The sequence below is a fragment of the Microtus pennsylvanicus genome, chromosome 4, assembly GCF_037038515.1.
Source record: "Microtus pennsylvanicus isolate mMicPen1 chromosome 4, mMicPen1.hap1, whole genome shotgun sequence".
Classification (NCBI taxonomy): domain Eukaryota; kingdom Metazoa; phylum Chordata; class Mammalia; order Rodentia; family Cricetidae; genus Microtus; species Microtus pennsylvanicus.
In genome coordinates, this window is record NC_134582.1 from 86,832,367 (window position 1) to 86,904,455 (window position 72,089).

The window sequence follows — 72,089 nt, forward strand, 5'->3', positions numbered from 1 at the left end:
CACCATAGGACAATTTTGCCTATGTCTCCTTCCACCTCTATGTGGGTCCCGGGGATCGAACCCAGGTCATCAGGCTCGCACAGCAAGCACTTTGACTGGTGAACATCTTGATGTCCCCCTCTCCCATTTTTCCTTTCCATCGGCTGTGTGTTGCAGCATCACGGTCACCTACCTTCTAATCTTGTAGGTCTAAAAGCACAGATGAGAGAAGGGCTGGGCAAAGCCTCCCAAAGAAGACAAATTCCTGAACATTTTCAAATTTGCCAACCTTGAGGTGAGTGCTCACTCAGCTGGAAAATGTCTTACATGACAATGACCATGAGAACACAAAGGCCCAGTTTGCTTTAAAGTCTTTATTATCCTGAATATAAAAGACAGAAGTCCTCTAGGATATAACAGAGTTTTTTTTTAAATGTGGAAACATTATTTTTTTTTTTACAAGTGAAAAAATAAATACCTCTTGGAATAAAGGCTTATATGCTAATGTGCCATAAAAAAGTAGAGTTTTAATATCTGACAAAATGTCTGTGCAAAGAAACAAATGCATAAACACATCGCTGCTACATTAAGGCAATATGAAACGCAGACGCAGAAATCTCGGTAAAGTGACGGTGTAGGTTTCTAGCTTTCACTAGCTAGTATTGCACCCAATGAGGTCAGCTAGGTTTCCTGACGGCCTAGAAAACCCCCTAGCTCACTAGCTTCCAAAATGCCCAAGTGGGGGTGGAAAGATGATCAAGAATATGGCAATAGAACACACTAAGCCCGCCTCTGGAAGATGCAGGGCGGGGGCGGCACAAAGAATACGGAAGCACTGACAAGAAAGCACGAAGTGGAATAAAACACACACAGAAGGGACGCTGTCTAAAGACCCATGGTAAGGCTGTAGAAGGTTTGATCTTCAAGCAAGGTGACACCCAGGGGTGCAGCTGGAGAGAGTGCTTAGGGGAAGTGAGGAAGCGCCTGAGCACACCAGGAGCCTCTCCAACACTCTCGCCCTGTCTGTCTGTCTATCTGTGAACTTTCCCTTTCCAATCTCAAAATAGTCCACCAGCTCAAAAGCCCGGTGAATGCATGACTATGCCCTGAAAGTCGTTTAACCAAACTGGTAGCCCCCGAAAGGCCTGGGGTTTGGGGTATGGGAAAGAAGGGCCAAGAAGTCACCCACATTGAGTTATCTTGTCTGCTCAGCCACACCATTTTCAACCCGACAACATGCCAGCCCTTGAGAAGTCACAGGACTGCTTTTCAATCTGCTAGCTTCCCAGTCGTTCTTGAACGAGTTATAAAGACAGAACTGACATTATAACGACGACTATTTCTTTAAGAAAAAAATGTCCTATTACAAATGTTCAGCGCTCCATGACCGTACAAAAAGAACCAAGGAAAAGTTTAAAACTCTTATAAAATCTGCTGCCTCGGGAGAAGTTAAGGAGACATATGACATCACTTCCTAAAAGGTACCCACTGTTGGGCTATGGTGCCACTTAACTGACAAGACAATTATATCTACTCTTTTACTTGGTCATTAAAACAACAAACAAACAAACAAACCCAAAGTCCAAGAAGGAATGTATCTATGTCCCAGAGGTCTTCCTGTGGCCCCTGGGGCTTTGCTTCTACTCACAGAAGAGGAGTGATTGCATTCTTGCTTTTCTTTTCTTCTTCATTTCTGAAATGTCTCATGGCAGATGGGTGTCGAGAGTGAGATATTTCCTCACAATGTTCATATTCTTATAGTTTACAATACTGCAGCTCACGGGGACCTGGCATGCCCGCTAAGCGCAGGATACATCAGATGACAGTCAGATTGGCTCGTGGGGACATGGCATGTCCAGTAATCACAGGACGCGTTAGATGACAGTTAGATTGAGGAGACTGGTGTGGGTTGGCAGGTAGACATGCTGGACATGCTCCACACGTGATCTGCAGACCGGACATGACTGGAAAAGAAGTCAACATTGGTTAGAATGTTTAACAGACCTGGGCCCGGGAGGTCAACCTTTATTGACTGAGGTTTCTGTCCTGCCTGGTTCCCACAATCATTAAGTCCCAAGGAAATCACACAGAAGACTATATTAATCATAAACTGGTTCACCTACTAGCTCAGGCTTATTAACTCTTATAACTTACATTAGCCCATAATTCTTGTCTGTGTTAGCCATGTAGCTTGGTACCGTTTTTGGCAAGACAGTCACATCTTGCTTGCTTTTTGTCTGGCTTCTTCTGTGTCTAGGTTACAGCTTTATACTGCAACTTTCCTCTTCCCAGAATTCTCGTTGTCCCACTTCTACTTCCTGCCTGGCTACTGGTCAATCAGCATTTATTTAAAATACAAATGACGGGGTACAGACCATTTCCCCATGACAAACCTTGGTACCCACCTCCCTCTGTTTTCTAGATAAGCTGCCATTTCAATTTTGATTTCTAGGCTCTCAGTTCCTCTGTAGCAGGCTTGAATGTTTACACTTTACAAGGATTGAAAATGACTTTTATGAAAAGACTATCACTAAAGAAAATTACATTTTCTGGCCAACTGTGTGTGTATGCTTTCTGCCTATTTTTGGAGATAGGGTCTCTCACTGGCATGAAGAACACTGATTAAGGTGAGCTGGCTGGCAGGTGACCCCCAGGGGTCCTCCTGTCTCCATTTCCCCAGAGCCAGGATTAAGAACCCCTGCAATTGTTCCTTTCTCACCACACCCTCCCCCATCCACCTTTTTAATTATACTGGTTCTAGGGACTGAATTCAGGTCCCTGTGCTTTGCAATGAAGGCAGTTTATTGGCTCAGCCAGTTCCCCAATCCTCTGTTAACTCAGCTTTCCTTCCTGCATACATAGGAGGAGGTCACTGCACCTCTGCCACCATGTTAGAGATATGTCTTAGATAGGCGTTGGCTAAGGTTTCTTGGGGTCAAGACCAGTGGGCAGATGCCCTGTAGCCAGGGGCAACAGGTATCTGGTGGCTTCTTGACCAGCACACATCCTTCATTGGCCATAAGGGAAGATAGGCACAGGGTCAGACTAGGTGGGCAGGAATGGATAAGCCCAGGAATCAGAGGGGAAACTCTTCTTGTAGCAGCACAGGCTCCTGAGCTTACTGTCCAATCCTAACAGTAGCTCTGTCACCGCAGCCTGTAAGGACTAGGTGACAGGCAGGGCTAGGTTTACCCACAAGGACATTTAGCAGAAACTTCTGAGATGTGAAACCAAAAGTAAAATTTATGATAAGAGGAAATGTAAGATGCAAAAAAGGATATATGCTATATAAGAGTTGCTTTTATTATTTTTTTAAGTATGAAAGTTAGTTTGACTTGCTAGCAGATAATGACCAACAGAATTCCCTAAAGTATAAACTGTAATAAAAGGAAATTAATGGGCTGGTGAGACGGCTCAGAGGGTAAAGATGCTTACAACCAAGCCTAACAAACCAAGTTTGATTCCCAGCAACACAAGGTAGAAGGAAAGAATTGACTCCTGCAAATTTTCCTCTGACCTCCACATATGCGTGCTCTCTCTCTGTTTCTCTCTGTCTCTCTCTCTCTCACACACACACACACGCAAATAAATATAAGTATAGAAAAGGATAAAATATACAAATAGAGTAAATAAGTCACTGTTAACAATAACGTATGTATTTTTTAACTAGAATTTTAGGCAAATAATACATACATTCCTACTAGGTGGTATCAGAAGACAGAGGCCATGTAAAATGGAAGAGGCAGGCCTGGATTCTAGGTCTTGGTTTAGCTTCAAGATACATTATTTTGTCAGTCTGGGCCTCATTTCCGAAGCCACGTGGTGACAAGAGTGCGCTGAGCACATGTCTCTAAAAGGGCACAATACTGTAGTCACCGGACGCAGAGACCCTTCGGGGTGGAGATGGCCGCTTTCCTCCCCTTCTTGACGGGCAGGCGGGCTAAGTGACCGCTTACCTGCAGCTGGGCTGCGCAGCTCTTGCAGCACACAGTGTGGCCGCAGGGGCAGAAGGTGGAGTTGATCTCCTCCTCGCAGCACAGCATGCAGAGCATGGCTTCCTTCAGCTTGCGCAGCTTCTCCTGCAGCACTCTGCTCTGCTGGCAGCTGAGGCCCTCGCAGCTGCCGCAGCTCATGCTGCTGTCAGAGGACTTCAGGGGCGAGCTGGGGGGGCTCTGGTCACTCCGGGAGACAAGGTCCACAACCCCGGCGTTGTACAGAGCCCTCCTGGCGTGGTCATACACCTCCTTGGATGTTCTTTTAATATCAAAGACATACTTCTTCCCAAGGTTAATGTTTTCGTTGAGGAACAGAGACGCCAAGTGACCCTTCAAGTCCCGGCTGTACTGCATCATGACAGCGCTGGTGACGGTGTCGCACCTGAAGGTAGCAGCGAACATCCGATTTAATATGGAAAAGCCCAGGAAGCTTCAGAACTCAGACTATCAGATACTGTTATCAATAGAAACTGTATCAACAGGCAGTGCTCTGTCTCCTATCTTGTCATTATTATCATTCATCTCTCAATCTAGCTTCTATTTATCTGTCTATTAATTATCTACTATCATCCACCCATCATCTTTCTATCTGACATCCATCTATCTCCTTACTTACTTATTTGCTTTTTTAGATAAAGTAGCCCGGGCTGGCCTAAAACTTCTGGCCCTTCTGCTTGCTGGGATTATAGTTGTGTGCCACCATGACTGGCTTAGCAGATAATCAATATTATTGTTGTTGTTGGTTGTTTTGTTGAGACAGTATCTCACTACAGCAGTAGTGACCAGGATGACCTTTAGGTCACAGAGATCCAGCTCTCAGTCTCTGAGAGCTGCCATTAAAGGCAGGTACCACCACCACACCCTGCTCTTTTCTCCTTGAGACAAGGTCTCACACGTTGCAGGCTGGCCTTGAATTACGAATTAAGTTGCCAAGGACAACTTGAAGTGTCGGGTGGATCCTCCTGCCTCCACCTCCTGAGTGCTGTCGGGATTACAGACATGCACTGTGCCAGGTTCATGAGGAGCTTCACGCATGTTAGGTAAGCACTCTATGGACTGAATACATTCCTTACTAAGACAGTTAATACCCCTGTGTGCATGTCTAAGTTCTTTCCATCTTATAAGCTTAGTGTCTTCTATGGTTCTACTGTGATTCTCAGGGTCTCCAAGTCCTTCCGAGGAAGCAGCTGTAAAATGGAGATGAGAGCCAGGCGGTGGTGGCACATGCCTGTAATCCCAGTGCTCGGGAGGCAGAGGCAGGCGGATCTCTGTGAGTTCGAGGCCAGCCTGATCTACATAGCAAGTTCCAGAGAAACCCTGTCTCAAAAAACAAAACAAAAAGAAAAGATGAACTATGGAGATGAGATGCCACAGCTCCTCCGGGCTGTGAGCTGCCATCCAGCAGTTTGTGGAAGCAAAAGGACATTTGTTCTTTGAAGTCTTGGCTCTTACATTAAACATGTCTCCCAATTTTCTGTTCTGCTCCACAGTCTATTTGAACATGACAAAATTCGAAGGTTTCCTATGAACTTACATTTTTCTTTTTAATTTTTTTCTAAGTATGAACCTAATCACAACCCAGCTTGAAAGGCCCCTCTAGAATGCTGTTTAAAAACCTTCGCTATGGCCAGGCGTCCCCCCACCTGTGACTAGCTGGATGCCAGCAGGCCGAGCCGTCAGGAGGCCGAGACTGGAGGACTGCAGTCGAGGCCAGCCTGCAGTATACAGTGAATTCCAGGTTGGCTTTGGACACACGGTGAGATTTTGTCATCAAAAACACCAAGTAAAATTAAATTAAACTTAAAAAGTATCTTGAGTATGTCAGGTGTGAGGGCTCAGGATGGGGCCTTTCTCAGCAGGGAAAGACCTGTGCCACACTTGTGGGAAAGGACGCAGCGGTGGCAGAACAGGCCCAGGCGCTGGGGTTATGCTGGGAGGTGGCTGTGGAAGGAAATAGAGTGAGAGAGGCAGGAGCCACACCATTCTACGGCGACAAGGGCTCTACTGGAATAGCATATAAGGCTCAGAGAAGTCATTCTCTCATTCTGTAAAGCACTCTCAGACTCAGGGCTGGAAGAACTCACAGCAACCTGCCTGTCACCCAAACACACTAAAGCTCTGCCCTACACTTAGGAGGCACACAGTGGTACGTGCCTGTAGAATGCGTGCGTCTCGGTGATGGCCCGGTAGAGACCACTGGCTGCCCTGGTGCTGATCATTTTAAACAGGAGCACGATGCTGTTCCCAGACTCCTTGGTGACGGTCAGGTAGACGTTCTTTCCTGACTGGGTAGCCATCTGCACCACAGGATAAGCTATCCTGAAAGGCAGGAGGAGAAGAGTGAGCGAGCTCAGAAGGGACAGCGCAGCATGGTGTGACTATGCTTCTGTGGGCTGCCCCTGACCGGAAGTGAACCAGACACTTGGCCTGGGGTGTTCTGTGATGATTCTAACTGGTTACACTGACGCTGGGCAAGCGTGTGGCATGGAGACAAGGGTTGGGGTGCCCTCGGTGTGTGTGTGTGTGTGTGTGTGTGCAGAAGCAGACACAGCTATTTATGGCCTGAGCCACTATGAGAAATAATCAATCTGCCACACTAGTGTACTTTAAGTTAGCATTTAAGAAATAATTAAATCACTAAGGCTTGAATGCAATTAATGAATAAATTAAAAAATGAGTCACTTTATTGACAGAGATGTCTGGAGAATTTCTGTTCGTTTTCTACTTTCAGAGAAAAGCAACAGATAATATGCATGCTTATGAGCGTGTGTGTGTGTGTGTGTGTGTGTGTGTGTGTGTGTATACTGAAGACTTGGGTTACCTGTTAATTGGACTAAAGTCATCTTTACAGATGGAGATGCCTTCGGGTCCAACCCCAATGAGGAGTTTCTGTCCTTCGCTGTCCCTCACAGCATGCCACTCTATGCCATAATTCTCCATTGCTGACACAATCTGCAGAACCTGGTATTCTGCCGACGCCTGGCTGATGCCCTCCAGCTCCTTATGCTTGGCAACAATGCTGCGGAACAGGCGAAGGTGCAGAGTTAGACAGGGCAGCTCTTGACTCCAAAAGCTCAGAGTTTTCACTGACAGGTTAGAGGGAAGTGGTCATTTGTGGATCCCAAAGGCACCAAATGCCATAGTGCTAGCTCCTTTACTGTAGAATACCCCAAGACACTGTTGGAATCGCAACTACGGGGCCAGTGAGATGCTCAGTGGGTAGAGGTGCTTGCTCAAGGCTTGGATTTCATTTCTAGGACACATGAGATGGAAGGAAAGAAGTCACTCTCACCAGCTTTCTTACACTTACACTTACACTTACACACACACACACACACACACACACACACACACACACACACTTTTCAAAAAAGATCTCAACAAATATTGAGAACCCATCATGCAGGAATTACTGGCAAACTGAAAGAATTATGGAAAATCCTCTAACATACACACAAGACAAATGTGCAGGTTAGATCCCCTCATATATTTATCTACACAGACTTTACGAGCTTCCAGATAGGCTAGCAGCACAGGGGCCTGATGAGATTATTTGCAACTGAAGAAAACATAGATCTATATTCTCTGTTGTGGCCAGGCTGTCTCTCCTGTGCTCCTTGAAGATCTGACCTCCCAGTGTAGCCTTCCCTAGAGTAAGGTCTGCATTAATGGCTGGTTTCTAATGAACAGAAAATGGTGGAAGACCTGGCATGAAACTCACTTCTGAGACGGAGTCGTGAAGGTCTGACTTCTTTCCTGGCTCCTCTCTCTTACTCTTGGCTCATTCACATCAGGTGAGCCAGTTACCACACCATGAAAGGGCCCTGAGGTCAGGTGGCAAGAGAAGGAGGCTGGCCAAGAAGTTCCAAGAGTCACCAGGACTCAGCTGGGCTTTTAGAGGAGACTGACCTCTGGGGCTTGGTTTGTCCTCGGGCCACAGCTGTTTCCCTGCCCACACATTCTCAGATAATGTCTGTTGTTTTAAGCTGAGCTGGCGTTAGCTTGTTGCGTACACAGGAACAGGTAACTGAGCCGCCTAAATTAGGCCTCTTAGGCTGTAATTCTTGCTGGGATGAAGCAAACACCAACAAACACGTTAGATTTTTTACTGTAGGAGATTTGCATATTTAAAAGGTCAGGCACTTTCGAGATCCTTGTTATTTATGGAATTTCATATAAGGGCATTTATCTGTGTGGGCTGTTTTGCGTTGGTAAGTTTCTCAAATAAAAGGCACACGAGTCTTCTGAAAAGAAGTGGTTAAACCTGGCAGCAACCTGAGCTCTATCTCACAAATCCCGTGACAACACCAGCAGGCCAGTTTCCTGATGCTTATCAAGTCGGTGGCTGTGAACACTCAGGCTAGCCAGAGCACGCGGCTGGCCTCCGGCGGTGGCCTCACCTGTTCAAGGTGGCGCTGGAGAGCTCCTTCTCACACAGGTCCTCGTAGTTGTACTTGGCAGTGTTCTGGTTGTAGTCTCCGAATTTGGTCTGGGCCAGGAGGGCGCTAAGCTCCACTGCCTGCTCTGGGGAACACTGGAGGTGACCTGCCAGGAGGGATTCTCTAATATGCAAGAAGAAGATATGCCTGCAAAAGGAGGAGAGAATGACTGGGGCTTGCTCGGGATAACAGTATCTCAGCCAGCCTTCTGGACTGGGGTGTGGCACAGGGAGAGAATGCTGGGGTTTTATACCCAGTGCTTGGGGGTGGGGTATGGGAAGGACCACAGGCTCAACTAGCTTTACAATTTCACAACCAAACAACCAAGAACTTTCTTTTTTTAAGCAAAGAGAACAGGTACAGCGGGATGGCTCGGCAGCTGAGGGAGCTTGCGGCCAGGGCTGAGGACCTGGGTTCTATCCCTGGGGCCCACACAGTGGAAGGAGACTCCCCGTGGATTGTCTTCTGACTTATACCTGTGCAGCACTGCATGCTCCCTCTTCAAATCAGGACACAAAATCTCATAAAAAAATTAAGTAATAGAAACAGAACAAGTTAGCATTATAATGGTTTAAAGGAAACATTAAGAGTCAATATTCCTGTTTGTTTGGTTTAGTTTTTTGAGACACGGAATCGAATAGCTCAGGCTGGCCTCAAGCTCGCTGTGTAGCTCAGGCTGGCCTCATTCACTCTGGATCCTCTTGCCTCTGCAGATTATACACATACACAACTACTGTACTCAGCTAGGAAACCTATCTTGCAATAGATTCTAATCTTCAGGGACAGTAAAAAAGAATGTCCCCTGATTCCTCAGAATCCTACTCCAAAGCCCACCTAGCAGAGCCTTCACCAGGCAGGTGCTCTTCAGCGTGTCGAAGAGACAGAGGACAACCTCAGGTGTTGCCCTCAGATCCCACCCACCTCCTTTGGCAGGGTCTCTTGCTGGCCTAGTTAGAACCCATTAGGCTAGTCTAGCTGGCAAGGGTATGCTTGGCATTGGTTTTATGGGCTGCAGGGATTGAACTCAGGTCCCCAAGCTTGCTAGACCAGCCATTCTCGCTGAGCCTTCTCTCCAGCCCCTGCCTCAGAGCTCTCCCGACCATCTGGGCCTCCTTTGGTCCCACTCACAGCCTAGAAGTGACCAGAGTTTTGGTGACCTCAGGGTCCCTCTCCCCTCTAGACTCTGCCAGCCCACCATCCAAACTGCTTCCAGTGAGCACCCCATCTTTCTGCTCAAAATCCTTCACAGGGATGCCTGATGGTGGCTGAAACCCGGGCCGACTGCTTCCAGTCACACCTCCTATCTCTGTGCTCTGGATAGGGACCCATCCCTCCACTCGGAAGATCCAGCTTTACGGCAATGGCTCCTCTCCTGTCCTCTAACTTGGTCACCTTTTAGTCTGCCTTCCGTACAGACCACCTATTTCTGAATCACATTATGTAACAACTTCGAGTTTCTTTATCTAACTGTACCTGCGCTGGCTTAACTGCCTCTGACACCAGAGAGCTCCAGAAATGCACGTAAAGCACCATGTGCCTGTGTTTATTTTACATTCCAATCTCAATTTTGCTCTGTTTGAGCCTACCCTAAGCAATGCAACATTAAATTCTACATTTACTACAAGGTATGCATGCCACAGAAATTCCTGGGAAAATTCATTGTTTCCATTGTCCAAAATTCCTAAGAGGTTATCTGAGTCACCACAGAGGATAGGCTATAAAATTTGTCGCAGGTGAATGTGAAGTTCTAACTTTCTTTGTTGGCTTGTGGCAGCCCCTCTGCGTGTGCTGAAAAGGTACACTAAGGACCCAGCCATGGGTGAGGCCCCGAACCCTGCGTGAGCTGGCTCCTCGCTTTCCCAGGCCTCGACACAAGCTTCCAACCTGAGTTTGCCACTCAAGGGACCAGGACGAGAAAGGTAAGACAAGTACTTAGGACAAGAGAGGTGACAGATGCAAGGGACTGCACTGAGAACCTCAAACCACCAGGCTGACAAGAGTAATTCCTCTTTCTTAACTAAGAGACAGTCAATTCAATCTTTGCATATTTGGTAATGATAACCGTTGAAAGTAATGAGACCCCCTTAAATTCAGTTCCTTCCATACTTTGTAAAATGCAGAGTGGCGTTCAAAGAGAACAGACACAGCTTTGACTAACCCAGACATCTGGTAGTCTTTAAGGCATTGCTTCCAAACTGCTAAACTGGGAAAGGGGCCCTGCTGGGGCTAAGGAACTTCCAGAGGAAAAACAACTGCTTCTAAAATAGCTGTGTGGCTAGCTGATGTGGTAGCCCACACCTTCAGTCCCAGCCCTCTCAAAGCAGAAGCAGGCAGATTTATGTGAATTTAGGCCAGCGTGGTCTACACAGTGACCCTGTCTCAAAAGGGGAAAAAATAATAAGTAAAAATCGGAAGATGATATCAGAGGAGTAGGCCTAAATTCTCACAAAACCCTGCTGCTGCTCACAGGGAAAATGGAATCCTGATGTACTTCTGCTATTCAACCAGAGGGTATGTTTTCAGGAGCCTACAGTCTGAATCTAATCTATACATACACTCAAGAAGAAACCATGTGCCAAAAGATTTTAAGATTAGCACCACAAACTCAGCCCTCGTGATTTAATTACTGTGGATGTAAAGGTCTCTTTTGACTTATTTTCCTAGCATAAAGTTTGAAACTGCTTCCTGCTTTATTAAACAGTACGGAGAGCTGCCAAAGACGACTTTTCAAATTTATTCAATTTCTTTTTCCAAATTCTCTACGCCTACTTCTGGAGGGACAGCTGCCAGAAGCAGAGCGAAGAAACGGCAACCCAACGTAAACAGGTGGCCAGGAGCCTAGAGCAATGCCCATCCTTCCCGGGGAGTGGAAGGGAACTGGAACAAAAGGCCTGGGGGATGGGGCACGCTGGTGTTCTCCAGCCAGTGGAGCCTGAACTGTGCTCAGGGCACAGCGGGCACAAGTGCTCCTCCCCTTAGTGTCTCGCAGACCTCTTCCTGCATGTCGCAGTTTTCATGGCTTTATGGGCACCTCTCATCTCAAGTCAATACAGATCTGCCATGCACTGTCTCTGTGCCCCACCCCACACATCCATAATGGATGGGCGTGTGTGATGGTTGTTTAGTTGTTGTTTTTTGTTTTGTTTTGTTTTTTTAGTTGGAACACATTGTCTTAGGAGGAAAAGAGCATATCTTATCAAAATAACTCCAGCCACAGATTGGCTTCTGGGTGACAAGGGTCCAGGCATCAGTGTAAGGGAGCAGGGGTGGCCAGTGCCATCAGGTCTGATGAGCTATCACAAGACTTATCAGTGCGCTCTCCCCAAGAGGGTGGCAGTGCCCAGAAATGTGTTTCCAAATGGGAATTCAATGAGGGCTCAGGATCTGAGTGATCTGAGTGAGGATGAATTCTTCCCACCTGCTCACCTTAACTATCTGCCACATCACTATTACTTCATTTCTCTTTTTAATGAAAGGGGTCAAAGGTTACAAATTAGTAGCAAAACAAGCAGAGGTAGTCAAAGAAGTCAGGCCTGTAGAGAACACTTTTTTAAAAGTATGTCTTACAAGTGGATAACCGATCTTGTTCCCTATAGACTACAACATGGTATCACACACAAAAGGCTTTGAAAAATACCTACTATGTCTTAAGCAAATGTCTAAACACATCCTGTGGATACAAGCTCATACTACATTTTCTATGTATTCCTGGGGTTATACTTGGAAATTAATTTTTAAATTTTCTCCAGTTACTGAGAACATGGGTATTTCTAATACATGAGCCACATTATGGGGCCCAGGGTGCATTATTCTAGCTAAGTCAAGTGTTTGTATCATAGGTACAAATGAATTCACATATGCTATAAAAATAGGGTGAGGGCCCAGAAAGATGCCTCAGGGGCTAACACCACCTATAACTCCAGTTCCAGCAGATCGGATACCATCTTCTAGTCTCCGTGGACAATGGCCCTTATGTGGTGCACAGATACAGACCCGCCAGGAAGCAAAGCAGCCATCCACAAGGCAGAAATAAAAATTTCATAACAGGGCAAAACTTGAGATGTCAATTTTAATTTTGAAAAGGAACCAAAATCTTTTAAAAATTGCATTTACTTATTCACTTACTGTGTATGTTTGGGTGAGTGCCACCGTACGTTTGGGAGGTCAAAGAGCAACTTTAGGGGTCAGTTCTTTACTTTCACCATGCAAGTCTCAGGGACCGAACTCATATCAGGGTGGTGACAAGCACTTTTATCCACCATGCCATCTTGATGACCATGAAGCACCTACTCTTAATATATTTTTGCTTCAAAATTCTTCACTAATTTCTCTCTTAAAATCCACGCCTTTTCAGGGGCTAAGGAGATGACTCAGGCACCAGAGTTCTTGTTGCTCTTGCAAAGAACCAGGGTTTGGCTCTGTGGGAACCAAGCATGCATGTGGTGCACATACATATATACATACACACACACACACACACACACACACACACACACACACACACACAAATACTCATACACATAAAATGAAATGTTTAAATTTTTTAAAAAAATAAAATCCATGTATTTTCAGAGTTAAGGAATAACAGGGACCATTTATCTTGAGGGTTTATGGATCAGAGGACTCTCTTGTCCTAACACTGATTATCTCACAGAAAAATTCTCTAGTACTCACAACAGAACTTTCCAGAAGCCAATTGGAAGTTTATTGTATGGGAGAATGAGAATGGCCCCAGAGTTTCCTATGTTTGAATGCTTGTTCCCCAGCTGAAGAACTGTTTGGGAAGGATTAGGAGGTGTGGCCTTGCTGGAGGAGGTGTGTCACTTGAGAGTATGAGCTTTGAGGTTTCACAAGCCTATGCCACCCCCAGTTAGTTCTCTCTCTCTCTCTCTCTCTCTCTCTCTCTCTCTCTCTCTCTCTCTCCCTCCCTTTCCTGCCTGTGGATCAGGATGTAAGTTCTTAGCTACAGCTACAACCCTACACCTGCCTGCCCACTGTCATGATGGTGATGGAATTGTAAGAACTGTGAAATCCCTTTTTTTTATAAGTTGCCTTGGTCACAGCATCATGTCAAGGCAGCAGAAGGCAAGGAAGACAGTTACTGTTGGGTAACACCTCCTAGTATTCTTGCCAGTTACAGCATTTTGAAGAACTTTTGACAACAAATGTAAAATAGCTAAATTCAGCCTCATATTAGAAATGCAATGAACCCAATGCATCTCTTTAGAAAAAAAATGGCTACCATGTTATTTCCAAAAACCCAGTTGCCAATACTGAACCATAATTTCCCCTGAAGCACATGCATGTGAAGTACTGTCTGGACTGCCATTCACCCCAGGCAGACCCCATTACAATCAAACATCCCATCTCTGTCTGTGAGTCACTTAACCGCATAGGGTTATTTTAAACCAAACTCCGACTGCCAAGTTATATTTAAAAACGACCAAATGGAAACAGAAATTGCCGTGAGGGTTTTTTGTTTCAAATCTTGTAACAGTCTCATAAAATAAAATCAGTTCAGGATGGAGCATAGGCCTACATGTAAACGTTAAAATCCTACTGGCCTGAGAACCAAACCTAAGAGGACCTTTAGGACCGGGGGGTAGACAAGGCTTTTCAGAGCATCGTGAACACATTCCAGAAAGAAGGAAAAAAGAATAAATTAGACCTCACCAAAATTAAAAACTCCTACACACCAAAAGGCATGAGGAAAACAGGCAAGCCACAGGGGGAACATATATTTATAAAACTCCGATTTCACAATGAATTGGTATCTAGGATACATATGGAATGCGGACAGCTCAGGAGTAAAGGCAAAGGATCAAAATGGGGGACTTGGACATTTCAGCAAAGGAGATGCAGGAGAAGCCAGCGAGCACATAAAAATCTGACAGACATCGTAAATCATCAGAGAAATGCAAATTAAAACCACAATGCTCTACTACTATGCATCCACCAGAAGGCTGGCAGGGATGCGGAGACACTGGGTTTTCTTACATGCTTTGTGAGAGTAGGAGTTCGGAACAGTGCATATGCTGTGGGGAAAGGCCTGGCAGTAACTTACACAACTAAACAATCATCCCCTGCCCCGGCTATTGTATTCTTGGGTATTTACTCAAGGAAAATGAAAACACATGTGTCTACAAGAAAACAAAAAGCTTGTATTAGGATGTTCATAGCAGCTTTATTCATAGAAACAGGCGCTCATCAGTAGGACTGGCTCAACAAACAGGATGGAGTACTAGCCAGCAGTGGGAAGAAACAAGCAGGCTGGTATTTAGATCAGAGGACTGACGTCGAATGTTCAAGGCCCGGTTCAACCCCCCAGCGTAAAACAAAGCGAGACAAGAAGAAAACTGAACAAATGACTAAAGAAAACCGCTCAGATACAGACAGCAGTAGGAATGGACCTCAACAAGATTCACGATGGATAAAAAGGCGGCAGATACCGAGCAGAACCTACCGGATGATTTGCCCTGAGTGAAGCTGAACAGGCAGGGACAACACATCTAAGATGGAAAACCTCAGTCGTGCCAGGGCCGTCGGTGGGTGAAGATGGGCAGTGTGGGCTGAGTGCGGAAAGACAGGGACTTCCTAAGGTGATGGATAATGCTACTGTTCTGAATACTGGCCGAGGTGTTGTTTAAACATGTACCCATCGATTCTCGCTAAGAGATATAAGTGGGATTTATATGTTTTATCCCATGTAAATTTTAACTAGAAAGAAAAAGAGAACCAAATGCAAGCTGTAAGTTCTGCTTAGTGATAAGCACATTGAAGTCCTTAGAAGGAAGGGTACTTAGACGTGACATGTTGAAAAATGTATGGATGGTTGGAAGGACTGATAAATGATTAACTGTATAATAAAGTAGGCATATTAAACTTAATAGTAGGATGGGGGGGTGTCTATGTGGGTGTTCATGACAAAAATCCTCAACTTTCCTCTATGTTTGAAACTTTTAGGAGGCTGAGAAAATAACCTTAGGGTTCGGGTTCAGAGCGCCAGTGTACTAACAGATCCAGCCATCTCAAACCATCAGACCTACTTCATGGAGGGCTCACAGTCAAAACCTGTCAGGGGCCAATGATTATCATAAAGTTACTAAGTTAGGTTCCTACGTGGGCTTAAGGAGATCTTTTTCAAGGCCCAAATGGAAGCACTCTGAACGATGTTCCTCCTTGAACCCTGAAGCAGTTGAGGAAACTATGAGGGTTGCCACAGGGAAAGACCACAGCCTGTGCCAGCAGAATCCTGTGCCTTAAAAGCACAAAACCCACACTTCTACAGAACGTCCTCACCCATGGAAATAGGGCCTGTGCGGGCAAGCTACCAATCTCTGGCCCCTGCACGCACATGCATGAGCGTGTGCCTGCACACTCACATACATACACACATCACATATGTTAAACATACTCCCCCACACAAAATGAATACAGGAAATATCATTTTTTTAAGAAATGCCCTTTGAATGCTTCATATAAATGTATGGGATGAAGATGCCCAAATGAGAGTTCCTTGTCTAAAATTAAACACCACACAACAATGCAAATAAATACCCCTTAGTTTTGACAAAAAGAAAAACTTTAAGTAGGATTCAGAAATTCAATTTATAATTTCTTTGGAAGTAACATATATGCATGCTTTTAGTTTTTAGTTTGTTTGCTTAACTTTTCTGGGTCCTATTTTATATTTTGGCAAGAAAAAACAGAGAAGGGAGTGGAGGAGAGAAAGAGGGAGATAGGGGAAAGGCAGAGGTGGGAGGGGAGGCTGATTCTGCCATCCCATGTATAGTATAAAGAACATAAATGAACTTTATAATAGATACATGAACCTTCAATAATAGACACACTGGCTGCAGTTGCAACATCACATAGAATGCACTCACCCTTAATCATGAGAGGTAAATTATGGAAGCAACCTTTACCAACACTGACAACGCTAAGACTTTGAACATGACTTACAGACAGACCCTCGCTAGGCTCAGCCTGGCTGGTCCTGAATTGGCTTGAAATGACCACATCATGTTTACTTTGACTTTGTGACTTTGGCTGGGTAAGCTTCTTTTGTTTTGTTTTGAGATTTCATTTTTTTAATTTTATATAAATGAGTGTTTTGCCTTCATTTATGTATGTACGTGCACCACACGCATGTCTGGTGCCCTCAGAGCCAGAAGAGGGAGGTGGATCCCTGGAAATTGGGCTCTATAGGTGGTTATGAGCCACCATGTGGACGCTGGGACTCAAACTGGATCCTTTGCAAAAGGAGCCAGTGTTCCAGGCCACTGAGCCATCTCCAGGTCCACATTTGTAACGTCCTACTTTATTGATTAACAAGATATTTACACAGTGTGCACTCGATAGAGCCTGGACACAGTACTCGGCAATCTTGACGGCATTTGCATTTCTTGAGGAACTGACAATGAACAGAAGTTGCTGTAGTGTGAGAAGCACATTAATGCTCTAAAAGAAAGAAGGGTGATATCTTGAGAGAACGCAGCTGCCCAGGCAGTGCTAGAGAAAGCATTCTAGAGAGAAGTGACAATGTCGAGGTTAGGAATTGGGGTGGGATTTAATCCTTGCTGCCCTAACTCGGAAATCTTGAGGAAATGTCATGCCCAAGACGACAACATTTCTCTGAACATTCAGATCAACACTCATGGTGTTTTTGTGCTGGGGCTGTTTTCTAGGGTGTGTGTGTGTGTGTGTAATCCAGATATTGGCTAACTGGACTGTTCTAAACGGATACCACAGAGCTCTGAAAATGTGGCCAAGACCCTGCCAGCAGGGAAATGGTAGAATCACCACTGTGGAAATGAACTGTGCACTTACTTCCCTAACCTCCAGTTTTGAAAGTGCTGGCAAAATTCATTATGAAGAACTGAGAGTCCCGGAAAGGCAGGAGTTTCTTAGATGATTACTATTTCAGATTTATTTCCAGAGCACATTAATTTGTTTCCCTTTTCATTTCAATCCACAGCGTGGCAAACATCTGCTAAAAATACCTGTTGTCTCCATCTGTAAACATGCCAGCCTGCTGAACAAGACTCCTTCTATTGAGGCCTCCTATTCAAGAGCAAATGGAATAATCTGGGTAGGGTCACCAAATCTACAATTAAGTCTAAGACCAGATTCGCTGGATCCACCTAAGCTGGCATTTGAACCAAGCCTGCACTCCTCTTCAGAGAAATGGCTTCCTCCTAGATCCCAGGGTCCCCCAATGGTACCGAGGCCTTCCTGCCTGCATCCTTCTCAGCAGTCCGTCTGGTCTGATGCTAGGTAGTACATATTAATATCCCGTCCACATTAAACCTGCTCTACTCCAAGCACACTGCTTAGTGATCTGCGGAGGGCAGCTCTGCCCAGCTATTTTCCTTTTAATGAAGCGTCCAGAGCCCCTCAGTACACTAAAGGCACCCTCATGGCTTGCCTCAGGAAAGCCATCTCTTACAACTGAGTTCTCAAAGCTGTGTTCCCTCACTATACAAACAGATCTGCAGAAGAATCATGGCGTTTAGCATAAATATTTTATAACAAATCACAGGATATCAAAAAGTTTGTCAACAGGCTTTTTTTGTTTGTTTGTTTGTTTTTGTTAATATCACATTGAAGAAAAGTGGTTTTGCTCTTTAGTACCATGATTTAAAAAATGTTAATTGTAGGGGGCTGGAGAGATGCCTCAGTGGTTAAGAGGACTTGCTGCTCTTTCAGAGGACCCAGGTTCGATTCCCAGCACTTACATGGTGGATCACAACCTTGTATAATTCCAGTCTCAGGGGATCCAATGCCCTCGTCTACCTCCTCAAGCACCGAGTGGTGCACAGGCACACAAGTAAGCAAAACACGCATACACTTAAAATAAATAAATAATTTAAAAAAAATTAAATTGGACCCAGCACAACTTTTGACCTCCTGACTAAAGGGTACAAATGCAAATTAGGTATTACTTTATGAAGCTATTAAAGCAGACTGGTCATCAACGTGAAGCATTTTCTTAAAAGTTTTATATTTCTGATATAAAACTATGCGACATTCACCAACATAATAAAACCACTCAAAGGTTTATATGACACCACCCTCCCTGTGCCCGCTTTCTTTACTCCAAACTGAGGCTTTGGGTAGGTCAGGTAAGCACTCAGCCGCTGAGCTCTGTTCTCAACTGTCATTTTTTCTTTCACTAAGTTCCCCAGACTAGACTTGAACCTATGCTGTAGCCCCTGCACAGCAGACCTCCTCATCTTTGCTTCTCCGTCTCCCAGGCATCTGGGATTACAGGCCTGCTACCGGGCCCAGCTTACACTTACCATTCTATAGGATTTCTAAAAGGGATGAAAATCAATCGAAATTTCCTAACTGAATGAGGAAGGTACATTCTTTGAGTGCCATTTGCTATAAATCCCAAGAGTCAAAGACAACCGAGTCAATAATGAAAAAAAAAATCAAACAACGTAGGCCATTGATTCAAATACTAATTCATAAACGTCTCTTTCTTACATGAATAAAGTAGATTTGATAATAGGTATTGACCCAATTACAGGAGAGCATAGGTAGAGACTATCATCATAAAGCATGAACACATTCTCAGCACAAACTTAAGCTATTATCCTCCCACGATTTAAAGGAAGTATTTGCTTTTCCAAATTTTGATTGATTTCAAAAATAAATTTGTGTCACTAGAATTTGGGTGTACCTGGAAGTCCCCGAAATCATGGTAGCATCACAATATGACTGCTCGCCAAAAAAAAAAAAAAAAAAGATACCGGCCAATGAGATGGCTCAGAGTACAATCGGACAATCTCTGGGACCCACATAGTGGAAAGAGAGAACCAATACCTGAAAGTTGGTCCTTCACCTCCACAGGCGTATAGGTGTGCTTGCATGCACAGGCATGCACACACATGTATATGCACACACACAGACGGAGTAAAAGTTTAAAAAAGATAGAGCCTCTTGTGACTAACAGAAACAGCTCAGCATCTCTAAGCATGCCATCACACGAACATTTGTGAGGTATTTTCAGAAACACTTAGGATTCATTCTGCCGGTTCCCTCCATAAACAAGGCTCTCGACCTTTACGGTGTGCTTCAGCCAGGTGAAGGGTGCAGTTCAAATTCGAGCGAATGGTATTTTAAAATGTTTCCACCGTTTGCTTGGTAAACACAAAACGCGGGATGGCAAAGCCTCTCTGAGGGTCCTGGTCCCGATTATGAGCTGAAATCTATAGGGCCGCATTTTTCACATGCATGGCACTCTTCCAAACCACGGGAGGATGGAAAACATCAGTGCTGAGATACAAAGTTTGCTGTGGTTTTCAAAGCAATCATTTTCCTTTTTCCAACATGCCACTGTAAGTCTCTTGCATTTCAGTAATAAATATTAAACATTACTTTCCTATTGGGGTTCATCTTTGAGAAAAGTATTACAGCCAGTCCAGAGGGAAACACTTTTTTTTTTTTGGTCATTTGGAGGAGACCACACGCTTCAGTTGTCTACCAAGGCTGGTGGCCCTTACTTTAACAAGGAGGGAAAAAAGTCTAATGCCCAACAATCATGTTTAATATATCTGTAGGCTGGAATTCGGTTACAGTGGCCTTCAAAGAGTCCTCTCATTAAGTTTTCGTGAAACTTAAAAAAGTTTTAAAATCTGCGGGAGGCTAGACAGAACATTCCGGCTACACACTGTAATCTGACACCAGGCTGAAGATTGACCAAGTTTAAGTAACCCAAGAGGAACTGTTTACTGCTTTCGGTTAGAACAGCCGACAATGACCTGTAGTAACACTGCCGAGGCGGGGTTACTAGCGGGCATTAGACATTGCTGTCAGGAAGTCAGTGTGTGTGTGTGTGTGTGTGTGTGTGTGTGTGTGTGTATGTGTGTGTGGTGTGTAGGGTGGGGGGGGGTTCTTTTTGTTTGTAAGAAGTCAACCCTGCTCTCCCATCAATATTACAGAGACCAGAAAAACTAAAACAAGAGTTGGAAAACCCAGACCAACTTGCAAAACAAATTTAAGTTTTTCCTGAACTTCCTGTGCAGAAGTCAAACTTGCCCCGGGGAACATCTCTGGGAGGGCACAACAGCCTTCTAGGGAATTAGAAGTGTACTTGACATTGGTTTCTTTCTGCCTCACTTTACCTTGTCTGCTCCTGTAAGATGAGATGGGGTTCTACAAAGAACTTGACTCTCAGTTTGAGCCGGTAAGGTGCCAGCCCGTCCATCTGCTGGGAGATCCGGTTTCTCAGATTCAGCCATAAGCTTTCACCTTTGCTGCCGGTGAACTGCAATCCAAAATAATCAACTTCTATGATGCCCAACCGCCTGCACACCTAAAAACAAAAAGGCAGCGGGTATAAGCAATGCAAAGTCAAGGGCTCCATCTGAGTGAAGGGCAGCCACCTACTCTGACCTTGTTATAATTCCAGTGGTAGAATGGGAAAACAATTTTTTAAGGAACCAGCGATGCCCAAACCAAAAGGAAGCTCGGCCTTGCTTGGGAATGGGCCTTCTATGGTATGGCCAATTGCACAGGGAAAGGAACCCCAAAACAGACTTCCCAAAAGGCTGAGAAGGAAGAACCCAGGGGGCTTTTATTTCTTGCTCCAGTCGCTGGAATTCCCTCTGCCAGCACCATCTGCACAGCTGATCTGGCAGCGTACTATCTGGACAGTTTTAACCATCTGGATTCCAAAAACGCAAACACATTGAGGAAGCATGCCACAAGTGTCAGCTAAGCTTCACAAGTGGCTTTCCAATCAGCTCAGGTCTACAGGTCCCGAAGGCACAGTGTTTCAAGGGGTTCAATGCGTCTTCCATACCCACCATGTAAATACTGTTCCGAGCCTTAGTCACGCTAAAGAACGCACGTGTAAAGACTCCAAGCGGGAGACTGCCAGAACCATTCCCCGCAAATTACCCAGGATACTCTGGATCCCCAGCAAGCCCAAGTGTCAGGTGAACTCACCTTCGGAGAAGCGGCTTGAGAAATGGACCCACCTGGTCAGCTAGGGAACCCCGGGAACCACGACTGTCTGCAGCCACCTCATCCCCCCCCCCCGTCCGGGACGCGGGTGGCGCTGCTGGGCTTTAAAAAGGCCCCCCAAGGGCGGCATCACGCACACACCTGCGGCAGGTGTGCCGGGCCACCTTCTTTAGAAAAAAGTGCCATGGTAGGAGACAGGGTTGCAGCGCCCGGCAGTGTCCTGGTTTTCAGGCCCGGGATGCCCCCACAGACAGTCCTCTACGCCCCCCATCCCCGCCGCCCGCGGGGAGGAGAAGGCTGGAGCCTGGCGTCCGGGACGCGTGCTCCACGGGCCGCTGCTGCAACATCGCCCGGCTCCTGAGGATCAGCCCCGAGGCCCCAGGCTTCCCGAGGACAAGTGGGAACCCCCTTTCTAAGCGTCGCCCTCACCTGGTTGAGACAGTCCTCGCCGTTGGCTTTTGCCTCCACCTCCACTTCCATCAGCACTGCGTCCGGCCTCGTCACATAGCACAGCATGGCTGGGGCCGCCGCCACCGCCGCCACGGCCGCTTCTTCTCGGGTGTTCGCCGGGGCTGTCGCCTCACTGCAGTCGCTCTAAGTCAGCACCGGGCTCCACGAAGAAGGTGAAGCGGTGCGGCCGCCTGCCCTGCACCCCACGCAGCCGCTGCTCGCGTCCCCGCCACCCCCCCTGATCGCCAGTTTCTGGGTGCTCCACGGCCGCGCCGTTCGGACAGCCCGACTGCTTGAGCCGAGAAAGGCACGCGTCTTTTATAGAGGCCCCGCCCCCTCAAGCGCTGCCTCCGCCAATCACGACGCACTTACCCCTCCTCCTCAGTCCCGTCAGCCAATACGCAGCTCCGATAGTCTTCAGCCCCGCCTTCCGGCACCGCCTGTAGAGCTGCGGGTGGTGGGAACCCCTACCCCCATCCCTGCACGCTCACTGCCTCGGCCGCTGGGCGACGCTCCTCCTAGCCCGCTGTCGCCTGCAGCTTCAAGGGACGCCTCTCAGTCCCGGCTCAAGAGGACCCTGATCAAATGCTGCCGCGATGCCACTGTTCTCTAGACTCCCACTTCAATAACCAGATGGTTTGTGAGAGCCAAGAGGGAAGCCGGCAACCTGGAGCCTAAAGTTAAGGTTTTCCGCCAAGGGTTGTAAAACGCACAATTTGAGCAGAAAAGTTTTTGCAGTTGACCAATAATAAGCTGGGTAGCTTGATCTGAAAGCACCATCCTTATATTAACGCGTGCCAAGGGTTTTTAATGCATGGGTTCTGCTAAACCGAAACACCTAACAGAGTGTTGGGGCCTCCGTTGCGTTACTCATCATATCTAGCACCAAATTCACTCACTATACACCTGATACTTTGTCTTTGCTCTGGGACAGCCAGATGTTAATCCATCTTAAAGGTAAGGGGCTCATCTTAGTATCTAGCAGGAGGGTTTGGTCTCAGTAGACGAGATTACTGGTTAAAGGTCATGTCTTCACTACCTGTTTCTCTTAGCCTATACAATTACTTTGTCTGCCTTTTTGATTTCTAACAGTGGTTCTCAATTTGTGGAACACAACCAGTTGGGGGGGGTGTCACACAACCCTTTCACAGGGATCACCCAAGACCATCAGAAAACACAGATATTTACATTATGATCCATAACAGTAGCGAAATTACAGTTCTAAAGTAGCAATGAACATAATTTGATGGTTGGGGGTCACCGCAGCACGAGGAGCTGTGTTAAAGGGTCACAGCGTTAGGAAGGTTGAGAACACTGGTTTATAAGATAGGCCAGGAGATGTGGGTTTCAGTCTCGGATCCTTGGCGAGCTTCATCTCTCTGAAGCTTGGTACCCTCACAGTAAAGCGGAGACTGGATGTTTGTTGGATCTTCCTTCTGCATCCCTGTGAAGCAATCGAGCTATCCCAGCCCATGACTGTATCTCTGTCCCAGTGGTCATTTGTTTGCTGTGTATTTAAGATAACATCTTGCTATATAGCTCAGGCTGGCGGGGCACCTCACACTTGGGCTGAGTTATATTTACTTTTGAGATGTGGTAAGTATCATAAAGAAGGGATGAATCATAACACAGCATTGGTTTAGAACAATTAGGGACAAACTTATTCTGGCAAAGTGGTACTGCATCCATCCATCCATCCATCCATGCCTTCATTCTGCTGGACATTCCCTTCATTCCAGGCAGCCGATTTGGGAAATGTATTGGGAGATAACATCTAGATGATCGTTATCTAATCTCTGCTCCATCACTGGAATTTTCAGCACAAGGAGAGGAGGCAATCAGGAAATTGGTTATATTGGTTAATATTTTCAGAAGACTGAAAACAAAGCCAGCTAGTTTAAGCCAAGGGGAACTTAGGGGACAGATCTGGGGAACTCCTAGAAACTTAGAGGACAGGCCACAAGTGGAAATGAGTAGAAAGGAGCTGAGGAAGAAAAAAATAAACAAAATAAATAAAAACAAGACACGGAAATAGAACAAAAACATTGCTATTTTTGTGGAGCAACTATCTTTGAAACTATCATACTTTGGGTTTTGGCAGGGATTTTTTAGAATGGCTTTTTTTCAGAAAAATGATTCTATATTTATATTTTTAATATGAGCAGCTAAATAATTTGTAGAAGCATGGGAAATATCTGTCAGGTTTAAAAATTTTTTAACAACCGCCATTTACTTACAAAGCAGTTGACTGGTTAAGATTGACAGGGGCATCTAATCCATACCCAGAGTTTCTTCTCTGGGACCCTCAGTCAAGATCTTATCATTTTTAAAGCAAGTAACACCGTACAAGGGCAGGTGAAATGTCTCTGTAGGTAAAGGCACCTGCCACCAAGCCTGCTGACCTGAATTTGATTCCATGACACATAGTGGAAGGAGAGAACCAACTCCCACAGGTTGTCCTTTGGCCTTTGCATGTTGCACATATGAATACTTAGTAAGATAACATCTTTTTTTAAAAGAATCACCAGATAAGACTGAAGGAAAGAAGTGGTTTCAACAAAAACAATGGTAAAGGGCTGGAATTGTAGCTCAACTGATAGAGTGCTTGCCTAGCTTGTACAGAGCTTTCTTAGATTTAACCGCTAACACTACAAACTGTGCGGGATGGCAGCAGTGTGCCACCAGGCCAGCAATCCCAGCAGTACTCGCGAGGCAGACATAGAAGAATCAGAAGCTCAAGGTTATTGTAGGTGAGGTAAAGAGTTTGAAAACAGCCTTGACTAGCGACTGTCTGCAATCAACCAATCAATCAAACAGTGGACTGAGTGTGACTGCACACGCGCGCACAGGGCTGGAATCCCAGCACTTAGGAGGCTGAGATTAGTAGATCCTGAGTGGGAAGCCAGCCTGGGCTACACAGTCAGACTCTGTCTAGAAAACCCAAACAAGTGTATGAAGTGCTTGCTGCGGAAGCCAGAGGATGGAAATCGGGTCTCTAGCACCACGTGAAGAGCAGGGCATGGTAGCATGGGCTTGCAGACCCAGTGTTGGGAGGAGCAGAGGGGAGGATTCCAGGGCTCACTGATCAGAAAGTCTAGCCAATCAGTGAGCTCCAGGTTTAGTAAGAGAGTCTACTAATCAGAACATAAAAATAAGATGTTTAAAATGGTGGAGTGATATAGATACCTACTGTCAACCCCTGGTCTCTGCATGTGAACAGGCACATGGAAAACACACACAGAAAACTGACCAACCAAATAGGCAAACACCCTGTTCCCCCCAAAGCCAGTAAAAACAGGGGGCACGGTAAAGGGAAAGGGAAGAAAAGAATCCAGGCTTCTCCTGGTGTGCACGCACTAGGAGGCTGTGCCCTCTCTCTTCCCTCCTGCCGGTTCTTCCTTGTGATAAGATAGAGACAGGTTTAAGAAGTGGGGAAGCTGAGTGAGAACGCACACTATGTTTAAAAGAGTCGGTTAGGGAATAGAAAAGCCACAGTAGAATCGCTTCCTGGAAGATTCCACCATCTGCTGATGCTGCCGAGCGTCTGGAGCCAGTTTCAAGCCCCAGCTGAGTCTAGCTCCAAAATAAGAGACTATGGATTTCCAGGGCTGGAGGTGGGAAGTGGATCAGACTGAGCTGTGCTGAAGCCAGGGAGACACCCCATGCTCCTGTCTGCTTTTCTTTGCTCTCAAGTAGGGCACAATGGCTCCTGCCAGTAATTCCTAGTGCCCAGAAGCAGGGAGGGTGCCATAAATTTGAGGCCAATCTGAACCTCAAATTGAGTTCTGTCCAGACTGGACGGACTACAGAGTTAGACCCTGCTCCCCTACCCCAAACCAAAAGAATAAAGCTTTACACTTAGCCAGCACAGTAAAAAGATTGCCTGTATGAATGTAGATTACTAAAAATGAAAACTCTATCAGCATGACAGAACTAGTTAACTCAGTATAGTCCTGCCTGTTCCAACAGACCCAAACAGTTTTTTTTCCCTCTCTGTCCCATAGACTAGATCACATGACTAATAATACATGTAGGTTGTAGTGCAATGGTTATCTCCATACGAATTCTCCCATTTGAGCAAGTGGTTTTCTCAACACGGCTGTGTACCTGGTTTTGCTCATTATACTCTCCTCATTGCCTGTCTGCCTGCAGGAGTCCTGCACGGGGTCACGGGAGAGGCCCTGGGGAGAAGAGGCTCCATCACCTGCCGCCTCCTCTTGCTCTCCATCCACATTTGTTTGTAAGATCATTAGAGGAGGAGGAGGCAGCCACTGCCTAAAAAGCTGTCCTTCTGCGTTCACAAATTATCCAAGCTAATTATTCACACAGGCAACGCTTCCTCCCGCAGACGTGTGTTAGAACAAGTTGAGTGAGCTGAAATCGCTAAGTTGAAATATTAGCCTCATGAAATTCGGTAGTTTAATTTGATCTCTGCCTACTATCAAAGCACAGCATCTCGTTTCCTGAACTGGCTTCAAGGAGGAAGGGGGCAGAGGAAGAATCCCTGTATTAAAAACTGGGGGATCTGAAGTGGCATTGTCTTAATTGGATAGCTGTCGAAATGATTTTCTTTTCTTCTTTCTAGTTACTAAGATAGTTACCTTTCATGACGGGTTCCTTGAAAAAGAACAGTACACAGAGAAAAATGAAGTGGCCATCATTTTATCAGGACCTTTCTGTTTAGACTTGAGGCTTTGATGTTGCAGTCTGCATATATTGTGTTCTGACTATTCACCGTGGGGTCGGTGAGAGGGTTCAGTGTAGAGAAAGTGCATGCTGCTAGGCCTGAAGACTTGAGTTCAATCCGCAGGATCTGCGTGGTGGAAGGCGAGAACTGACTCCTGCCAGTTGTTCTCAGACCTCGGCAGGTATATTGTGGCATATGTACACTACCCCTCCCCTCCACACACACATACACGCACACACGAGAGAGAAAGAGGAAGAGAGAGAGAGAGAGAGAGAGAGAGAGGAGAGAGAGAGAAAAGGAATAAAAAATAAATACTGATTGTGACATAAGTAAGAGATATATATAGTAATTTATGGAAACATCTCAAGATGGACTTGAGGTGCTGAGTTCAAAATCTAAATGTAATTTTAGGAATATTAGAAAAATTATAACCAGAAAGAATAACCACACACACACACAAGCACACAGATCCCAGCTATTATGTTTTCTCAATTCTTTTGTTTATTTATTTTTAAGGGTGTGTGTGGTGGGGGTGGGGGATGGGTATGTAGTGCTTGCAGAGGTCAGAAGAGGACACCAGACACTCTGGAGCTGCAGTTGTATGTGGTTGTGAGCAGCCCAACATGGGGGTTGTGAACTGGACTGGGATCCTCGGCAAAAGTAATACATGCGCTTAGTAGCTAAGCCATCCCTCTAGCCCCTCTTTTTTTCATTTGGTCTCCTGACAATTAAAAGACCACATCTGTGCTCTCCTCGGTTGTTTGGAATGTGTCCTTTAGTTGAGTGATGTTCATAGCTTTAAGATATTGTTCAACCTGCTACATTTTGCTGAGCCACGATATTTTAACACTTAACCCATTTTGTGTGGCTATCACAGACTGTTCAAGGCTGAGTAACATAAAGCACAGAGGACGATTTGACTTTGATTCTGGCGGCTGGAGGATCTAAAATACATCTTGCCAATATCATGATAAGGGCTCTCTGGCTGCACAGTGTGGCAGAGAAATGGAAGGAGGAAGGAGGATGGGGAATTTGTGCAAGAGAATGAGCTGTAACAGTGAACTCAATTTGTGGTAACCCCGACTCATGGGAATGGACCCAATCTTACAAGACCTACATTAGTCCCTCTGAAGATGGTGCCTTCAAGACAACACCATCTCCCAGGAGACTCTGCTCTCAAGGTTCTTCAAACTCAAGGCACCACCATGGAAACCAAGCCTCCACCATGGCAGTCTTAGGAGGGCAAACCAAAGTCAAACAGATACCTACCTGTCTACCACATGTGAAAACTAGTGATCGTTGTGCATATGTTTTTGAGTGGCTTATCGAGTTTGATATCGTGTGGCTATTAATCCATATGCAGTAGACTCTCTTTTTATTCTGATTCTGATGAGATTGGATGTATTCTGAGGATGCAATGGGAACCACAGAATAGAAAACAGACACAATCTGTCGAAGATACAAGCACAGAAAACTACCCTAACTAATTAACTCCCAATCTAATTAACCACCTGCATGTAAAACATGGCTCTCTGAAAAGATGAAGGGGCCAATGTGTTGTGTAACTGGAGGTTCCTCTCCCACCTGACAGTTCCTGAATATCCACTCTGAGGCTTAATATTACCTACAAACTTTTTGGCTGATGGCTCAGGCTTATTAGTAACTAGTTCTTTTTTTGGGGGGGGGGGCGGTGGTTTCGAGACAGGGTTTCTCTGTAGCTTTGGAGCCTGTCCTGGAACTAGCTCTGTAGACCAGGCTGGCCTCTAACTCACAGAGATCCGCCTGCCTCTGCCTCCCGAGTGCTGGGATTAAAGGCGTGCGCCACCACCGCCTGGCTAGTAACTAGTTCTTATAGCTTAAATTAACCCATTTCGATTAATCTATGTATTGCCACATTGCCATAGCATTACCTCACATCTTGCTTCTCCACCGGCTGCTAGTATCTTCCAGACTCTGCCGTTTTTTTCCCCTGTATCTTTGCTTGGATTTCCTGCCTGGCTCTATTCTGACTGACTATTGGTCAAAACGGCTTCTTTATTAACCAATGGTAATAAAACATATTCACAGCATAAGAAAGACATCTCTCATCAGTGCTGTCCTGTATCCATGGGTGTGATTGATACAATCTATTGTAGATGGTCATTACTGGTATTGGTTGCATGTCAGGGTACCAACTTTTCAGATCAAAAATGACAGATGTTAGAAATATTATAGGAAGACCTGGAGTATACAGACTCATCTGCATCTGTGGTAAATGTGATTAGTAAGAAAATACAACCAAAGAAAGACACTTAGGAAAACACCTTGGAAAGAGGCAACTTCTTATTAAATTTCAATTACACCATCTCTGCCCAGTTACTTCTTGCTGCTGACATGGTCAGTGCCACTTGGTTGAGAACTTCACCCAACTGCCGTCAATCAGTGTTGTGTCCTTGCCGTGTTCTCTGGAACTGTAACTATTTGAAACTGATTTGTAATCAATGGTCTCCTCTCTCCCTGGCCATCTCCATCCCTCCTCTCTCTGTTCCTTCCCGCTTTTCTCACTTGGTTCACAGTTTCTGCACAGGCTTGTGGAAGAGTTTATCAGCATCTCCGTTAAGGGGAGGTGGTCTGATCCCTTCCTACTTTCACTGACGGGTCTGGAGCCGCCATCAGTGTTTTCTGCCACAACAGACACTGTTATAACTGCTAGAGCAGGACACAGTGGTGATCTAATGCGACCTGGGGACAATTTCCCGATTGGCAGCAACAGGCAACCCTGCTCTTTCATGGGTCTAGCCTTCAGGAGGAACAGGAGTCCAAGCACTGTCCCTTGGTCGTTGGCGTGAAGCAGTTGCCCATCAAGAGCCAGGCCAGATAGACTCCTTGGTGCTCAAAGAGGAAATCAAATCTTGCACTGACCTGCAACATTTGGTCATCCCTTTGTCTTTGGTAAAAATAGGCAAATAGCTAGTTGGTTTTAGATCTTTATGTTGAGATGAGTTTTAAAGCAAGAAGAAATCTGTGAAGGCTCAGGCCAGGCAGTAAACGTCACTCCAAAAGAGTTTGTCTTTCCCTCGCTTCAACCTCTGGCCTTCCCTTTGCACCGCTCCCCTCCCTGCCTTCCCCTCCCTACCCCTCTTCTCCCTCTCTGTTTTTGTTTTGGACCCAGCCTCCTGTAGCCCAGGCTGTTTCGAACTTGCTATGAAGCTGAATATGACATCTATTTCCTGACCGTCATGCCTCCACCTCTCAAGTGCTGGAATCTCAAGTGTGGGGAGCCATGCCCAGCAACCTAGAGCATCATTCTAGAATGAGGAGAGAAGCCCAGCTACCCAAACTGTTTACATTTTATTTTCCATGTTGGGATGATCTGGTTTTTAATTTGGTTCAAGAAGGCTGCAATTGCGTACACACCAATACACAGTTTTTATCTTACTGCGTTTCCAATCTAGTGGCAAGTCCAAACATATATAATCGACTTCATAAAAAAATAAACTATTAATAACTCGTCAGTTGAGTTAGATATATACAAGGAAGACAAGCAGCAAATCTGTTTATCTTGGGGCCTGATTTAGACGGAAGGTCTTGTAATACAAAGCTATAATTAGCTGAACTACAATAGATCAGGACAAATACATACTCACAGAAACAAGATGACAGTTGGATTGCTATCCGTCTTCTTGTCATAAGGAAGAGATACTTTAGCTTGCCACTGGCAGACTGCTCAGGGCAGTTTTTAGATTTTAGGATCATGGTCGATATAAAATAAGCAAGCCTAACAATTCTGAGTCCTTTGAGAATAATAAAACCCTTCTCCCAGTTTTCAGTCCCACTTTAGACAACAAGAGTTTTTTTTTTTAGATTGTAGTTGTTTTTAACCTGCTTCAAATGTAATTTTTTTTTTTTTAAAGATCTCATCAAGCTGTGAATGTTTCCTTGAAAAGCTGCAAGTCTAAAATGGCGCATGCGGGCAAAATATGGAAAGAAAACCCAGGCAAAATACAGAGAAAGTGAACTATGGCGAGGGAACAGCTTCACTTTAAGTTGCTCACATGTTGTGGGCCTTGCTGTCGGCTCTTAAGAGACATTCAGCGCTCAGCAGGGACAAGTCTTGCTGGAGGATGACTGACAGGATTTGCCACTCCAAGTGGCATATTATGAGATCAATTAGACCACCCCATAAAAATGTAAAATTATATCTTCCCATTAGAATTTTTGTATGTGTCATTAAGATTAAAACATATATTACCAATACTTACAGGGATGCTAAGTATTTGCTTATATCTCTGTGCGATATTAAAAAAACCTTAAATAATAACATTAAAAACTATCTTACTATCTTTTAATGCTATTTTTATTTTAAACTTTGTATAAATTTATGTATACATGAGTGTGCATGTACTTATGTACACTAATGTTCTCAACTGTGAACATTTTATCATGTTTTAACTTCTTTATTCCTTTTTTTGCCCCTAAAATGTTTAACTTTCAGGCATGAAGCTACCTTTGACCTTAAATGCTTATAAATCTAAAAGTAAGATATTTTCTATAAAAATCCTAAATAATTACCATATCTAGGAAACTAACATTGACATAAAATTTATTCATATTTCATTTATTCATTTTCCACCGATGGTTCCATTGACCTCTTCAAACCCAAACGAAAGAAACACCTCTCTTAGTGAATTTTACATTCAGGTCTCTTTAGCCTCCCTTAGTCTGGGACAGTTCATGTGGTTTTTATTTTATTTTATTTTTTTTTTTGCGGACTTGGCATTTGAAGAGTTCAGATCTGTGAATGCCTCTGAATTAAGGAGAGTCGTCATTTTAAGCAAACACGCTACATGTAACATGTACATTCAAAAAGAAAGCAAACAAGCTAATTAAAAGAGGGGCGAACCTCCTTCTAGTGGCAGGAGCTGATTGCTATGCTTTTCTAATAAGACCCAGTGTCAACGTGTCTTCTAAATATGTACGCTTATACCCACACACTGGACAAGCCTACAGCCTTGGTCTGAGCTCCCGTTTGCTGTGTGTGATGGTTAACGCAGAGATTTCTAACTGGTCAAAGCGCTGAGAATAAGTAACTGGTGGGGCTCAGCCCTAAATGGGATGCCTAGCTCACCCCTCCAAGACTCAGAGGACACTGCAAAGGAGGGAGCAGGAAGGACGTAAGAGCCGGAGGATGGGGGAGAGAGCTGCAGTGCTGTCTCCTGAACGTGGTACCGTTGTGGCACTTGAGCACACAGCAGCAGTGTCAACCTGCACAAGACTGTGTCTGTGGGCATGCCACCACAGGAAAGGATAGGGCTCGCGAGGCTCCGTGCCTCCTTGAGAAGCCACAAACAGTTCATGGTTATTAGGAGAGGGTAAGTCATACTCCTCAGTGGTGTAGCCACTGGCACATTGCCCTTGTCCAAGTAAAACACCCAACTCGTGCTAATGCCAGCAACCCCAATTAAATCCAGCTATAGAGAAAAGACATTAAAGTGGGAGGGAGACTGATGAAAAGAAGAAGGTATTCAGTAGGAGGGGCAACAGGACAGTGGGAAAAGTATTATGTATATATGGGTATGTGAAAGAATGGATAAAAATGTTTTTAAAAGGCATTTTTTTTTGAGGTAACTCTTTTGCTGGTTTTTGTTATTGTTTGTTTTGGTACTGTTTTTGGCAAAGCAAATTATTAATCACATATTCAACTTTTATATCTGAAACTACTGGATTTTGAGGTCAGGCAGAGAAGTTCGTTGGTGTCTCTGCTGTACCACCTTTCCTTTTCCATTACAGTCCAGCATTATGGAAAGAAGGTCAGTTTGCTGGGGGCTGGCCAGTTGCCTCTGGCTGAGCCTTCATTGATGCTGCAAGCTTTTCAAAAGTGCACAAGGCATCAGTGGATGCTGACCCTGGGTGAATCAAGCTGAGAAGAGAGTCCACTCTCATCTTCATCCTCTAGAACCCTTCAGTGCCTCTCACCTGCCTCCTTATTTCAGCCATAGCTTTCTAAACTAGGGCTTGTGACCCCACAGAGGGTCTCATAACTGAGTATTGGAGCTGTGAAAATAATTTGCAGGAGCACTAACTTATGAATGCACAGCAACCAAAACTTAATTCAAATTCAGATGCACAGTGCCGCCAAGGTCTTTCTGGAAGGTGCGCTCCTGAGTTCCTGTAGTAGCTACTGTGCTGTTGTTGGGGTAAACCATGACCAAGGCAACTTATGGAAGGAAGAAGTTTACTTGGGCTATCAGCTCCAGATAGACAGTCGCTCATGACCTGGTGTAGCAGGGATCACTGGTGGAACAGGGAGCCGAGAGCTCACATGTTAAATGGAAATTTGAAACAGAAAGAGCAAGCAAGTAGGTGGCTCTCAAAGCCTGTCCCTAGTGACAGCAAGTATTAAACCTCCTCACGCAGCACCACCAATGGGTGGCATTTTTCACTGAAACAATGACAGCGGCCGCACAAGACTTTACTGCAGCAGGTTGTGAACACGACACACAAGCTTTGCATTCCTCACGCCGACACACCACACACTGCCAACGTGCCTGGCCGGCCAGACTCTGACTCCAAACTAGTATTGGTTACCAGCTGCAATATTTATTAGACCCACTGAAAATTTTCTACTTTTATAAAGAGATAATAATTTCCTTAAGGAAAGCAAGAAGTTTAATATTTTTCTCTCTGTCATGTAAATATCAAATGAGTATCCTTTTGGATTGTATTGTGTTAAAATGTTTGAGTTTCAAAAATGCTGTTCGAGTGGATGACTTGACTCTCGTGAAAAAAGAAATGATTAAATGAATTTCGGTTTGGGATTAGGGCAGACTTCCAACATATTCTGAGATGGCCTTCTATGTTCTTCTGCCTTTTGTACTATGGATTTATGTGAAGTGGTGTTTTCGCACTGATGATTATAAAACCCAAATATCCACCAACTCTGCAGTGTTGGATATGCTTTATGTCTTGTCGTATCAAACATCCAGCCAAGATTTAGTTCTTTATTTAAAATAAGCAGGCATACCCACTCATTAGCACGCAGATTTGCATTATTGTAAAATTACATGTGTACCAAAGGATTATTTAAAAAAATTCATTTACAATTTATTATCAGTAAATGCTTTATTTGCATGCTATACACAAGTCATGTTAAATTTTCTAGGTGCCAAGGGAGCTTGAGATGACTCAAACCTGACAATCTCAGTTTGATCCCCTGAACCCACGCTGTGGGAGGAGAGATTTAACATCTCCACTTGTGCTGTGTGGCATGTGCGCATGCTCTCCCTCCATCCCTCTGTCATTCCTCTCTCTCAAAGAAATAAATGTTAAAAAAAATTAATAAAAATGGAGGGTCTAGGGAGGTGCTTCAGTGGCTAGGAGCACTTGCTCTACAAGCAAAAGGACCTGAGTTCAAATTCCCCAACAATCATGTAAAAGGCCAGGCATAACCCTGTGTGCTTCTAACCCTAGCACTGGGTGGCAGAGAAAGGTGAAGTTCCTGGGAGTTCCCTATTCATCCATCCTAGTCATAGGCTGCACTTTTAGCTCAGTGAGATGCCTTTCAGGGCGACAAGGTAGAAAATGAGATGACAGCATGTGACATCCTGCTCTGGCTCCTGCACGTGCTCAAACAGGTGCACCTGCACATTGATGTGCATGCAACACCCCCTCTCCCTCTGGGGTGAACATCAGTAGCCAAGGGTGAAGTCGGGAGGGGGCCCCGGATCCCCCGGGCTTACCTAAAATCACAAAAAAAAAAAAAAAAAGAACAGAGGGCGGAGAGACTCTTCAAGGTTCCCAGGAGCCGAATTGCCATTTATCGCCTTTTGCTCTCAGATTCAAATTTAAGAGCCCCCAGAGTATTCTTAAGAAAACGTAAAACACACACCAGATCAACACATGATAATAACCCTGGAGGGGATGGTCCAAAGTGTTGGCTAAGATTGTTTTGGGCCATAGACATTTATAAAAACATTTTCTAAAAAAAAAAAAAAAATAGGAGACCCTGGGGATGATGTGTAGTTTGCTTAGCCTCCCTGAGAGATGGGGGGTGGGGAGAATCACTTGGTTTACTTTTCAAATCTCACAGATTTATTTTAATGAATGGGCATTGCTCTTGTTGCCTAAAAATAATTCTGGAGGAAAAAAAAAAAGAAAGAAAGAGGTGCTGTGATTCCTTGAGTGTTATTTGAAATACTAATGAGATATTCTAAACCAACCAACAAACCTGAACTTCGAGGTGGAACTCCGCGTGAACAGACAGCAGCTCCATTAGCTACCCTTCAAAAGATGCACGTTAACGTTATTCTGCCCACGCTGTCACTGGAAGGTACTAATTAACCATTCAGGTGATTGCCCTAAATCGTGTAGGGCAGGTAGTTTTAGTGGGACAAGTATGTTACTGGAAATGGACTAAGGAATTCTAGCTGCCTTTAAATTTCACTAACTGCCTGCTTCTTGTTTTTCCAAGCACTGTATGTTCTAATTAACTGAAAATCTTTTGAACATGGCTAATTAGAATAGTGTCATCTCACTGCCCCAGGCAAACGATAAAGTGAAACTTCCCTTCAGGTTTTTCCCATCCTGCCAGGACGCACTTTCAGGTGCGCAGACGGGAACAGATTTGACCAGATGAGCTCTGTCGTGCCAGACTTCTCTTATTTTTTAAACCAGAAGGGTGTGTCTTTCTACATATGCAAATCCTGCATATTGTTAACACGCTGTTTGAAGAGAGAACTGGAACAGTGCTTTCTCTAAAAGTTTAGGATCAGGATTAAAGTGTGGATGATTTGTTTACAGACTCAAAAGTTTCCACTCTGTGTCCTAGGCCAATGGAAATTTGATCATGGGGAGTTGCCAACTTTAAGCTCAAAAGGTCAGAAAAGTGTGTTCGTGGATCTAAAACTGGTCTTTGGAGGGCCGAGGACTGTGGATCAGGGGTAGAGCACTTGTCTAGCATATACCAGGTTGTTGGGTTTAATCCCCAGCACAGCCATGGAACAAAAGACTAAACAGGAAAAGCCAGGGCTGGCCTTGCAAGTTGTCAGAGACAAGTATCAACTGGAAGTTCAGTTTTATCCCTTGTAACATGGAAAATGGCCTGCCTTTTGTATGCTGCGTTATTAAAAGACAAAACTAGCGTGACTTACAGGACACTGTCACTAACATAGGAAATATTTTGTTTTGCTTGCTATGGAGAAAATAACTTAATTTTCTATTAAAGTTTAGAGGATTAGAGTGTGTAATATAGAAGAGGGGAAAAAGATGACTATTGAGAACTACTTACCATGCAACAGCATCAAAAGCCATGGGATATTAAAAGTCATACGATTTCTTATCTATAGTGTCCTACCTCCAAAGATGACATTGCTTTTAGCATTTTTTGTTCCATGCATTTTGAACATGGGTACAGATTTAATGACCACTATGGAACTGTATTCAGTTTTCATATAATCTGATTTCTGTATATCTTGTTAATTTTGCATGGGTTTATATTTAAAATTATCCTGTGAGTAACATTAAGTATTTTTTTACTCCTATTTTCTCTCTAAACGAACCTGGGTCAATTAACTTCAGAATGTTAGATGTCTTGGTAGTTAGTCAAAGTCTCTAGTAATTAAACATGTTTATGTGATATATATATATATATGGGATAGGGTTTGGGATTATTCTTTTGACATGATAATATAAATGCTTGTTATTATATTTCATGTTTTTATAAATATTATAAACAATAGTTAACATTCATCCAGTTATTACTATAATAATATGGTCTTCAAAAGATCTTGTTTCATTTGCAAGAGTGAAATATGTATATGTGAGTATATGTGGGTGTTTATGTGAATATGTGTGTATGTCTATATATTATATATATGTATATATATTTATATTTGAAGTATGATTAATAAAAACTCAGAGAGAGAAATTGGAGTTCAATTTGAAGATCCAAAAAGCAAAGCAGCAAGCCACTGGCTCTTTCCTTGACCTCTGCCCAAAATGGTGATCCTGCCTTCAGGAAAACTCAGAAGGAGACTGTGCCTAAGAAATGTCTCCTCCCGTTTTATAATTATCTCTAGTTCTGGGATTAAAGGCACGTACTAGTACTGCCTGGTTTCTATGGAAAGCTAGTGTGTCTACTGGGATTAAAGGTGTGTGTTATTGCTTCCTGGTCTATAAGGCTGGTCAGTATGGTTATTTTACTTTTCTGATCCTCAGGCAAGTTTTACTTATTAAAATATAAGTGAAATGCCGCTACATTTCCCCTTTTTGTCTAAAATAAAAAAGGCTAAAAACTAATATAAGAAAAACTATATACAATAAGTATGATAACTATATACAATATATACAGGCAATAAATACATCAACAATGTCTAGTCCATTTGCATTTGACAAATTCAGAGTAAATACTCCATATCTGTCCTATCTTGGTGAGTCCAAAATCTTGTACCTAATTTACTTTCTATCATAACTTGCTTTCTGTGTCAAGGAAAACAATAACTGTAACTATCTGATCTTCAACTCCCTCAGAGACTCAAGAAGGAATAATATTAACTGAGTAAGCAGGATGGGCAAGCAGGTGACTTCCAAAAGGTGTGAGTAATGACAGAAACAACTGGCTGCCTGGACAGTCACCCAAAGTTCCTCTGCAACATTGGAGCATCCATCTTTGGCCTACAGGCTTTTCTGTGATGCAGGATATTTTGTGTCCTGCTTGTCTAATTAGGACAGCATACTGTCAGCAGTCAAGGCAGGGGCATTTTCTTGCCCAGTGGCTTACCTTTACCACAAAGAAAGTAAACTCCATGTGGAGTTTCTTCAATGACCATTATCTTCTCTGAAGTAAATTGGTACTGCTAGGAGCAGATATGTCTCATTGACATAAAAAAGAAGAACCTAGGTTATTAAAGCCTCTTAATGCTATAGTCTGTATTTGAAGTGTTTGAAGTTGACCTGTCTACCTAAAATATATCTTTGTTTAACCTTGAAAGCATACCTACTGTGACTACAAGTTCGATTACAATAGGTGACTAATTACTAACCTGCATTCCCTTATTAGCCTAAACAGTTGGGAATAATAATTTTCAAGGGCTAAAAGTTTACATTACATTGTTAAATTAGATGTATATGTACAACCTTGAACAAGGCTAGAAATGTATGTACAGTATGGTTTAACAATACTAATCTCAAATTTATATCAATATACAAAATTTGTATACAATATACAAAAGTCCAATCCAATGTAAAACATTTAAAACTAATAGTTGCTTTTTAAAAATAGATTCAATAATCTATCTTGTTATCTTATCTATATCCTTCCTTTTTCTTTTCAGAGTAGATTCAATAATCTACCCTTTTATCCTGTCATATCTGTAATATCCATAATCCATTGAACAACCAAAACCATCCACCCGGCCTCTTGGGAATGTGAGCGTAGTATTCTTAAATTTACTTCCTGCTATCTGGGGATGACAATATCTTTAGAAAATCCTGAAAGAATAATTTAGGTTAACTGTCAAGTCCTGGAGAGATACTTGTATCATTCAGTCTATGCATCATGGGAAAGTGCAGGGTTTGTCTCAAGTCCTGACTAGAGTGGTCTGTAAGGCTGGGTCATCTCAGCTAGCCACCTCGAAATTGTTCTGAGCAGTTTGTAGTCCAAATCCAATCTCTAAGGGGTGCTATCATCTGAACGGTGTCATATGAAACAGGTGGAACTGTTGTTGTGGGGCCCCATCTTCATCCTGGAGATTTCAAAGATTACTGTAGGAAAATGTATTGTTCACTGGGGAAAACTTAAACATTATTCATATGAAAACAGAACGTTTGAATTTCAATAGACATATATTCAAAGAAAAGTACCATAGAGACAAAAATAGGTATGGGGAGAAATAGAATTTTTGAAAGCAGAGTTTTGATAACCTTAGTCCCTAGATTTTTATTTTCCTTCTGTCCCACGCCTGATATGAGACAGAAACTCTGAATTTTGCTTTTAACAACATGCTTGGATTTAGAGGAGAGCCACTGCCCAACTCCAAAGCCAGCTTTGATTTTTAACAACTACCATTATACTAAGAAGTAGGTAGGTATGCATGTGAAGGTAGTGAGATTTTACCCTGCTGATGGTACTGGCATCACAAGTCAGATTTTTCTTTTCTTGGTGATTCTTTCTGGATAGCTATCTTTTCTTCTTTAGGCATCTAGATGTTCAAGGTCTCTTGACTTTTCAAAGACAAGAACAGAACTCTGTCCCAACCCTGATGAGGTTTCCTTACAACTTTAGGACTATCAACTCCGTGGATGAGCCGTCATTTCTCTTTCTCAAGAGGTTTCTCCTTTTCAAACCAAATCTTGATTAATTTTGATGGTATCCATAACTTTTCTTCTCCTATGTAAACAAGAGTGAAAACTCCTTCCCCACCATTGCACAGCTGGTTTCCATTCTGAGGTTAACACATCCTTGAAATACACGGGCTGATTTAATCCAGAAATGTTTTCTATTACCCAATGTCTCTCTGCAGCCATTGTTCCTTTCTCATTAGCATTAAAAAAATTCAAGGTTAATAAAGCATTTTGCAATCTATTTCTGGTCATCGTTTTCATCCCTTTCTGTTTGTTTAACATATCCTTTATAGTTCAAATTTATTTTTCTATAATTGCCTGACCTTTAAGATTGTGTGGTATACCTGTAATATGCTTTATATTATAATAGGCAAAAAACTGTTTCATTTTCTTTTTGTTTTTGTTTTTTTGAGGCAGGGTTTCTTTATAGCTTTGGAGCCTGTCCTGGAACTAACTTTTGTAGACCAGGCTGGCCTCGAACTCACAGAGATCTGCCCGCCTCTGCCTCCCAAGTGCTGGGGATTAAAAGCGTGAGCCACCACCACACAGCTGTTTCATTTCCTTAGAGACATATGCTGGAGCATTATCTGTCTTTATTTGTGCAGGTATACCCATGATGGCATGTGTATGTGTGTATACATACATATAATATACGCATACACATATACACACCAATGCACATATGCTTGTGTATGTGGGTGTGTATTTGTGTATGTGTGTATACATCTGTGCATATATATGCATGTATATATGTGTACATGTGTATGTATATGTATATATATGTGTGTGTGTGTGTGTGTGTGTGTGTGTGTGCGTGTGTGTGTCTATTTTAAAGGCAGAGTCTAACTATGTAGCCCAGGTTGGTCTCCAGCTATATTCCTTAATGCTGGGATTACAGGCATGTGCCACCATGCCCAGCTGGAAGGAATAGTTTGTAAAGAACAAATTATAACTAGACAAGCCTAAAAGTACAAATCTTATGATTTTCCAAGCCTTATATTTAGTATATGACTATATATATTACAATGCCTATGATGCGGAATCTATCTTGGATCCTCAAAATACACCTTTTACAATTACAAGCAAAAGTTGCATTGAGAATGTAAGGCCCTTTCTGCTATCTCCAAATGGCTGTAGAGAAACATCGAAGGCCATGACAGAAGTGTCTGGCTCTCTCTTGCCCCTTGCATGAAGCAAAGGGGGAGAGGATGCCTTCATAAAGGACAGGCATGTGGTGTTTCATTGCAGTTGCTTTTGCTTAACTTGGGATTTTTTTTCCCCAGACAGAACAGTGTAGCTCAATGTAACTTCTGACTTGCAATTTCTCCCTGACTCAGCTGGAGTTATAGCCATGTATCACTGTGACTGGAGCTAAATTTTTCTGATTCTTGAGAAGACTATCGGGAACAACACAAAAGAAACTCCAAAGCAAATACAAACAGACTTCTATACATTTCTGCATTGATCTTCTACTATTGTGTAAGAGACTTTTGTAACCACACTCACAGATGAAGCCAAGTGATGGTTGACTTTTCTGACACCCTTGCTGGAAGGGGCTGGCGAGTGGTTAAGAGCTCAGTGGCTAAGAGCACGGGCTGCTCTTCCAGAGATGTTAAGTTCAGTTCTCAGGAAACAGGAAGTGGTCTCTGGTTTTGTGTTTTCTAGAAGAGCTTGTGTACAGCTGGTGTGAATTGTTTCTCCTGGTGAAGCCCTAATTCCCTTTCTCCCAGAGCTCAACTGCCATCTTCTTACCCAGACAGCATCATTCCCCCCGTGACCACAACAGCAGTGTGCTCACAGGGAAGGGTGCACGTCCTCGCTTCTGCTTCAGACCAGGGATGCCTGTTGGGGAGTAACTACCCCCAGACACACCTCTCCCTGTACGGAGCTGATAAACCACAGCTTTTCTGCTTCATGCCTCACCCCCTCCTTTTAACTCCAAGTTGGATAAAACTACATTTTGAACTCATAGGATTTGGAATTATAAATTTGTATCAGTTAAATTGAGTATTTAATTTAACAAATAAGATTTTTTAAATAAAATTAGGTCGAATGTACAGTCTTGTAAAACATTAGTCTTGCTCCTTGTTCCCACAACTAAAGGACCTAGTCTCAACTTGATCTCCAGCTCAGCTTCTGTTTCCTGGTCTGTGTGGTGTTTGCTTGCTGGCTTGATGTTGGTGATGATGAAGTAAAGTTATTTACCATAGGCTTGGCACCTTGAAAGTCTATGATAAATGTTGCTATTATTAAACTCCTTCTGCAGAACACCATGCTTCACTCCATGAAAGTCAGGATACAGAGTGAAAGAGGTGAGCTGCCGTGTTAGCCATTTCAGGCTGTTGGGTTTAGGCAGCCTTCTATCTTAAAAACAGTGTGTGTGTGTGTGTGTGTGTGTGTGTGTGTGTGTGTGTGTGTGTGCCGCTGACATTAGCAAACAGTGCCAAATTAATCCCTTAAATGCACAGTACTGATTTTAAGATGAAATATATTTTTCCATTGTGTACTTAGTGCAAATTATACCAGCCCTGGGAAGTTCTTCTCCTAGTTCATCTTTATATCTTATGAAAAGGCGATGGTTCGTTCCTGTTTAAGTCTCCACCCTCCTGACAGTTCCTTTGTGCATTGTCCAGGCTTTCTACAGGGGAAACACAGCATCTGATCTCTGTGATTGTCACATGGGGTTAGAAGAGCCACCTTCTTTCTCCAACTTTGTGAAAAGAAGTGAACAGGGAGTAGCAGTGCCTTCCCTTCTCAGCCACAGTTTGTTTTTACACAAGTCGTTAGTCCATCCCATATCACGATAGCTGATATTCTTCAGAGCACCAGGCTGGAATGGAGCAACCAATGTCTGTTATTTTGTATCTATAGTTTCATTATCTAGTTCCTTCCAATTCCAGCTAAAGTTTTTCCAAAAAAAAAAATTCCCTCCATTTTGAGTGTGTGTGCACACGTGTGTATCAGTATGTATTTGTGGTACCAGGGATTAAAATTAGACCCTCCACACCTAGACAAACACCATCGCTGAGCTGACCTTCTGTAGCTCAGACAGGCTGTGAGTTTTCAATCATTGAAGACGACACTATAAAAATGGGAAAATCTCTCCCAGTTAATTGATTGGCAGAATTAGTGTCATGAAAATGATTATATTACCAAAAATAACTTGCAGATTCAGCGCAATCCCCTTTGAATTCTAATGACATTCTTTACAGAACTAGGGGGAAAACAATCCTTAAGTTTGTATTGAAACACAAAAGTCCCAAATGATTAAGACAGTCATATGCAGAAAGGACCATGTTGGAGAGACTATATGTGACCTCAAGTTAGAATACAGACCATAGTGATAAAGGTGGCATGATACTGCCACAAAAACAGATATGTAGACCAATGGAATAGAATATAGAACCCAGAAACACACTTACATAGCTACAGCCACCTAATTTTTTTGACAAAGTTGTCTAAAACATATATTGGAAAAAAAGACAGCTATTCAACAAATCGTGTTGGGAAAACTTGAGTATCCATACAGAAAATTGTATTAGATATGTACCTCTTATTCTGCACAAAAATCGATTCAAAATATTTCAAATGCCTTAATGTAAGACTTGAAATGTTGGAATTGATAGGGGAAACACAAGGGAAATACTTTAAGATATAGGCATGGGTAAGACTTTCTTGAAAAGACTTTAATACCACAGGAAATAACCCCCAAAACTGACAAATGATATTCTGTGAAATTAAAAGGCAAGAGAAACACAGAAATGAAGAAGCAGCCTACAGAACGGGTGGTTGAAAATGATTAGACATGCAATTAATACCTAGCACATATAAAAACTGAAAATCGCTGGGCAGTGGTGGTGCACACTTTTAATCCCAGCACTCAGGAGGCAGAGGCAGGCAGATATCTGCGAGTTCGAGGCCAGCCTGGTCTACAAGAGCTAATTCCAGGACAGGCTTCAAAGCTACAGAGAAACCCTGTCTGAAAAACAAAAAAGAAAAAACAAAACCCTGAAAATCAAACACCAAAAATAAAAATCTCCAATCAATAAATGGACTAAAGAAATGGATAGATGGTTCTCAAAAGAAGAAACATGAAAGGGCAGTGAATGTTTGCAAAAGTGTTCGGTGCCCTCAGTCATCAGGAAAATGTAAACAGACTTGATGATTCCATCTCACTCCAGCTCTTAGTGAGAAAGCTAATGTCAGCACAGGATGCTGAGGACGTGGGCAAAGAACTCGTCTTCACCGTATCCACTGCTGGGGAGATTATAAACTGGCACAGCCATGAAGAAAATCAGTATGGATATTCCTCAGAAAACTAAGACTAGTGATACCCATGACCCAGCTCAGTTGCTTCCGGATACATGCCCAGAGGACTCCAAGTCCTGTTCCAAAGACGTGTGTACATCCATGTTATTGCTGCAGTAATCACAGTAGCTATGTGGCACTAACTTAGATGTCCACCTACATAGGTAGGACAGGATGGGGAAAGCATGGTACACACAGATGCAAAAGAATTTTATTCAGACACAAAAATAAAACATGACATGTGTATAGACAGCTTTGGGGGTGGAGACAGGTGGATCCGGAGAGTTCACCGGCATCCACACTAGCTCAAACAGTAAGGTTCCCAAGCTTGAGTCTTAATGAGAGACCTCGACTCTAGGGGATGGTGGAAAGTGATGGAAAAGCACCTTCCAATGGTCAGTCTACCTGTACACAAACACTCACATACCAGAGAGAGAGAGAGAGAGAGAGGAGAGAGAGAGAGAGAGAGAGAGAGAGAGAGAGAGAGAGAGAGAGAGAGAGAGAGAGAGAGAGAGAATAGGATTCACCTCCACCAGGCCTCTAAATAAATCAAACTTACAGACATAGAAAGTAGACTGTTGCCAGCAGTTTAATGGATACAAAGTCTCAGTCTTATAAGATGAAACTATTCAGGAGATCAGTTGTATGACAGTGTGAATGCATTTGTCACTGCTTGGCTGTACACTCAAAGATAATTAACCTGGTTACATTTTATGTGTTAATGTTACCATGGTGAGTTTTATAGGATTTTTGTTTTGTTTTTGTTCTTGTTATAATACACACAAGTTGCTTCTGTGGGCTAAATGCTTATTTTGAAAAAAATTCAGATACACCACAAGTTGTAAGAATAATACAAGAAGCCTCTTGTACAGAATTGTTGTCGTGCCTTGTATTCAGCTGCGTCGTCGGTGGTTAACACTGTGTCACAAGTATGCTCCCCCACCCATGGGATATTTTTCTTGGGAATGCATTGCAGATTATTTGCCTCACCCGTAAATATTTCAGGGTGCATTTTCTGCAACAAGGGCATTGTTTCAAAATAGCCACACTACAATCTATTAAGACACAAAATGAGCGCTGATAAAATACTCTCATCTAATCTACAGACCTTATTCAAGCTTGGCCGATTTCCTCAATAATGTCCTTTATGACAAAATAAGATAGAATAGAGGGAAAAATCAATCTGGTCTAGGGTCCATTCCAGGATCACACATTGCCAAATCTCTTTAGCTTACTTTAATCTGGAACACACACACACAGACACACAGACACATACACACACGTTTTGACAAGTCTAGACGATTTATTTATTTTAAGAATTTGTTTTTGGGGGCTGGAGAGATGGCTCAGTGGTTAAGAGCATTGCCTGCTCTTCCAAAGGTCCTGAGTTCAATTCCAGGCAACCACATGGTGGCTCACAACCATCTGTAATGAAGTCTGGCCTGCAGGCATACAGACAGAACATTGTATAAATAAATAAATAAATATTTTTCTTTTAAAAAAATTTCTTTTAATGAAATCTTAATGTGAATTCATATTGACCTGCACAATCCTACATGTCCTACATGTTTGGCGGGAATGCCATGTGTTCCCAGTGTATTGAATCACTGAGAATGTTCATTTATACCCATGTAGGAGACGCTAACTTGGGTTTATTACTGCTTTCTCCACTGTAAATCTATTTTCACCCCTTGTTACTACTGATTACTTTTTCTGGTGGGGAGAAGGGGGAGAAACTTTGAGGCAGTATAGAAACACTGTTTCTCACCAAAATCTCACTCATTCGTTTTAACATCTGTTGCTACTTCTTGCTCAAGTGACTCAAGGTTGTGCTGTGGTCAAGTCCTGACTTCTTAACCACATCATTCCTTCTCCACGTATCTATTGCTGTTTTGCTTTAGTAAAAAGCATTTCCTCCTCATCCATCTATGCTCCTAAAATTTTAAATTAAAAAATGTTGTGGGGCCAGGTGATGGTGGCGCATGCATTTAATCCCAGCACTTGGAAGGCAGAAGCAGGCTGATCTCTGTGAGTTCAAGGCCACCCTGGTCTACAAGAACTAGTTCCAGGACAGGCTCCAAAGCTACACAGAGAAACCCTGTCTCAAAAAAAATTTGTATGAGAGAGTAATTTCCTACACACACACAGTATATTTGAATCATTTCCACTCTTCCCTCTATCCCGTTCATGTTCCCATCTCCCCCACTTCCTTTCAAAGTAATGACCACTTCTTTAATTATTGTCACACACATATATGTACAGGTAAACATACATACATATACCGCCTTCTGCGTCCATTTAGTGTTGCTCATATGTCTTTATATTTAGGGCTAGGATTGGGATTAGATAACCTGTCCGGGGGCACATACCTGGAGGAGACTGATTCTCCCTCTCTCAGCAACCAACAGATGCCTGCAGTTCTTCCTCTAAAGGTAGGGCCCTATAATGCTCTCCCCATCCTAACTGGCATGCCAACTGGTGTTATCCTTATGTAGGTCTTGTGTGGACAGCTATCCTGTCGAGAGTTCGTGGGCGAAGCTCACCTGCCATGTGTAGAAGACTCCATCACGAAGCAGATGTCCTGGTCCTGGCTCTTACCATCTTTCCATCCCCTCCCCTGAGATGTCCCCTGAGCCTTAGGTGGAGGATTTGCATTTTAGATGAACCCACTGGGGTTGAGCACCCCACAATCTGCTGGTCTATGCAGTTTGACCATATGTGGGTTTCTGTAATGGCCTCCATCTGTTGCAGAAGGAAGCTTATTTGGTGATGGATGGGAGTTACGTGTCTCTGTGGGCACAAGGGTAAGCTTTTAGAATGCAGTTAGAAACCGCACTGGTTTAGGGAAGTAACAGTTGTGGTTTCTTCTCTAGGGTCCTTGACCTCACCAGCCACGGATAGTTGGCTAGGTTTACAGTACCAGGCAGGAATTCCCTTCTTCTGAGCAAGCACTAAGTTCATTTAGACAGCTGTTGGTTGCCCCAAGAGATAAGAGCTGCTATTGTACCCCTGGGGACATCTTGGTGGGTTCATCTTTGTTGCGGCCATAGGCCTTACAAATGGGGAGAATTATCGGTGGCTTTTCTGTCTTCACAGTTTAAATATCACATATCCCAGCTACTTCTCAAGGAGGAGGCTTGATTTCTCCACGTCTTGTGTCCAAAGGGTGTGGTGTCTTCAGCAACAAGACCTTGCCTTTAAGTTCTTAGAGGAAACCAAAGGCAATCTTAATAGTCTATCACAGGGAATCTTTCAGTTCACCTGACCACACAGTAAGGGAGGATTCCCATGCCTGGCACTGGGATGTTTTTAGTCTATGGCTCTTAGGGAGCCCCAAATGGCACTGCTTCATCTGAACTATATTTATACACACACATACACTCATAAATATTATATGTGCATTTTTAAGTAAACATAAGATGTCTCCCTATGGCCTCTTCAGATATCATTAGTGTTATTTATCCTCCTCCCTGCCTCCCCCCTGCACTCTTTCCTCTCCCGGCCTCCCACCTTCCCATTTCTCCCTTTGCGGCATGCAGTGCCCATGTCTGCTGTCCTCTCTAGAGTCTGCTGTCCTCTCTAGAGTCTGCTGTCCTCTCTAGAGTCTGCTGTCCTCTCTAGAGTCTGCTGTCCTCTCTAGAGTCTGCTGTCCTCTCTAGAGTCGTCTGCTGTCCTCGCTAGAGTCTGCTGTCCTCTCTAGGGCTTCTTCGTCCTCATCTGCAGTCCCTTCTACTTTCCTGTTTGCTGTGTTTCTATGTTGACTGCCCACATCTAGAGATTTGGAGCTATCGTCCACTGATGAGAAAGAACATGCAGTGTTTCTCTTTCTGGTCTGGGTCACCTCACCTGCTATAATATTTCTAGTTCCAGCCATTTTCCTGGAATTTTATGATTTCATTTTTTCTTTTAAAAATTATTTTATGTGTATGGGTGATTTGACTGCATTTATGTCTGTGCACCATGGGCATGCCTGGTACCCACAGAGGCCAAAAGACCACATCAGTTTCCCTGAAGTTCTAAGGGGTTGTGGGCTGTCATGCGGGTGCTGGAAATTGAACCTGGGTCCTCTGGAAGAGCAGCAAACGCTCTTAGCTGCTGAGCCATCTCTCCAGCCCTATGATTGCACAGCCAGATAGGATTCCACTTGTGTATATTCCACACGTCCGTTACCAATCCACCAGCAAAAGGACAGTCAGGTTGTGTCCATTTCCTAGCTCTTGTGAACAGAGCAGCAATGAACAGGGCTGAGTAAGGGTGAGTAACAAGTGACAAAATGCAAAACACAAATTCTTATTTTGTTCAGTGAATTTTAGTTTGTTTTTTGAGATGCTGTATAGACCAGACGAGCACAAACTCTTGATCCTCCTGTCACCGCGTCCCGAGCTGGAATTACCAGTGTGTCTAGCTCAGAATTTATGTAAATGTTCCTGTTGTATGAGCCTTGTCCAATGGGCACTCTTCAAACTATTCCCGTGTCCTGTTTGCATGTCTCGTCTCCATCCTTCTTTAAATACTCCTACTTTCTAGACCACGGCAGTGGGAGTTCAGATGTGTGGTCTCAGGCAAACATTAACCTCTCTGTGCCTCAGTTTCCTTCTGAGATAAAAATATCAGCTGTATGTTTTTATGAAACTATTAAACCCAAATTCATGATGCTCCCTTCTTCTTCAGTTTCCCCACCACAGTCAATGTCAGGAACAGAGACATCTGGAAGAGATGGATGCTGGGGCTCAGCCACTTTCTCTTCTATTTCAGTTTTATTCGTTCCAAGGCCTCAGTCTTTGGGGTGATACCACTCACTTTTAAGGTGGGGCTTCTTTTATCCATTAAACACCCCCAGAAACACTCTCATAAGTACACCCCATGATGCGTCTCCTAGATAATTCCAAGTTCCGAAAGCTGACAAAGAGTAATCAGGAAAGATACTGCGAGGAATGGTGCTAATTGACCCCTGACCTGGGAGCAATGAGCAAGCAGGAAATGATTCTGGTTGCAGTGACTGAGCCGGAGAGACCTGCCCACTGTGTTGAGGCTGTTTCCTAGCTGGGGCCGTGGTCTGTGTCAGTGAAGAACGAGTGCTGAGCTGTAGCATGTGTTGCATGCATCTCTGTTTCCTGATTGTGGATGCGGGATGCAGTGTGACAGCTGCTTCAGTTGCCTGAACCTTAGACATCCCCACCAAGAGGGACTGAACCTCGAACTGTGATCCAAAACAAACCTTTTCTTATGTATTCTCTCTGTCTCTGTCTCTCTCTCGCTCTCTCTCTGTGTGGTGTGCCAGAGCAAACTTTTGACCGAGAACATCCATTCTCCTTCTATTGTATGTATCCTGAGGATCAAACTTGGGGAGTCAGACTTGTCAGCAGGGTCTACCTGCTGGGCCATCTCACTGCTCTTAAGTTGCTGGAATCAGAGTATTTTATTATAGCAACAGGAAAAGACTTGGGGGACCCAAGTTTTAGACAAAAGTCTGGTCACACAGGCACCTCTGCCTGGCACATACCAAACTTCCAGACCCCCAGAAGGAAGGCAGGTGTTTGGCAGCCACCATATTGTTTGCATTAGCAGCTTAGGCACAAGGAGTCATTCTCTTCCCCATACCCAAATTCCCAGGCGCTTGTCAAAGGCCACCCTTGCAAGTAGGCCTGCCGTGTTAAGTCATTTCTTCAAGAGGTGCTAAGAGGATCTGACACTTTTCTGTTGATGAAAATGAATCATTTCAGAGCTCAAGAGAAGACCAATTAAAGAAAGCATTTCCTTTTTTACACATTGGAATCACAGTTTGGCATTCTGACCTTAGCGACACACATCAGCACGGTTTACATGGTTTAGTGCAGCTCAGACTGCTAAAGAGATGTGGGCAGAGCCTCAGATGCTTTCTTGGATGCTGTGCACTATAGGATCTGCTGCGGAGGGAAATGGGACAGAAGCCATATCTACATAGAGTGGGTGCCTATCAGGGAGAGAAGCCTTGAGAAATCCGTTAGCTGTCTTTATTGTCCCCTCTCCTCTCCTTCCCTTTCCTCACCTCCTCTCCTCTTCTCCTCTTTTTCTCTTTCCTGTCCCCATCCCTTCCCCCCGTCTTTCTTTTCCTCCTTTTAAAAGTACCCATGGCCCAGCAAAGGGCTCCAAATATACAAGGAATTACGTAAACATTTGTGCCACAGATAAATAACATGACTGTCAATGTTTAAAATAACTTTATTTCAAAAGTATCATGGTTAATCTTAACTGTCAACTTGACTGGATTTAGAATCACCTAAGAGACATATGTCTGGGGTGTCCATGAGGGTGCTTCCAGGAAGGTTTGACCGAGGTGGGAAGACCCATCGAGAACGTGAGTGGCACCCAACAGGCATCTTAGTAAATTCAATTTACATTGGGGGAAAAATAAACCTAATGTGACTTGTGACAGATGCTCAATACAATTTGAAGGCTGATATTACAGATACGGTGACAGAAACAGGCTTTAAACATTGTCACTGTGTCGTACGTAGGTAGGCTGGGAGTGAAGAGAAAATAGTTGTCATCCCTGGTTTTGTTTGCCTAAGCTAAAAAGAGAGGGAGAAGCCACAATACATACCTAGAAGCTGCCTGGAGATGGGTGCAGCTGAGGGCTGGGAACCTCTGGGTCCACAGATCCAGACATGGCTAAAGTAGACTTCTTCCCTGTGACACTGTCCTGACTTGTCAGGACAGAATTACCTGGGACCTGATGCTCAGATCACTTCTCAAGTTATTAGACCAGCCAATGGAAGGCTGGCACACCGGAATCTGAAACGAAGCAATAAAGGAGTTAGGAAAGGTTTTACGTTCTCTCCCTCTTCCTAAAATATATGTTTTTTAATTATATGCTCATGAGTGTTTTGCTGGTATGTACATCTGTGTACCAAGTGCCTGCCTGGTGCCCTCAGAGGTCAGAAGAGGGTACCAGGTCCCTTGGAACACAAGTTTTAAGGGGCTGCAAGCCAACATGTGGGTGCTGGAGACAAAACCCAGCTCCTAAGAGCAGCCAGTGTTCCTAACCACTGAGCCATCTTTCCAATCCTATGTCCTTGTTTAACCCATGCTCTTGTAAGGCACCTCAATAAAGTCACTGAGGTTCACCAAAGCAGACTTGAGTGGAATCACCTCTTTGGGCTGTCCTCAGAACCCTCCTTTTCTGGGGTGAACTGATATTTGCTCTTGTTTCCACAGTAAAAATCACAAATGGGCGGTGGTGTTCACCTTGTCTTGTGCTTCGTCCCACTTTGCGAGCATGAGTCTGACCTTAGCAGCTCAGCAGAAGGTGTACCTGCCCCCAGCTCTCCCACCAGGATGCAAGAGTTAGTCTTTCCTTGCTGAATCTAGGCCACACCCACTCTTCCCACTATGGCCAAATCAAGACGGTCCCGTTCCACAAATAATTATCCTCACACACCGCTTCATCAACCCTGTGTTCATCTAGAGGACAACTGGACTTGGCGCAGGGAGCGCCTTGCTCCTTCTCACAGAGTGAGGCTCGGCTCTTCAGTCCAGTCAGGTTTCAGGACTGGGACACTCACAGCAAGACACCGTGACTTCTCACTGGACTTCCGGACTGAGAGGATTGAACAGAATTCTATCTTTGTCCCCATCCATGCCCAATGGCTCTTGTTTAATTAAGGAAATTAGCCCCTACAGATGAGATGAACTGGCTGGAATGAAGGGGGAAACCTCTTTCCAGCTATTATTGTGTCGACCACTGGCTTCAGATGGCCAACAAGGAAACGAAGCTTTCACTGGAGCAGAAGGTCAAGGCTTACTGTCTGGCACGGCAGGTCACAAAACGCTGCTGTGGGGTGGGGCACTCTCAGCACCCGGAATCGAAACTGCATCACAGCGGGATCAGACTCTTTGACCCCTGCTCCAGAGAGCTGAGGTCAAACACAAAGGGAAAGCCTGGGAGTCAGAAGGACACACTTCCTGAGTAACAAGTGGGGTGTCACTTGCTATCCCAGATGCCTGGCAGAGCATCTGTGGGAAGAGAGCAGAGGGAGATGACTGGCCATCAAGTCTGCCACTTTCCACCGCTGGTACAAAAAAAAGAGAAACAGAAATGAGCAAGGAATACTTTATCATCTGGATACGTGTACCACAAGTTCTGAGTGGACGGACGGTAGTCGGTACATGAGTAGTTGTTACAATAATAAGTTTCCCCAAGGAGACAGGAACTCCACTTAGGGCACCCAGGATAGGCCAATGACTCCAACCAATTCTAGCTTGGTGAACCAAAGAGTTTATTGAGGTCGCTTAAGGAGTGTTGATAATCCCCCCAAAACTGAATCACTAAACCATCAAAGTCAACAAGAATGATGATTTCCCTTGGCTGCGTATGTGGAGTCCTGTCCCCTTCAGGTAACCTTCTACTTGCTAAATATTCCATCAGCTGCTGAGATCACACGCAGCTGGGACACAGCTGCACACAGCCTGGGTGAGGGCCACAGAAAGAGTGTCGTCTGGCATCTCAGGTGAGTGTCTGATGGCCATCTACATCCTCTTCTTTTACGAGAGAATGTCCATAGGTCTCACCTTGGGGTTCCTAGTGGGCAATCACTACTGTTCTGCCTACCATAGTGATTAATGGCGGGTATGCTCAGAAGACAGCTTTCCATGGAGAACTGCTTGGCATTTTGTGACCAGTGACTACTGAAGAAAAATTTTCTCGTTTTTCCCAGTGTTGCCATGGAAGGTTTCGTGATGATAAACGAAATAAATGTGGTGGCTTTGTTTTTTGCTGAAACTCATGATGAAATATGTTTGCCAATATAGCATTGTTAGGAGATGAGCCTTCAAAAAGATGAATGACTTTCTCAGGAGACTGGATTATGTCTCCAGGAAATGGTTCGTACTCGAAGGAATAGGTTGTTATACCGTAGGCCAGCTCCTGGTCTCCTCTCGCTCTTCTGCAGATACCTCACCCTCACAGATCCATCCTTCCATCCTTCCATCATCCGTGTGATAATGCAACATGGGGGTCTTGCCAAGTACAGCTTGAACATCCCAACCCCCAGATCTAGAAGCTAAAATAAACCTTTTGTCTATGTAAATTGTTCATTCTCGGGTGTTCTGTTACAGCCCCAGGAAAGACTGAGCTACTCACACAAACTATGTTAACTAAGTCAAAGATGAATTAAAGGTGTCTCAAGCTCACCTAGGGATGTTTACTTCTTTAGACGCCATTGTTCTGTCTGTCTACAGCCATATATAGGTTAGTATCAGGGATACAAATGCATCATCAACCAATTTTGTTACTAGGAAAACACCATAAAGAGAATTACACAAGCTAAGAGATACAATGGCATCTTCATTTACTGATTATTGTCACTGTATATTTGTTACAGAAAACACACGTGCTCAGGAATACATGGAGCCTAAATTTCAAATGCGTATGTATGTATGTATGTATGTATGTATGTATGTATGTATGTATATATGGTTTTTGAGACAGGGTTTCTCTGTGTAACAGTTCTAGCTGTCCTGGAACTCACTTGGTAGTTCAGGCTGGCCTCGAACCCACAGAGATCCCTGTCTCTGCCTCCCAAGTGCTGTGATTAAAGGCGTGTGTCACCACTACCCAGATAACTGCTTGTTTTAAATTCTTAAACTTCGCCTACCTTGTAAATGCTTATTTTATACTTGGGGGAGGTTTGGAAGACGGTTCAGTGGGAAAGGTGCTCGCTGTGAAAACACAAGGACCTGAGCTCAGATCCTCGGCACACCCACAAAGTCAAGCACAGTGGCATGTTTTTGTGCCTCCAGTGAAGGAGGCAGAGACAGATGGATCTCTGAAGCTTGTGGACCTGTTAGTCTACTAAAGAGTGAGCTCCGGACTCAGTGAGAGACCCTGTTTCAAAAAATAAGGCGGAGCACAGTAGAGGAAGATGTCTGATTGTGATCTTTGGCCTTCATATATGTATACATGGGCAGGTGCACTTGAACACACCACATTACATGAAAGGCCTCCATACTTTCTCTGCATGCTAATTTTTAGCCTGTTCCACCTTAAATTTCACTAATGATACATTAGACTGAAAAAGGAAGCAATTCAGTTTTAAGGAAACAGTTCAGTGTCCTAACTAGAAAAAAAAAGAGTTTAAAGGAAAGAGGTGTTTATGATTTTGGATATCTCATGACTTGTTCTTATAAACCTTATGGTTTCTAACTGGATGGTAAAACCCTATTGCTAAAGATATCACAAACTTTAGAGAAGTCAACCTAGAAATCACCGAGCAGGGAGATTCCTCCCACCTGGGATGGTTTCCATAGTGACGGAAGGTGCTCTGAAGACCACTGGGAGAGAAAAGACATCAGTCATTTTATCCAGGACTGGGCCTTGCATGCTACAACACCAACCCACCAGGCGAGATGTGCTCGCTAGTGTAATAATGGCGTGATTGTTACTGGGGTGACCAACACTTTCTGATTGAATTTGAGGCCTGCCGCAAAGAGAAGAATTCATGTCTGACTCTGCAAACCTTGTCAGACGCTCGTGACTGAAGAAGTCTTGGGAAGTAGGGGATAGTTCACTACTGTTGTTTTGCTAAATGGACATGCTGTCATACTGCCTTCTAAGTATTTCTATTTATACCCATAGATAAATGATGTTTGTCATCCTTGGCCAGAGAAGCTGTTTTTAGCAGTGGGCAGTGACTCAGAACTAGTCAGAGTGTTAAGAATAAATGACTGTGGATGCTTACCCCTTAATGCAACATCTGTATCAGCCAGCCCCACCCACACAGACTCAGGGAGGATAGAGGAAGAAGGAGCAGAAAGAACAGAAGAGCCGGAGGATGGGGAGGAGCTCTGGGGAGGAACACTGTGAAGTGCTGGCCTCTGAAAACAATATGGCTGTTACACTTGCGAACTCACAGCAGCTGTGGCGGCCTGCACCAGCCAGTCAACATTCCAGATGGCTAGAGAAGGGGTTCATGAGGCAGCCTCAGCCCACGCTGAGGAGCCATTTGCAGTTTATGGCTGTCCTGGAGGGAGAGTCATTTTTCTTTGGGGGTGTAGTCACAGATAGGTCGCCTGCTGCCCTCTGGATATATTCATACACATCTAGGCAACATTGCTTAAACTCGGGGTTTTTTCTTTAAGAGGACATGAATTTAGGAGGCAGATGCATAGAGGAGCTGAGGTTGGGGGACTTGGAGGGTAGAAAGAGGGGAGTGGATATGGTCTAAACACACAGAATGCACATATAAAGTTCTCAAACACGTTAACATGGAGAGACAACTGAACGCTGGCATGCACAAATGAATCCCAGCTCTCTGCTCTTGATGGTGGGTGCGATGTGTCCAACGACTTCAAGCTTGTGCTGCTGTGACTTCCCCACCATGTGGGAGATTAGATTGTTAGCCAGAAGAAGCCAAAGCCATGATTTTACGTTCTTCTAAATCCTATATGACAACAATAACAATAGTCTAGCCTCTTCTGCATCAAGTAGCCCTTGATTGACCTCTTCCCTTCAGCATTCCATGCCGGCACAAAAACCACAGCACCTGCAGTGTGTCATTGTTCTTATTAAGGCAGGGTGACCTCGAAGTCACTACATACGTACTTAGCCCAGGTGATTATCCGGCTTCAGCCTCTACTGTGTGGGGATTTACAGGTGTGAGACACTAAACCCTGCTTAGTATTATGTAAAAATCTCCAAAGGTTAAACTAGAGTTGAGAGATGTTCCCCCTCCCACCCCAAAGCTGCCAACAGTGACGGGGAACCTTAAAGTTGTAGTTATGAAAGACGGGAGAGCCTGAGGAGGGGCGAGTCTTACACGAAAGGGTCCTGGGGCTGCAAAGATAGCTAAGGGTTCTTGCTGCCCTTCCAGAGGACCTGAGTTCCCTTCCCAGGATCCACATCAGGTGACTAGCGACTGCCTGTATCTTTGCCAGCTCCGAGGAATGGGACACTCTCTTTTGGCCTCCAAGGGTACCCACCACATGGAAGTGTTCATATACACAGACGTAGACATATATACATAAGAATAAAAAATATATGCAAATACTTTGGTTCCCTCCACCCCCACCCCCCAATGCATTTATAGCAATTAACCTGTCAGACCACGCCCACTGGTGGCTCTTGCAGTCTGATCTAGGAACAGAGCTGGCTTGCAGCTGTGCCCTGAAGGCTCTAATCAAGTAGAGGCTGACTCTCTTCTTGTCCTCTCTGGACCTAGCAATTAGAGAGTATTGTTAACACCTTGATTTGGTCAAAATGTTTGCACAGGACTGGGGCCCCCTGCAGAGTTTCGAGCAATTTCGAATAGCCCAGGAGAGTACTCGAGGGAAATCCTTAAGCACCATTCCTTCCCAGAACTCTGAGCTCTGCACCTTCGAGTCTCCCCTCAAAATTACAAAGAAAGACTAAGTGAGACAGGAAGTAACATTTGAGCAAGCCCGCAAAGCAGAAATCAGGGTCCCCTTTCCGTGGGCGATCCGGAAGATAGAATCATGTCAAAACAGCACGAAAATAGTGTCCTCAGTGAACGTGGGGGAGCAAACCCTCTTGTTATATCAGAAACCTTGCAGCAAGGGTAGTAGTGGTCGTAGGCTTTGGAGCTGTGGCTGCTGTTGGCGAAGGTGCACAGCTGGAACCAGCACCTGTTTCCCATCCCAGGGTCCCATAACGTGCTCACCAGGCTGGAATTGAAAGCGTTCCTCAAAGCAACTCGTGCATGCAAATAGCCTTATCTTTTAATGCTCTGTATATCTTTCTTTCTAAATGTTTATTTCTCACGATAAACACAGACGAGTCTAACAGGCCTGGAGGAAAGTGGAAGAGCTGAGATAGGTCAATGCAACTGACTCCTGCAACTGTTTCATTTTCCTTCCCAGACAGGGTCTCATTGACAGCCTAGGCTTTCCTACGTAGCTCAGGCTGGCCTCAAATTGCCAGTCCTCCTGCCTCAGCCTCCCGAGGGCTGGGATTACAGGCATGGACCACATGCACAGCTTAAGCTCTGGGGTGTTGGTAAGTGTAACCAAGAAATCTTATCCATTCCGACTTAAAGTTTTAAATTTGGTAGTTGAGCAAACTTCCATGACTATACCATGTTACTAAGGCCCTTGCCTGCCCCCCCCCCCCCCCCCCCCCCCCCCCCCCCCGCCACAGGCCGACTTGGAACGACTTGGAAGAAAGTAGCTGTTTTGTGGAGACATTGTTCTATGTATCCTCCTCACGTTCCTTTGGGACAGAGTCCAGACTGAGCGCAAAGAGGTGTGGAGATAGTCCACGGACAACACTGGGTTCCGGTTCTCTTCAAAGCTTCTCAAGGCAAAAGAGAACAAGTTCTCATCTAAGGTGTGGCCAAGACAACTGTGTGTTCAAAGGGGAGCTGGCCCAAGTGATACCGCCTGTGAGTTAAGTGTTAAACTACCACAGGTTCCCCAGAGATGCTCATCTGATGCTGCCCCACCCCCAACATAAGTTGCCCTTGAACTCAATAAGTAGCTGAGGGTGATTTTGAACTCCTGATACTGCTGCCTCTATCTTAAGAATGTTGGAATCTTGGGCTACTGTGTCGCATTTACAAGGTGGCCTCAATCAAGGTTTCTACTGCTGTGTTACAATACCAGGACCAAAAGCAACCAGGAAAGGAAAGGGTTTATTTCCGTTTATTTTCAACTCTCAGGTTGCAGTCCAGTCCCTGAGGTAAAGCAAATGCAGAGACAACAGAGGGGTGCTGCTTGCAGGCTGGCTCCTGCTGGCTGCCAAGGGGTGGCAGCCCCCTACCCCAACCCAGAACTTGGTCTGGGTTCTCCCACATCCAACATTAATCAAGCAAATGCTCTAGAGACTTGCCTACAGGCAATCTTGTGAGTGCATTTTCTCAAGTGTGGTTTCCTTTTCTCTGATAATTCTAGCTTGTGTTAAGTTAAAAACAAAACAATCAAAACAGGGTGCTGGGGACTGAACCCAGGACTCAATGTAAGCTAGGCAAATAACTCTACCAACTGAGCTCTATATACCCTCAGCCTCACACCCCATGTTCTCTTGCTACTGTCACATCTTGGCCAAAGCAAAGGGGAAGAAGCAACCCCAGCACCGAGGAAGGACAAAGACCACAGAGAAAACATGGATGCTCATTCGTCATCTCTGTGGTAGTTTTTGTTGTTGTTGTCTTTTTAAAAAAAAAAAAAAGCTAAACAGAATCCATGACTCTGACCTTGGTCCTTGTCCAGTGATGGGTGATATTAAAGGAAGAGAACATAGACACAGACAGACATGAGAGAGAATGCCTTGGGAAGATGGAGACAGACTGAACAATGTGTGGACCAGTCAATGGATGCCAACACCTGGCAACAACAGCCAGAAGACAATCCTGAAACGGATTTTCTTTCAGAGCCCCTGGTAGAAACAAGCCCCGCCAACACCCTCTTCTTGGCCTTCCATCCTCCAGTGCTGGGAGAGGAGTTTCTGTTATTGGAAACCATCCAGCTTGTTCTGTCTCATTATGCAGCTGCAGGTAATGAATCCACCCTGTCCTGTAGCAAGGCAGAGGCCAGGCTCTTGCTATGTCCCTCTCTTCCCGTAGAACAGCAGCCACAAGGAACAGACAAAAGGAGTTCTCTTTGATGCTTAAAGATCAAAGAGCAGAATTTGGGCACTGACGTCTGTCTGTAGGTCATAAGTCGCTATTACACTGGGACACTATTTATTGAGCATGTGCTTTATGCCTGGCCACAAAGTTGCCCAGATCTCATGGAAGAGCAGATGAGGGCTAGGGTTCAGTAACTTGCCTGGGGCACAGCAGGCCAAGCTTGGGTAGAGACGCCAGCTCCTTCCACTGACAACTGCTCTCTTCTCATCATTTGAGGTGCATGTATGTATGCATGTGCGTGTGTGTATGCATGCATGCATTGCATGTGTGTACATTCCTTTGTGTGTGTATGCACGCGTGAATGTGCATGCATATGTGCATTCCTCTGCACATGTGTATGCATACTTGAATGTACATGCATGTGTTCATTCCTCTGTGTCACATGCATGCATACATGTGCATGCATGTGTTTATTTCTTTGTGTGTGTATGCATGCATGAATGCGCATGCATATATTCATTCCTCTGTGTATGTGTGTGTGCATGCATGTGTGTGTGCATTCCTCTGTGTGTGCGTTTCAGGTAAGGTGTGACCATGCATAGCATGTGTGTGGAAGCGGCAGAAGCTGCAGAATGACTTTTTTAAAGGGAATTTCAGAGAAAACAGAAAAATTGTAAAGAAAATGAGGAATCAGATCTGGACTAAGGAAGGCTCAGAGAGCTATGGTGACATTTTTACATGGCATTGTTTGAGTGACATTTTAAAGCTCACCCAATACATTTTCTGTGAGATGTGAATGATTTCACTCTAACACTTAAAATTAATGAACCAAAAGGCTACCTGGGCAGTAAACAAGTGTAGTGCAAAAGATCTGACATGCTGAACCCCGTGGGATGCTCAGCCTGCACGGTAGGTGGCCTTTAGACTCTCACCAAACCCCTAATGTATTTCAAAAGAGCAATCAACTTGATCCACGCTTGAAGGTGCTTCTGAACCCAAGTGTGTTTGCCTGCCAAATGCAGCCAAGGAGCCAAAACCTTATGTAGAGATACAGGACTTTTAAGGTTTGGGCTTCAAAACCATCCCTCTTCCACAGTGAAAACCAGCCATAGTTTGTCTCTGCCATGCATATGCACACAGTACCCTCTGTGTATTTAATTCGTCTGCATTTAATGTCCTGTGCATCCAACTACAGGTGTACCCTGGCTCTGTCTGAGTCATTTCTAATCTAGAGCAGTGAGGTTTCCTGGAATTTAGCTCTCAGGGAAACCCTGAGCTTTCCTGAATGGTGCCTTTGGCTGCACTGCAATCCCAGGCTGAACTCGAACTGTGGAGGACTCACAGAGCTTATTGGCAGAGTTGCTCCTAGTATCATCTGGAACAATCATGTGGTAGAATCTGTGGGCTCTTTCCCCCTTATCCATGTCCTCTTCACGCTCAGTAGATTGCTGGACTACATTTCCCAGGCTCCTGTGCAGCTTGGTACAGTCACATCACTGAGTTCTAGCCAAGGGAGTGCAGAAACACGTGACATATGCGATTGTGGGCCACAGTTTTTAAGACTTGTTTCCCTTTGTTTTATTTTCTTTTTGCTAGCGGTTCTAGCAGGCATGTCAGCCTGTGGCTGGTGGGCTACACGCAGCCAAGGACAGCTATGACTATGGCCAAACACAAAACTGTAGATAGGGGCCCGCAAGATGGACCCGTAATTAAAGTACTTGTTGGGTAAACTGAAAGATGAGAGTTTGATTCCTGGACTGCACAGTGAAAGAAGAGAAGCAACGCAGGCATGCACGCTCCCTGTGTGTGTGTGTGTGTGTGTGTGTGTGTGTGTGTCCATCTCTGTCTCTCTCACTCGCTGACTCTCTCACAGACACAAAATTGCTCACTAGATTAAATAATAAAATGTAAAATCCTACCAACATTGTAAAATTTGTTAAAACATCGGATATGTAATGTTTTAACTAGTGTGTGTGTGTGTGTGTGTGTGTGTGTGTGTGTGTGTGTGTGATCTTGCAGATCAAATGTAATCTCTCGGGTACTACCTGCCTGCCTGCCTGCTGCCATGCTCCCCACCAAGATGATAATGGACTAAGCCTACAGCCCCCAGTAAAATGCGTTTTTTAACGCATTGCCTTGGTCGTGGTGTCTCTTCACAGCAGTAAAACAGTAACTAAGGCAGAAGTCTGTATGCTAACATCTAATTGTGACGGGGGGATTTATCTCATCTGACAAAGAATAACCAATCTAAATACAGATGAACTCCTAATGAGTTGTCTAGTTTGTAAGAGACGTACTAACCACATGGAGGGGGGCGGAGGGGGATGCCGGGCAAATTGCCTTTTCTCTTATTGGAAATTAGAAAACATAGAGCTTTTTGGGTGAACGCTAGGTTAGTCTGGCATATTAGATAAAAAGGCAGGGGCTGGAACTTCCGCAGGTCACCCCAGCTTTCTACTACACTAACTGAATCGGCTATGTTCTGTGAGAAAATGGCTGCTCCATACCACAAAGAGTTACATGCGTGAGCTCTCCGTTGCCACAGCCCCAGCAAAGCTTAGGTCTAACCTGTATCACGTGGACTTTAGCAGATTACTCTTCTGCACTTCCTTCTTCTAGCCCCTCCTTCCCTCACATTGTCGCCCAGTGCTTCACTCTGAAGGAAACCTTACCTGAGCTTGACTTTCTGGAAAAACCCTCTGTAGATTCCATTTCTCCTAAGTAGCTTTGACGTATGATGAGATAATAATGAAAAACGTTGTCAGGTTGGCAGATAGGTCAGTGGGGAACATGCATGCTGAGCAAGCATGAGGATCCAACTTTGGGTTCCCAGCACCCATATAAAGAAGCTGGGCATGTGTCATTAGAGGGTAAGATAGATGCATGGGCTTGGGAGTGTTCTTTTGCTGGCTAGCCAGTCTAGCTGAAGTGGTAAACTCCAGATTTTGTGAGAGAGCTTGTCTAAACTTGTAAGGCCCCATTGCTGATGACAAAACCCACATGACTCCCCGACCACGGAAGTCAAGCCATCCAAGCACCGGCTTCCGGGTGTGTGCTCACCGTATCACTTTTGCTCACTGTCACACTCCAGAGTTTGGAGAGATTAATCAAGTTCGTAAGTATTTTTAAATGTGTTGTAAAATCACTTAAGCTACTAATGCATTAGGTTTTGTTTCCCCCACCTCCTCTTTCCTATAAATATTTACAAGCAGGATGATGTGGAAGGAGCCTTCACCAGCCAGTGAGAGCCAGGTAGCAGCTTCATTAGATTTTGTAAGACCTCATTTTCATTGGTGTTCCATTCTGAGAACAAAACAGACTGCTTCCCCCACACCTTTATGAGAATTGATTGCAGTTCACAAGGGAAGTGATCTGTGTATTCATAAGTGAGAAACATACACTGAAAACTCAAGCTCATATTCTGAAACCATATTCATCATGCGATTTAAAGACAAGGGCAATAAGCATGGTGAGTTATGTGTACAGGAACAAAAGAGATTAAAAACTATATTTTAAAAGAAATGGAGTCATGATATTTGTTAAAAATAGAGAACCAGGGATATTTTTTATGTTACTGTGTTGTTTGTTTATTCCCTTATTTATTATCTTTCTTTTATGTGTATGAATGTTTTGCCTGATGTATGTCTGTGTACCATGAATGTGCAAGGCCCTTGGAGGCCAGAAGAAGATATAGATCCCTTGGAACTGGAGTTCTGAAATCACAGACAGTTGTGAACCACCATGCGGGTGCTGGAAATTGAAATTGGGTCCTCCGGAAGATTGGCCAGTGCATTTAACGGCTGTGCCATCTCTAATCTCCTAATTGGAGAATCAAACTCTATTGATACCAGGTACCTGGGCTGGTCTTTCATATTTTTCGGGTGTTTGTTTATCCTGGTCTCATCTCATTTTGATAGTGCCTCTAATATGGTTGTAGCTTAGTACCCGAGGTTGTCTGGAAGTCTCAGAGGGCCCTCGAGGGGTAACAATTTGTTACAGAGTCATTTGTCCCTCTCTGAAGGTGATCAAGAGACTTTCACAGAGTACAATCTACTGGGGTCACAGGAGTGGTTACAGTATGAAGAAAAACCTTCCTCCCAGGCTCAAGTGTTTGAATACTTATTCCCCAGCTCGTTCTGCTGTTTTGGAAGTTGTAGAGCCTTTGGGACAGGGGGCATGGAAGGGGCCCCTAGTCATTGCTCACCTCATCACTGTTACTAAATCCCTGACAGGAATGACCAGTGAGAGAAAAGATTAGCATCACCCACAGTTTGTCCTGTTAACTACAGAGGTCGTTTTCCGGAATCCCGGCTGCCCTACACTCCTGAGGAGGATGGGCATTCTGATGAGAGTCTGGCTGGGGTCTGGAAGCTTATGCTTTATTGGCCAGCAGGGACTTAGAACACAGAAACGCATGGGCACATGGGTAGCCCTGGCAGGCTTCCTTCCAGTTGTTGGAAGGAGACAACTGAGCTAGGATCTTGGGGGGTGGGGCAAGCTCTTCAGCTCTGTGGACGATAGCCGAGCAGCTGGAAGGATGCCAGGCCATCAGTGACCATCAGTTGCAGTTGTCACATGTACTCATGTGCTACACGTGCTAGCTGGTGGCTGCCTGGATTCTCCCTTGGGATTCTGGAATCTCAGGTGGGTGTTTAATTTATCAGCAGTTGTTTGGTTAAAAACTTTGTTTCACAAACAGTGATGGCCTCTCTCCTGCTCTAGACCGAAGGTAAACAAGTGTCTCATCTCAATCACTGGGACCTGTAGCTCCCTTTAGGTGGGTCCATTTCTATAACATACAAATGACTTCTAACTACATAGTTAAACTTGATGGGTGCTAAGCATTTGAAAGATCCCAGAACTGGGTGGATTTTTACTCTTTTTATGTTTTTAGGACTTTGTTCTTATGCATATATTCAATTACATCCAATTTACTAGTGAATTCCTTACACGGTCTTGTCCGACTTTAGCTGATAACTTTACGGACTCATTCTAGGAACAAATTCTGCTGAGTCAGAAACATCTGTGCTTACGTTGACTTCTTTCTGTTTTCCTTTGCTGGTAAAAATAAATAAGTCAATAAAAACAGAGATGATTACATAACAGCATTAGACAGGAATGTGGGTTTGAGCGATATGACCTGAGTAGTCAGGAGTGAATAATCCCACCTGAACAGGTAGGCACCACAGCCAGCTGGTATGGCCACAGGATGTTTACCAAAGCCACATGGGCCTCTCTGTAACAGGCCTTTGTTCACTATGATGGCTCCTGCTTTATCCTCACACCTCTCAGTAGACTCTGATAGGCACCTCAGGGCCTCCTCACCTGGCCAGTCATGCCAATCGTATTGAGTGCCCGAGACATTGTCTCTAGGGTACTGGGCAACCTTGGGTGATAATTAACGACTCAGTGGGCCCGCCAATTACCTAGCTGCCTCTCCGATGTTGCTAGACAGTTATGACACAGTCATGCTATTGTTTAATTTCTGTTATCCTAAAAATTGGCTTAATCATCAATTTCTCTTGAAAATACAGGCTGAACCTGAGAGGACATATCATTATGCATGGTAGCAGCATCTGTGTATGCTGGGGTGCCTATGATATGGGAGGCGATACAGTCTTTAGGAGCACAGTTGTACATGATTGAATATTTAGCCGTTGAGACACAGCCACCTCACAGATAGAGCAGCAAGCCCTTCTATGATTATAGATTGAAGAGTTACTGAGATCTGGTTACTGGTCATGGGTTTGCATCACAAGAACTAAGAATCTCTCTCTCTCTCTCTCTCTCTCTCTCTCTCTCTCTCTCTCTCACACACACACACACACACACACACACACACACACGGGAGGGTGGGTTTAGGTTGGGGAAGAATTTTAAATTGAGGAAAATGTTACTTTATCTGTCTATTCTTGCCCATAAGTTTCTATTTATTATTTTAGAAAGCTGTCATTTCCAAAAATAAATGCAAAGGAGACAGACAAATCACAGCCCATGTAGGGCAATATTGAGTTCTTTTTCAACAACAAGTCATGATGTGTAGTAAGGCCTACTGTTTATAATGGATTTTTCTATCCAAGAGGAAAAAGCTGTTTGCAGACATGATCTCATTTGGTTTAGAGCAGTCTATAAGATAAGACTGAAGCTGGAGTATTTATGTAACAGATAATGAGGTCATGAAATTGACACCTCCATAGTAAGTCGCTGTATTGCATACACATGAAGCCAGGGCTCCTGCATAACTCCAGCTGAGTTCGTATTTGGATAACTAAGGAGGCAAGTGGTTGAACGGCAAACTGTATCAGGCGCCTTCTTAAATTCCAACAATTCGATGTGAGCAGGCAGTGAGTAATACTCTTTGTGCAGCAAATGCTTGAGCCCTGAGAATATCACTCTCCTGTGTATCGAAGAATATGTAAAGAAAACAAAATTGAAAATGTCACGCCATCCCTTTTTTTATCCTAGGAAGCTGGACGGGCTCTAACCAAGAGGGTGTTGCCATTCATCTTTCCTATTTCATTCTTAGAAGGTGTTCACTGGGCATCTGTTACTTACGTCCCATGCTGGGTCACAGTGCTGAAGCTAGGAAACCTTTAGAGTTATGATAAACCTTTAGAGATATAATACCATGGGGTGATACAGTCCTTAGAAGCGCACTTGCACATGACTGAAACATGTAGTTACTGATGGAAATATTATTCTACATTCATGTCTGTGCAGGATTGTATACAGACAGAAAACAACGGTCCACAGCAAGAGGCATTTAAATGGCCTAATTACCATAGACAGGTCACTTCAAAATTCAACTTGATTTTTCCTCACCAACTCAAGAGATGCTTTTATGTGTTTGGAATTTAGGAGAAAGGGGTGGACCCTTTTATATAAAAAGTTCTCAATATAAAATTGATACATGCTTGAATGCGTGACTTCAGCTATATTCACATTTAAAAGAGAAGCAGCCGTCTGGCATGCACCTAATCCTTTTAATTTCATTTTATTCTTTTACACACTCTTATTATGCAACAATTATAAATTGCCAGGTGTTAGGTGAGATAGTAACACTCTAAAGAGGAGCATGGCAAAGTGTGAGCCTTTATGGAACGGGTAGAAGGGAAAGGGAGAGCCTGTGTTGACTTCACGACTGTGAGCTAACTAAACACGGAGGATGGGTTTTAGTTACTAGAGAAGAGCAGGGCTGCCAGAGAAGGGGTGTGGTGTTGTGGAATATTATTTTAACTAGGAGAAGATTGCTACATTTGTTTATACTGCAAAAATGTTCCTTTAGCTGTATAAAAGTGTGTTACATTTGTTTATGCTGCATCTGCTCAGTGATGTAAAGATGTGTTGCTGTTTCACCTTGCCCACGTAATGAACCCGATTGGTCTAATAAAAAAGCTGAATGGCCAGTAGCCAGGCAGGAGATGGATAGGGCAGGGCTGGTGGGCAGAGAGAATAAACAGGAGAGAGAGGAGGACAAAGGAAAAGGAGAGGGACACACATGGGGCCAGAAGCCAGGTAGCCGCCAGCCCCACCTGACACAAGAAGCCGTGACAGTTAGAGATACAGAAGGAAGGAAAGGTAAAAGCCCCAAGGCAAAACATAGATGATGAGAAAAAGATCCAGTTATAAGCGCTAATGGGACAAGCATAAGACTGAGCATTCATAACTAACGAGTCTCTGTGTCGTGATTTGGGAGCTGGTTGCTGACCAAAAAGAAAGCCTTCTATAGTGGGGTTCTGGAAAAAGGGTTTCCATAAAATCCATGGCTCACCTCTGATGTTCCTGATGTAGTTTGAATGTGGCATGTCCCCAACAGGCTCATGTGTTTGAACACTCAGACTCTGGCTTTTTTAAGAGGCTTTTAGAACCTTCAGGACATAGATCCTTACTGCCTAGTATAGGTCCCTAGGGGAGGCCTAGAGTGTAACAGCCCACCCCCACGTCCTAAGCCTGGGTTCTCTGCTTCATGTTTAGCCCCCACCATGTAACCAGCTGCCTCATGCTTTGACGAGGCCATGAGCCAAATTGTCATGCTTACAACACCACCATGATGAACTGTTTCCTGGGAACTGTGAGTCCAACTCTCCCCCCATAAGTAGTTTCTGTCAGATAGTCTGTCACAGAAATGAGAAAGGCACTAATATACTCCTTAAGCAACCACTCACTATGCCTGAGGATGCTTGGGACGCAATCCCAGCAGATCCTCGGCTATTGTGCTACAACACAGTCTCCCGACACCCTCTGCAGTTTTCACGGGAGAAACTGGCAAGCCGCAAACAGGTGAAATCATTTTTAATGGTTCATCATCATCATCCTGACTACAGTTTCCCCTCCCTCCTCTCTTCCCAGTCCCTCCCCCCACTTCCCTGATGCCCTCCCCCATCCACTCCTCCTCTGTTTCTATTCAGAAAAGGGCAGACCTTCCATGGGTATCAACCAAACACATCACATCAACTTATAGTAAGACTAGATACCTCTCCTTGTATTAAGGCCGGGCAAGGTGACCCAGTATGAGGAATAGGGTCAGCAAAAGAATCCAGAGAGTGGCATCTCATGGCCCTGTTCATGTAACAGCAACAGGTAGAACCCTCTCCCATCCATTCTGCCTGAACCTAAAAGTCTTGGCACCTTCTCCTTGACCCATGCTCCAGTAGAAACCCCCTCACCCATGATCATGCAAGAAACTCCAATTAAACTAACCAAACAATTAATTAACTAATTAAACACATAAAAAAATGTGAAAATAATGGGGGGTTTTTTGGAAAGTAGGGGTTCAACATGGTAGGGGGAGTGAGAGAAGGTAATAGAGGTGAAAATGACCTAAAATACATCATAAACATGTCAGAGAATGTCAAAGAGTAATAAAAAGAATTTCTTTTCATAATTAGGGGATTTTTATAAGGAATTCCGTCAGTCCACTCAACTGACTAATCGATCCAATAAAGGTGGGAATGCCTTTAGTCTCTCTTTAGTTGGGAATAGGGCAGCCCTAAAGTCTTTTTTCTGACATGCCAGGCTCGGAAGGATTTGCAAAGAAGCCCTTGCATTCACTGCAGCACAGCCTTGCCAGGGCTGCCTGGAACTCAGAAGAAGCGGTGAAGGTGAGTGCTAACTTACATTTCTCCAACACCCCCATTCTCAGCACATCGGGAGGCCAGTCAAGTAACAGTAATTAATTTGACTCTGCTGGTGTTTCCACTGTGCCTGAGAGTTCTATATGATGCAGGTTCTCACTTCAGGTGACCTGGCAACCAAGACAGCCCCAAACAGACACTGGCGCTGAGTAAATAATAAATAGTTGAAAAATAAACAGATAAAGGACTGAGTGAACTTGGAAACCAAATTGCAGTATTAAATTTTTCATTAGGAAAAAAAAAGCACCGAGTGTACCTTTCCCAGAGCACATCAGTGGACACATTATCTTTAAAGAATCCAGTACAAAGTGAAGTCATTCCTTTCACATCTCAATCTCTCCACAGAGACATTAAGTGACTGAGCAGAATAAACACAGTGTATACGGTGAGAAACAGCGGAGACCCCGGTAGTCAGGTCCAGACTTCACGATCTACTTCTGCATAGCTTATTCATTTGAACTTTGTTAAACTAGAAATAGAAAAGCCCGAAGAAACTGAGTTTATCTGATCTTCCTCTGGGTTCTCAGCTCTCGGTATATGATGGATGCTTGATTATCCAGAGTTAAATTGGGCAAGGAATAAACAAATCCCAGGTAAAATTATTTTCCTTTTACTCAATTAATGAATTCCTCGTCAACTTTTGCCAGAGCTGGTAATTGTTAAATTGATTTCTTTGAGTTCATTTCTCAGCTCCGAGGATAATGAGGTCAAAAATAGGCCAGAGAAAAATCAGAGCAGGAAAGTAAAACCCATCAGAGTCTGGATGTAGACAACCATTGCACCAGGGCATCAGGGAGTTCATAAAAACATCTCTGTGTTAGGCTGAATGGTGTCCCTCCCATAGAGCCATGTGTCACTTTCTCATAGCTGTGACAAAATGCCTGACCAAAATCATAATAATAACGATAACAATAACACTCAAGGAAGGGTTGGTTTGGGTCCGCAGTTTGAGGGTACAGCCCACCACAGCAGGGAGGCCATGATGGTAGAGGGTCAAATGGCTGGCCCTATTGTGTTCACAGCCAAGAGGTAGAGAGAGGTGGATTCTGGTACTGTTTACTTCTTTTTAAATTCAGTCTAGGGCCCCAGCTTAGGAGATAGTGCTCTCCACATTCAGGGTGGATCTTCCCTCTGCAGCTAAAGCTCTCTGAAATCACCTTTACAGACATGCACAGTGGTATGTCTCCACTATCCCAAGTTAACAATCAAGATTAGCCACTACATATAGAGCCCCAATCTGGGACTATATGTGCGTAGCAAAAGGGGCAGGGGTGGGGGCCTTTGTGAGTGAGATTGGGGATCTTAAGAAAGAAAAGGGTCTTGGAGTATTCAAGTGAACCCTAAATGTACGTATCTGCACGTTTTTATGAGGGAGACAGAAGGGGAGTTGTCACAGAGCAGGGGAGGAAGAGCGATGACACAGCAGAGGAGATCTGAAGATGCTGGTCATCTCTCTCTCCCCTCCCCCTATATGCATGCACTCTCAGATACTACTCCAGTACAAAACCTCATGCTAGCTCTCTCTCCCTCAAATTCCCCCATTGCATCTTTAACGGGATGGTCTTTGGAAGTGAAGCCTTTGGAGATCGCTAGGCTATGATGAGATGATGAGTTTAGGATCTTCACTGAGAACAGGAAGAAATGCTAGGGCTTGCTTGATTTTGCCCTGGTGATGCTTTCTCTCCTTCCAGGTGTGGCTCAGTCAGGAAGGCCATGGGTGCTTGCAGCAAAGAGATGGCTACCTAGAAGCTGGAGTGCAGGGCACTCCTGTGGAGAACCAAGATGACAGATACTTTGTTACCTGGCGACTTCAGAACTGAGGCAAAAAGTAATGTCTTTTGTTTAAGTCACTCTTTTGGTGATATTCTGTTACAACAGCCAGCATGTAGGAAAACCCCTTCGACATTGGAGAATGAATGGTTATAGCCTCAAAGAGGGGATGGGTGGCTTTCCCAACATGGTAAGGAGATCTATGCCCTGAGACTGCCTGTATCCCAGGTAGATGTCAAGGCTCAGGGAGCGATGGAGATATGGAGGTGAAGGATGACATAAAGTCACACTAGGCCTGGTGTGCCCAGCAAAGGTCCCAAGACACGGTCTTTACTCTTGACTAGAAAATGCAAAGCCACCATGTGGTTACTCAGACATCCATGCCACAGGTCTCAGTGGGAAGTGTGACTGGCTGGCACACACAGGCCTGGGTTCCGTTTTCTGTGGCTGTCACAGCGTCCTGCATTACGGGGCAAGCAGATGTTCATTGTATACAGGGAATATTCCAACATCATGATGGGTTGAGAGTCTTGGGATCCGGATTAAGTTATTTTAAGGAAAGAACAACATTTTTGTTTGCTTTTTAAGACAGAGTCTCAAATATTCTAGGCTGACCTCAAACTTGGTATGTAGTTGAGGACGGCCTTGAACTCCTGTTCTTTCTGCCTTCACTTCCCAAGTTATTCGGATTACATGCATGTGCCACCATACCCAGCTTGGAATAGTGTTTTATTATTATTATTATATTCAGTTTTGGATATAGATTTCTCCCTGTATTCTGATTCCTTTAGCAACCTTGTGCTGTCCAAAGCCACCCCAGAACTTGTGGGTTTTGATCTAAGTGGATACCTAGCTCCTCCACAAACCTGAGACAGCGCACAATAATCTCTTCTTGGCAAAGAATCCACCTTGCTGCTGCTACTCAGAGCGGTCTCCCAGTTACACACCAGTGTTTTTAATCTTCTTGCTGCAGTCAGTACTGTTTGCCTACTATACTGCAATGTTCAGCGCATGTCCCTTAGCTGATTGTGATTCTGAACTGCAGAGGCTCGCTGTGTGACTGGAGATTTTATGGCAAAAGCCTGGGCTCTGGCGGTTCTAAGCAGACTAGGCGAGGATGTTGGTCCTGATAGTCACATTAGAGAGTCAAGTCAGGGCAAAAAGCAGATAATGGAGATTTATCTGATGTGGCCTCGTTTGGAAGAAGAACAAATAAAAGGGTGCAGTAACCCCAAGTTTGTCTTCAGGGCACCTCTACGAACTTGAGGTTTGGTAGAGGAAGAGCTGGGGCCGGGAGGAAGAGGTATGTATGATTTGCAGGCATGGTCAAGGTGGGGTCTGATGATCGCTGTCTCAGCTCTGGTCCTACAAGGTGCTCCATAGAAGTCCTCACTTGTGGCGGGGGGAGGGGGCAAGCTGGTTCTCAGATGATTGTTCCCACTCCAGGGTGCAATGTCGCCCTCATGGGTAATTGGTTTCTTCTAGGAAAGTGTGTGGTCTCTCCTCTGAGGTTCAGATGCTCTGAGAATCTGAGGTGACTAAGGAGAGGTCAAGGACAATGACCTACTTCTGCACCATCAGCTAAAGTAAAGGAGACAGAGAAACTAAAAGAAGGCGCAGAAACGAAACTTCCCTTCTGATTTTAGTTATCTTGGGAGCCCAAGTGAGGAGGTAACGATTTTTGGGCTTCATCCTTGGCACTCCCCTTACTTTGAATCCCATTCCCTCCCCCTTCCCAGAGCACCCCAGTGCACCCTAATATCTTCACCTTGGAGTGTTTTCAGTGCTGACTTTGTGGGTTTTATCCAGAAACAGGCTCCAGCCAGAAAGGGGAGGCAGGGAACTACACAACAGTTTCTTTGGACAGGTGGGTCTTAATTTGGATCCTCAAGTAGAGGAGAGGTTTTCTTAATACACACTGCACTTTGCAAACAGACCAGCCCTCTGGAGGCTCCCAATGACCTTCCTCATTCACGAGGCAGGATCCCTTTCAGGGAAAATCTGACAGAACAAGTTCTTCTCATTAACATAGGCTTCATTACTCCGGAACTGGGGAAAATATTTATAGCCCACATCAGCGAGCATGCTACCATTTACAGAGTGGATTACCATTCGCATCATGCAAAACCTGTTTTTCCTTAGCACAGTCTTTTCAGGTACATACCAACCCCAGTCTGAAGAGAGAAGAGGATGTGGTAATTACTTTTTTTCATTCCTACGACCAAATATCTGACAAGAAGCAACTAGATTGATTTTGCTTCGTGGCTGGAGTGTAGAATCATCTTGGTGTGGAAAGCATAGTGAAGGCAGCTCCTTGCTCATATATTGGTGGGTCAGGAAACACAGGAAGCAGAGCTTTGGCATGCTGCTAGCTTTTTCTTCTTTTTCTTTTTCTTTGGTCTGGGATCACAGCCCACCCGGATGGTTCTGTCCACTTTCAGGGTGGGTCTCCCTGACTCAGTGAATGCTTTCTGGAGACATGTCCTGCACACACATGGGAATGTGTCTCACTAATAACCTATGCATTTATTTTTTTAAAAAATATTTATTGCATTTATTTATTTACATGTATTGTGTGGGCATGTGGATGTGTGGCGGTCAGAGGGTAATTTTTAGGGATCCGTTCTCTCCTTCCCCTATGTGGGTATCATGTCGTCAGGCTTGGGGACAAGTGCCCTGATCCACTGAGCCACCTCACAGACCCTAGGTAGTTCTGAATTTAATAATTGACAACTAAAATGAACTACCATGGAAGGAATTTATTTAGCCATGACGCTGGTCCTCTGTTAATTCTATTTCTTCACTAAACCAGAGATGGTTGTAAGGGGTTGTCCAGTCAACTAGGCATCATTTAGTTTTAGACCTCACTGTTCCTTGATTTTCTATGAGCTTTTGCTCATAGAAATTTGAAAGCAAATTTTATTAAGCAAGTTGGGAGAGGTAAAGAAGGTGAAATTGGGAATTTTAAATTGATTAGGTGAATCAACTTGGAAAATTTGCTATAGGCATCATCTGTAAACTGAAAAGAAGCCAGTGAGAGAGAGATGGCTCAGGCTGTTAATTTTGAGACAGGGTCTGACTGCACAGCCTTGGCTGGCCTGGAACTCATAGAAATCCACCTGAGTGCTGAAAATGAAGGTGTGTACCACCGTAACCAGTCAGTTGCTAAAGTGCTTCACACATAAGCATGAGGACTCACACTCCATCCCCAGAATGTACAGGACAACAGGGCAGTGTGGTGGTGTGCATGTAATCCTAGGGCTGGAGAGGCAGAGACCAGTGGATTCCTGTTGCTCTGAGCCAGCCAGGCTCACCTGATCTGCTAGATGCACGTAAAAGGGGCCTGAGCCAATAAACAAGTTGGAAAGAGATTGAAGAAGACACCCAAGGTTTACCTCTGGCTTCCAGATGAATGCACACACATGTGAGTACACACCACAAACACACACACACACACACACACACACACTCAC

General features: G+C 44.2%; 1 protein-coding gene across 2 annotated transcripts; it reads right to left on the reverse strand.

The window, feature by feature from the left end:
- Positions 1–338: 338 nt before the first annotated feature.
- Mylip (myosin regulatory light chain interacting protein) lies at positions 339–22,151 on the reverse strand. Of its 2 annotated transcripts, none has more exons than XM_075969771.1 (7): positions 21,818–22,151; positions 20,545–20,735; positions 8,375–8,560; positions 6,796–6,993; positions 6,129–6,293; positions 3,936–4,356; positions 339–1,943 (listed from the first exon to the last, which is right to left on the reverse strand). In XM_075969771.1, exons 1-7 carry the CDS (start codon positions 21,902–21,904, stop codon positions 1,854–1,856), a joined length of 1,338 nt encoding a protein of 445 aa, XP_075825886.1. In that variant the 5' UTR covers positions 21,905–22,151; the 3' UTR covers positions 339–1,853. The 2 variants fall into 2 exon arrangements, with proteins under 2 accessions (XP_075825886.1, XP_075825885.1); XM_075969770.1 differs by having other exon boundaries at positions 1,721–1,943; positions 3,936–4,362; positions 6,135–6,293; positions 21,818–22,129.
- Between the last annotated feature and the right edge of the window lie 49,938 nt (positions 22,152–72,089).

Excerpts from the sequence above, each read along its gene's own strand:
- Mylip (XM_075969771.1), bottom strand. The coding sequence starts at position 21,904 with ATGCTGTGCTATGTGACGAGGCCGGACGCAGTGCTGATGGAAGTGGAG. Across the intron at positions 8,561-20,544 it reads ATCTTACAGGAGCAGACAAG|GCATATCTTCTTCTTGCATA; the intron begins GTAAAGTGAGGC and ends CTCCTTTTGCAG. Across the intron at positions 4,357-6,128 it reads GAGACGCACGCATTCTACAG|GTGCGACACCGTCACCAGCG; the intron begins GCACGTACCACT and ends TGCTACCTTCAG.